Consider the following 72,089-nt stretch of genomic DNA (forward strand, 5'->3'; position numbering starts at 1 on the left):
ATTAGGAGTACAAGCAAAACAGACTTTAAAACTTAACAGGGAATGAAGAAAAACTTTATTAATAACACAAAGAAAAACAATAATAAATTCACAACAGATCTTCCAACTACTCTCTCCTTCTCCTTTTCACACTTTAACAACATACAGAGACATTTCAGTCAATTCCTTACTTAAACAATCTTTTTCAGTTGACTTTAGGGAGAGGAATTTCTTCTTTTCAGCTATAGGGATCTTTTTAAGAGAGGAAATAACCACTTCTCCCCTGACTCCACTTTTTTCACGAAAAGCAGCCCCCAGGTGCCCTGCAGTCATGAAACTCCTCCCACCTTCACAGCCTTCCCAAAGCTGTGCCTGTGGGCCATGGTAAAATATCATGGGGTATTACTCTTCAGGATGAGCTACTCAAAGGCAAAAGTTCTCTTCAGCTCACTTCTCTCTGTTCATACTTCATTCCCAGGAACAGAGATCCCCCTTTTTCCCTCAGGGCAAAGGGTTTTCCAAACACTTTACACCTCACCCCATCCCCCCATGTCTTTCACCATGGTTTAAAGGAATTTTTTTGTGTAGTACAGTCCACCCCTATAACTTACAAAAAGATATTTCAGCCAACCTTCATGGCGTCTCCCCATTCTCCTTCCATCTAGGAACTTAGCTTTTGCTTCATTGACTTTGGTGTATCCTTTCTGTTCTTCTCCCTCTCACCCAAGGAAAGATGCAAGTCTGTAAGTCTTATCTGAGCATTGGAAAAGTTAAAATCTCACCCAGAAGTTGCAGGGGCTGTGCCAGGCCATGCCGGAGCTGTGTCAGGATCTCAGGGTGCCCGGGCCACGCTGGAGGGGCAGGACGAGAACTGCAAAGCGCACGCAGAGGAGAAATGGGTGCCAAGGCCGTGTGTCCATGGCTTTCCCCCGGCGCTGCCCGCCCCCAGCTCCAGCCGCAGCCCGGGGGTTCTCCCTCTGCCCTGCCCAGCACACAAAGCCCTGGGGGCTCTCCCGAACCGGGCCCGGCTGCCTCCCCCCAGCCCGTGAGGGCGGCCGGGCGGGCTCGGCCACCCCAGGGCTGCTCCGAGCCGGGGCAGGGCAGGGCAGGGCCCCCCGAGACACGGACACACCTGGGGGAGGGGAGGGCTACGATCTTGGCAATGGGTTTCTCTTCTTTTGGCTCTTGGGGCCTCTGGTTGGAAACGGGGCCCAGCAGCCTCCAGAGCCCAGCCCTGCCTGGCCCGGGCTGCATTGGAAGGGACTGGGCCAGGTCAATGTTACCTTGTGAGGGGCTGGAAATGCAAGAGGAGCTTTCCCCATCATTTACTTGCTTCAAATGTGATTCACGGAGTGAACCGACTTTTCTAAATGGTTTCTCAGGCTGTCAACAACTAAACCAGCCTCCAGTTGGTCCCATAAATTCACAGAGGAAGTTCTCATGGAGAAAAACTTCCCAGTGTGCCCTCCCCTCAGGTACCTTGAAGGTACAACCAGCACAGACATAAAGAGAAATCCATTGTTGATCATGAAGCTACGCCACCTTTGGAATGGACATTTATTAGTATCTAAAATGGGCTTACAAGTTTTGTGGCAGACACCAAACTTTTCACTGGAGTTTTGCATGGCTTTTAAATGAGGAAAGTTTGAAGACTGCTAACAGTAACCTTGCTCCTGTACACTAGGGAATTGCTGATTATGCTATAAATGTAGCTGCAAAACAGCAATACATCAAATAACCTTATGAGTTTGCCTCAGCACAAAATATTTCATTCCTTTAGAGTGAAGGAGTGAAACAAGTTTGCAGCAGTTTTGGGGACACAGCATCTTGGGAAAAACAAGAGTATGAGAAACCATTGGCAGGACGAAATTGTTGAAACACAGCTGTCTTTGCTAGAGTTCTCAAAAGGCATGCTACACCTGTGAATTGTAAAATTTGCTGCTGATGTTGCTATCAAGACACCTGCTTAGGCATACAAATAATTGTGAATAAATCAACCTTGAGAATTTAGTATTCGCTGTTGTAATCCACTTATTTCTTTCACAATGAATTAATTACAGCACCTGGAATCATTTTCCAGTCACTAGGAATTTACAGCAATATTTTCTTCCCCAGAGTTTTGGTACTGTTGTATTGTATCTTGTTCAACTTTTTTATGTTTATGCTTTTTGATTTTTTTATGATTATGGTTTCACCACTTAATTTACGTGACATTCTCCTCAAAAAGAGGAGAATCTATAATATACTTCTTGTTACAAAAAGACTATTCAACTTCTTGCAGCCTGAAGGAATGTGGTAAGAACCCTAAGAAGGAGAATCACCAGCTTAACAGTTTGAGAGGTTTTTGCTAGTTGATGTCAAACACTAACAGATTCTCTTCCTGTACCTATGTCTCACTCTCAGCTTTTTCTATTGCAGACAATCTGAAATGCTCTACAGAGACGACTGCTTGACTTTATCACAGTAATCCTTTACTTTAGGGCTTACAATCAGGATAGACATTTTTATTGCTTTTTTTTTTAATCTGGAAGACACTGAATGTCATAGTACTACGAGAACAAATTGTTGTAGAAATAGGAGTTCTTCCCTTAGGCTTATATAACTTGGGATATTTGTGAATATTAGGAGGTTTTATTTACCTTCTGATTTAACGCAGATGTTTTTAGAAAACTTCTAGCATTTTCTGTAGACATGATAAAAATTAACTTTGTATCATTTCTTTTCATTTGTGCTTATTCTTTTTCATTTGAAACACAGACCATATTCAAATGACTTTAAGACTGATAACTTCTCATGTCAATTCAGACCTATACCAGCATAAGCAAACAAAGTTAAATTACAGCTCAGTAAGGCAGGATGTTTTGTGCTCTTGCGCAAAAAGCTGTTAAATTTAGGAGATAGTACTTTCAGAGCCTTTTTTCTAACCCGTTGATTGCTGTTTGCTTAAACTGAAGTAACTACATTTCTGTGCTGAGAATTGCCTCTACGTGAGACGTGGAGAGAGAATTCCGAAAGTGGCTTTTTTTTTTTTTTTTTTATCAAAGATGTTGTTAGGTGAATGGTTCTTTCAGATAATGCTGAGTACCTGCTTTCCAGAAATCACGCTCAGATTGGGAATCTAAAATCACTAATATTGAAATTGTAGGCAGGTTAAAATGATGTTTACTTTTATTCAGGTCTGAATGCTATCAGGAACTAGTCACTGATGTTCACTTGCTGCTGTTTTCCACAATGCTGATAAAGGTTGTTCATTGAATAAATTTCTAAAGGCATTTATCTAAAGAGGTGCAATTGGCCTGATTTAAAGGCCTTATGCATAGCACAGGACCTTATTGATGTCCTGCATCATTGCTGCAGGAAGTTATATGTATTAGCCTCTAATAAAACAATTAACTTCTATTTTTAGATTATTCTGGAAAGCTGTCCAGAGTACTTTTGGCTAAAAAATGCTTATCCTAGAGCTACAAAATTATGGTGGGTTAACCTTGGCTGACTGTCAGACCTGCCAACCAGCTGCTCTCTTGCTCACTCTCCTCAGCAAGACAGGATCAGAAAATAAGGTTAAAAAGCTCAGGGGTCAGTATAAAGACAAGGAAATCACCTGCTAATTGCCATCTGGTGCAAAATAAACTCAACTAGGGAAGATCAATTGCCAATTAAAAATAAAATAGGAGAGTGAGAAACAAAGAGAAAAGTAAAACCACTTTGCCCTCATCCCTCCCTCCTTCTCAGGATCAAATTCAGTCATGGTGCTTTTACATCCTTGCCCACCAAGCATCAGTGTGGATATCTGCTCTGTGTTCCTGTCCATGGGTTGCAGTTGGATAAGCACCTCAATGCTGTCTACATGGGCTGTGGGTTGATCTTTGTACTGGTGGCTGGAGAGCCTCCTCCCACTCCTACACTGACATTGGTGTCTGCAGGGTTTTTTGCTCACTTTTTTTTTCACTCTCCATCTCATAACTGGCATGCAGCACTTTATGCCCTTTCCTAGATACATTATCACAAAGGACCAGTAGCTGATAGGCTCAGCTTTGAGCAGCAGTGAAGCTGGCTGGGACTGCCTCTGTCTATGAGGGTGGCTCCTGCTCTCTTGTCACACAAGGCACCCTGGCAGGTCCCCACAATCATAAACTTGTCACCTAATCCATTAATAACTTCTGCTGAGTAGTATAAGACTTTTCTTGATCTGCTTTTTGCTGTAACACTTTCTCTGTGGAGCAGTAAAAGCGAACTGGCAAATATCTGTGTCCTGATGTTTGATATCAACACTTAAGCCAGAAAACTTTTCAAAGGATATTTTTCTTGCATTTCCTCAGTTCATGAAGGAACTGTGTAGTGCTTTCTACAAATTAGTTTTAAGTGTCGCTGAAGAATATGTGATGAAAGAGTACTTTAGGGATTAAACACTACATCTCCTGTAACCTTGCTAAGATATTCCTAGGTTAACTAAATTTACGGGTTTTCCTTTGGTTATTATAAGGCACTTAAAAATGAGACTGTGCTCAACTTAGGTTTGGCTGAAGACCTTATAAAAATTAAAATTCCTAACTTGGTATTGTAATTGTATATATACAAGTGCATGTATATAAAACAGCTTCTTGTATCATGAGTTTTCTTCCAATTTACAGATTTCATTGAAGAAATTAATTTTTCAGCTAAGAAAATTAAAATGGTTAAAATTCTTGTATTTATTAAAAATATTCTATGGCACTGGAAGAAATTACTTGTAGTTTATAAATGTAATTAAAGTAAACCAACTCTGAAATTTTTAAAATTACTACACCACTTCCTGTTTAAAAAAAAATTGAAATACTTTAAATCAAAGAGTGTGTTCTTAACATTGCAAGCACACATAAACACCCATTAGAACAGCCACACATTATTACTAATTATCAGGAATAAAGGAAGTTTTGCAAAGCTTTTAGGTGTATGGTAGTAGAAAGTTTAATCAACTATGACGGTTATGGATTGCTAAAATTACTTGCATATTGAAAACTGAATGTCATACCAACTATTCCAGTAGTAGTTTTAAAGCATTAAATAGACCTGCTTATATAAAATAACATTTTTATAAGGTATGCCTCTCTTCTTGCTCCATTTGAGAGTGATAACCTTTATTTGCTTAGAGTCTGCTAGAGAAGATATGCTATTTCACCAAATACTGGCATGGAATGACCATGCAGCTGCTCTACTGCATGGAGCAGTCCTTCGCAGTGCAGTTTCCTTAGCAGAAAACTCCTACTGTGAACCATGACACTCTGCATGTACTTCCTTTTGCTGATTAGTCCTATTTAATGGTATTTACTTCACCACTCCAATGAATTTACTGAGCAGTTATTTATTTATCTCTCAAGTTGTGCCCTGAGAGTAGGAAATTGAAGAAAGAAGTGAAGACAATATCATAGACTATCCTGAGTTGGAAGGGTTGGACTAGGATCTGGTCCCACCTAGAATAACCCAAGTGCCACACCATCTGTCAGAGCATTGTCCAAATGGTTTTTAAACTCTCTCAGGCTTGGCACTGTGACTACTTCCCTAGGGAACCTGTTTCAGTGCCCAGTCATCCTCTGTGTGAAATGCTTTCCTTATATCTGACCTAAACCTCCCCTGACACAGCTTTGTGCTTTTCCCTTGAATATGGCATCATATCTTGCACTTACTAGAGATTTTCAATATCTATTATGGGAGACATGGTAACATCTTATGCCTTTATTAAACCACTTGTTTATTTTCCTTTATAAATGCAAGAATTTGAATTCTCCTTTGTATATATCACCACAGGACCTCAATGATACAAAGCTTTGTTTTTCTATGTGAGGAACAGTTTTGGGTTGCAGAGAAAAATAAATACTTCATTTTTTTATTTCATTCCTTTTTTTTTGTCTAAATCTTTCAGTGAATGTTTTTGTGCTTTATGCACTGATTCATGCATTATGCAATTTCTGTTTGACCAAGGGATGAACCATAGGAATGGCTTTTACACTGGGGTCTCCTGTTTGTCACCACATGAGGATTATGAGTAACAGTACATAAGTGCTTACAAAGACAGCCAGTCATCATTTTATAATTTTGAATTTTGACTAAGAATGAGTTAATGAAGTGTTTTATTTGGCTTTACAGACAAAACAAGCATTTCAACAAAAGACTCTTTATTGGCCAAAATTTCTGATTTTCTTGAAATGTGCAGAGGGTCCTGAAAGAGATGCTTGTTGGATCATGTTTTAGATGTGACTGACAAACAAAATGTTTTCAGGCTCCTGAATCGTTCCACTCTACAGGCTATATCCTCTTCTGGTGACAGCATTGAGTAAACAACCACATTTAATTGCTGTCATGGGATCTCTGTAAATCTCAGTGATGAATGACAATAAACATATTCTCCACAGAAATTCTAACCATACCATAACTTACCATCTGTGATGACAGCAACAACAAAAGATTCAAGACTAACTGAAAATAAGATTTCCCAGAACTCAACAGCACTTACTTTAGACCAGCTTTCCATGAGAAAGAAAATGTAATACTTTTTTTATCTTTTTAATCAGAGTTCTCCCCTTATTTTAAGTGAAAACTCCCCTTCTTCAGATGGGCTAAAGAGACAACATCCTTGGAGTTTTAACCTGTTCTGGAGATGAGCATGCAGAACAAACTTTACATTTAAAAATGAATCTGGGAGTTTGAGAGATAAATACAGAATAGCTAAGCCAGATATACTGATTAGTCATCTTATGTCACTAATGTCAGGTACTACACCTCATTGATGGCTTACTTATTGATAGTTTTGCTGATGCTGGGCAGGGCAGCATCATGAATGGGCACATACCTCTGCCCTCACGTGGCTTTAGTAATCCATCCATGGAATTTGCCAATTACTGGGTTAAGAAGCTCATGAATATAAAATGGGTTTTTAAATGTACAAAGGCGATACCTTCAGATATTTTTCACACCTCCACAAAGCTCATATACTTGAAATGAAAATGTATTCTTCCTTAATATAGAGAAAATTCAACTTGAGAAGAATGTCAGTCCTTGAAGATGTGAGATTCTTTATGGAACACTGTCTTTAATAACTAACATATACCAAAACATAGTTTTCAAGAAGCAGCTGTATAAAATAATCCTCCCCATCAGATGCTACAATGTAATATAAGCTTTGGAAAACTGCTTTTACTAAAGTGTAACTGATCAAATAAATTTGCAGGTTTGCACATTTTGTAGGTTTGATTGCAGTTGCTCCTATGTAATCCAAATTCTCCTAGGGTGGTTGCAGAGGTTACTGTATTTAGAATGGCAGAATCACACTACATAATACTCTACTCAGTTTTGCTTTTTCTGTGAACTTCCTTTGATGTTCAACAAAACATCTTACAGATTTTCTTCCATTTGAAAAGTCCTTATAGTTGTCAATACTTTGTAAATACTGAGATGCATGTGTGACTTGTGCTCTAACTGCGGGTCATATTCTAGGACTGTTTGACTGGGCTTTTATTCAGCAAATGTGTACTAGAACTTGTTACTTTACCAGAAGAGATAATAAAACTGTAGTATGTACCTCATGGAAAGCCAAAGAGTTTCTAGTTTTGCTCCAAGTTATGCTCCAATCTGCTCAGTATATTTCTCAGTGGATAAGGTGGATACCATGTGCCTAAGCCTCCTTATTAGTGATCATTCCTTTAGCCTGCAGCACTCTAGCTCTACATTTTAAATGACCTCTCTAAAGTGTTTCACTTCAAACATTCAAGGGGTTCTATTACTTTTGAATGCATAGGGTAATTTTGGAGATCAAGAAACCTTCCATTCCTTTTAATTATTTCTGCAACATCAAAGTAGGAAGCACAGTTGGGCACAAAAGAGATGGGTAATGCTGGGTAAATGACTTTTACTAGTAAAGTAGGAAAAAAATATTAACATAGAAATAATTCTATCCTACTTTTAAATAAATTTAAAGGAAAAGACCCATGGATTTTTTTTTAATTAAGCGACAAGTATTTTTGAGACTATTTAGGAATGTGGCAAATTTAATACCAGAAATAAAGTTTTTCTGCACATTACTTAAGAAAAAAGCCCTTACAAGACTGTCACACTCTTTCTATTACTTAAGGGCAAATCCTTCTGTCAATTCAAGGCACAAAGCCAGTACCAGGTACAATACAGAAAATGCATCTTTTAAACTCTTGTGAAGGAATAAAATATTGCCCGTGTAGGTATTTCTGCTGGCCCCTGTGTAAGTAGAGCTCAGGGGGTATGTGTAAACTTCAGTGCTCATAGAAAGATTTTTATTGCACTATGTTGAAAGAGGCTTTCTTCTTTACCAGCTTATTTCTTTTGCTGCTGATGTTAATACTGTGGTTATTGAGAATTCATTCCACACAACTGGCTTCTGTTATGTTCTGGAAACAGCTGACGTTTGGCCATGGATTTTTCTGAGCTCCTAATTTACACTTCTTTAGCTTCTAAGCTCTTTATGAGTTGCATTTGGATCTAAATAGTTTCATTATATGCTTTGTCAAGCACAATAGCTTTCCTAACAATTACCAAGTTTAATTTGACTGCTATTGTACTTTAAACTGTCCTTTTTTGTTGATTGTTTGTTTTTTCTTATAATTATCTATTGTAGCCCCAAATTTTGCCTTCTTTCAATACAGGTAGTCTCCTTACTATCTGTAGATGCTGGAATTATTTTTCTTGTTGCTTTCATCACTTCATGTTAATTTGCCAATTTATAGTCCTGTAAGTTTCATAAAATGTATTTTATACAAAGTAATTTCCACTTAATTCTTTTATTTTTCTCTTTAATGAGTGGTTTATATATTTGTAGTGTTGATTAGCATGTAACCCATCACGTGTGAAACCTGCAGCACAGTATGTCTCCACTATGAAAATTCACCTTATCCAATCTTTCAACAAACTGTAGAGGACCATCCTTTTATCTCATGGCTACTTAGCTTCTTTGAGATGCTTTGGCAATTAGTCTTGAAAGACTTGTAGTATTGGCCGTATAGCCCTTATCTGTTAACAATTTAAATTAGTAGTTCCCAAGTCTAATAGCTCCTTTATTTTTAAGAAGCCATTCTGACTTTATCTGATATCTTTTTAGATGTGTTTCGTGGCTGTGTCCACCCTCTTCTGTTAGTTTCTGCTGCTTTTCCTATTGCAGATGGCAAGCTTACAGGAATTTGTTTTACAAATTAATGCCACTTTTCTCCAGTGACACTTTTTGTTATATCTATCTGGTTACCTCGGTCCTATCAGTGCTGTTTGGGTAGCATACAGCTCAGCAGTTGAGCAGTGGTGGTACTGGGATAAGTCCTGGTACAGTTACTGTGTTACAGGAGTCACCCTTGTGCTTTTGAATTTGACTCACGTATCCAGGAGAGTGAGCTCTGGTTGCAGCTTGACCTCATAAGGTAAAAATACCTGGGAGCTTCCCTGAACAGATTTTAACCTCACCTTCAACTCTGTAGAGAGCTGTTTCAGCTACAGAGGGACTTCAATAGGAACCAGAGCAGCAAAGGAATTGTTCTTTCAGTATTAGGCACCAGTGCAAAATGTTGATTTATTTTTTTTTGTTTGTTTACATGGTACACTTTGTGGGCTAAGCTCTTATATTTCTTTACAAGTGGGAATATGCTTTTAACCTTTGAATAGTATTATGAAAATACACTTCAAATCTCCACTTCCTATATAAAAGGAAGTTACATAGATGCCAAATAAGGATTATTCAGACATTTGTTTGGTCAGTATTTCATCAAACAAAATTAAGAACATGTTCATTTGAGGTGCACTAGATTTTTCCCTACTGTTTGGTGGTCATAACTGGTTTCCAGTAGCCTCAATGGCAATTATTTATCCTGTGAGTCTTCATTTGGTTGACAAAGTAGAGATCTAGGGAAGCTGAGAAGGCTCACAATACGTATACAAAGAGGGATATTGATGTGATGAAAGATCTGGAGCACAAGCCTGATGAGAAGCAGCTGAGGGAGCTGGGGGTGTTTAGCCTGGAGAAAAGGAGGCTCAGGGGGGACCTTACTGCTCTGTACAGCCCCCTGAAAGGAGGCTGTAGCCAGGTGGGGGTAGGTCTCCTCTCCCAGGCATCGAGGGACAGGACAAGAGGACACAGCCTCAAGTTGCACCAGGGGCGGTTTGGATTGGATAGTAGGAAAAAATTCTTCACTGTAAGGGTAAACAGGCCTCAGAATCAGCTGCCCAGAAAAGTGGTGGAGTAACCATCCTTGAAAATTTTCAAGCAATGTGTGTGACACTAGAAGAAATGGTATAGTGGTAAATGTAGCAGTGCTCAGTTAATAGTTGGACTCCACAATCTTAGAGGACTTTTGCAATCTTAGCAATCCCATTTTTCAGTGAACAAAAGATAGTAATGTGAAGTGTCCCACATACTGTTTTGAATGTCAGTGTGGAAGAAATTGACCTTAATATTTCATTCATAAAATAAAATGCCATCAGGAAATCCAGGGAAACAACTGGATTTTCTTCCAGATAAAAGGAAAAACTTGGTGAAGATGCTAAATAAAGTCACAATTTTGTATAAGCTGATCATCAGTAAAATTCTCTTCACTTATTTTCACACTGAGAGATAATGTAATGCTTTACTTTATCATGCTGTCTTGGGCCAGTGAAAATACAAATTTTGTTGACTTGGATCTTTTACCAACCAAAGCTTTGAAAACAGCTATCCAAAATGGTCCACCAATGAAAAGTTTTCTCTTATTTAATAAGTGAACAAAAAATTGGATTTGTGCATATTCTACAGAGCAAAAAAGGTCTTTCTAAAGTGTGACACATGTTGCGTATGGGAATTCATCCATCAAGTCTTTTGGGACTGGAATATTCAAATATGCTTTTACATTAGGACAAAGGTGCGATGCTTTGGCTAAAATTGTACAATCAGGTTTTGGCTGTTAATTTTAAATAGAGTTAGAGAAGTTCAAGTGTCATTATCAAACCTCCTGCTGTTTAATGCACCATGTGAGCATCTGAGCTAGTAGGTTATAGTGTCATGATCTCCCTTGCTCTTCACTTATGACCTGAAATGAAAGTGTTACAGTATGAGGAGTTATCTGTGTAGTTTGAATGTTTTCAAGTAGAGAAGAAAAATGAAACAGCATCTCAGCTTTAATTATCTTTCTGTTCATTAGCTGAAAGACATCTCACTCCTTTATTTTCTGGAAAAACTTTTTGAAAGAAGGGATTTGGACACTGAAGTCCAGAAGAGGATTCAGGGATGTAATCCCAAGAAAACAACCAACATTAAGAAGCCTCGGCACTAGAGTAAAATGAAATTTAAGACTCATCTTTCCTGAAGAGCTCCTTCAGCCTTTTCAATAATGTAAGCCATATCCGGAACTCACTGGCCTAAGGATAATGGGAAGATAAGAAGATAAGAGAAGATTATTTATTTCAGGGACCTTGAGGGAGAACAATTTCTGCAGCAGAAGTGGTTTTGGGGTTGCTAATACATGTGGTTCTGAGATGAGTCAGAGGAAGCTGGAAATGAGCTTCAAAATTACTCTAAGGTGTTTGAGAAAAGTGCAAATCTTTAATGCTCTCTCGAGGGCAGTAGATCCCTCTGTTTTCCTGCACCTCCCCAGTTCTGCCAAATACTTCACTCACCACTCCACAGTTCCTCTCCCACAAACCTACCAAGTTCATGCTTCTATAAGAAGCTCTTCTGCCACAGAAAAGGGAAAAGTGTTTTGGGAGGAGACTGAATTTTGCTATACAGACAAGAAGGGCTGAATCACTAATGTCATTTGCAGAGCCACAAATATAAGGTTGAAATATAAGGAAATATAAGGTTGAAACACAAACTAATTTTAAACATACTACTACCCCTATATTTCCTGAAGAAATTGGTAAATAATTTTTTAAAATTAATATAATTATGATTTTTTTTCCCACTACACTGGGGAAGGAAGTATCTACATTTACCAATGCTCTGTATTCTGTAATTGGGTTGTTTGTTTTAGGTTTTGTTTTGTGGTGGTTTTCCCCAAAGACAAAGAAGATCTGTATTTCACTTAATGCTGGGAGCTAATGGAGCCAATACAAAAAGTATTCAGCTGGTGAGCAGGCTGACTTCTTGAAAATCCCTAAGTGCCAAGTATTTAGTTGGATGACGATTTCATTGATGACACACCACAAACACCGTAAAGCACAGGCAGTCTTCAACAGCAGAATCCTGAGCACAGGATTATGTTGCAGTATTAGGCAACAGCTGAATGATGCACTTGCAGCTCTGTGTTGGAATTTACACAGAGCCAGTCTTTTATGCCATAGTTTAATGTATTGATTTTTATTTTCTTTTTTTCCCCTTTTTTTTTTTTTTTATAATTACCATGAGAAATAACGATGTAGGGATTGACAGAGAAGGACTTGTAAAACAGCAGGAATCCATCAGAAAATCACTATCTAGAACTGATCATAGGACTATCTTCCTTAAAATCACATTCCTGGCTGGCTGGAGTTGTACATATGTGGTGTGTCAGCCCTTCAGAACTGTTGAGGAGAATCCAAAATAAGTGTCTGTTTTGAACAAGTTTGTGCTGCCTTTAATTTATCAGCTCCACGCAGTAGAACTTGTCTGCTCTGAATATACAAGTACTGAGGTGATCTCCAGGTAGATTAATTATGAGGTTAAAGCAGGCAATGACAAGAAAAAAAAACTGTAAAGAGGAGGAAACAAAGAAAACATTACAAGGAAGATCTTCTCAGCAGTACATAACTCAATTTCAGCCCTTTGGTTAAATTTTCATGTGACTGTGTAGTCACTTGAGCTAAGAATCTTACAACTTTTGTGAATCATCTCTGATCTTGCATCCAAGGAGATAAAAAGTAGACTCTGGATAATCTCTGCAGTTTCTTTGTTGGTTAAAACCAATGCAAGACATGAATTAAAGACACAGTGATCTTGATTTAACTGGCTTAAAAAACTATAAATGTGTATTAGCCATTGTGTTACAGAAATAGTGCAAAAGTAAAGAACTTTTCATGCTGAGGGCCTATTCACTTAGAATAAAGATAAGAAAGTACATCAAGGTGGAAAAAAGGTCTAAAAATTGAAGCTCATACAAGAACAAGACTTACCTAACCAACTTTCCTTCTTTTTGATTCAAATGAGAGAATTCAGGAAGAGGTGGTGTTAGGAAGAGGTATAATCACACTGGTTATGGAGTCAGCATAGTTTTGTACTTAGAGCAGGTCACTATCTCCTCTGGGAAGAAAATGTAGTTTAAACATGGTAAAGCAAAAATCTTAGGCTAAATATTTTAATATTAGCAATATGGCTAGGTTTGTTTATTGTTTTTTTTTTCCCTTAAGTTCAAGTTGTTAATACTGTACTTCCTTTTACTGTTTTCTGCAGCTCTGTTCTTGTACCTTTCTTTGTCAGTGATTTTCAACTTGCAATATGCCTTCCTTATATCTTACTATTTATTCACTCTACTACCCATTGATCTCAGGCTGCAATTCTAGTCCAGCAGCAAATGCCAAAGCTAAACTCAGGAAACCTGGGATTCAGATTTTATGTAAGAAATAATTCAATTTAATGAAGCATAGTTATTATTCTATTTGTATATATATTTTGCATGAGGTAAAAATAGACTCATGATCACACTTCTTGTGGATACACTGAAACAATTTAAGCAACTTGAGGAAAAATGTAGGGGGTATGTTTTGCAGCTTTAAGAATCTGCTCTTTGTGCCGAGCCTTGAAAAACTTAGTGCAAATACTTACATTGAAGGGAAATGAGATATAAACAGACTGGAGTTTTTATTATCAACAGGATTATTTCTAGTCCTAGTAGAGCATCCTCTATTATAATATACTTTTTCTTGAGAGAAGTGCCATTAGTGAGTCAAATATCCCTTCCTGCTTTCTGCCAAAAATAGTGTACGTCAGTGGCTGGAGTGCAGTGTTTTGGGGGAAAACATTCAAGATTTTTCTTCTTCATATTTGCATCAGTTGATAATCAAAAAATGTATTTTAAGTTATGTTCATTAACCTTAAAAAGAATATAAACTTGATGGTGTCTGAAGTGCAAATGAATTATTTTAGATTCAATAATTTCATATGATTTTAAGAACTTATTTTTAACATTTGTTTATTCAACAATTATACTAGAAGTTGTCTGTAAGATATAGAAATATTTGACTGCTTGATGATTTTGTAGACAGACCTCATCCAAACCATCTGAACATGTACATGTCCAGAATTTTGGTCACGCATATTTTAATTTCTCTGTCTGACTTAATTTTATTGTATTTTTATATGCATTGGCAAGTCTAGTTGATCAAACCATTGTGGGTTTGACTATTTTTTTGTTTTAAACTATGGTCATGGACAGTGATGCTAACATGCTGAAAAATCTGGAGTGAATGTTTTTGTCTCTCTGCATCAAATAGGACTTGAAATGCCTTCTTGCATCACTAAATGTGATTCTGTACTGACACAAAGCATGTTCTCTTTTATTTATCTCTAAATTATCATTTTGCCCTCTGTGAGGTAAGATTTCTCTTATATGTAGTGATAAAAACCACTCTGGACCTCTATCATCTTTCAGTGTTTGACACACTTCCATTCTCTGAAGAGTTTTTGTGATAGGTGATCACGTGGAGATATTCACAGTAAAAGCAGGGATTCAGCAATGCTGCTTTGTTCAGCCTGCGATGCAAACACTGAGCTATTAAGGATATCTCCAAAGAGTTTTATCACTAAAATGTTGAGGAAGGTTTGGCAGATCAAAACACATTATACACTTTCCAATTAAACAGTCCCGCTTAAGTTATGTGATAGGTAGTTTGTGCACTTTTGAGTATATCTGCTCAATGATGCTTTGAGAATCCTGTTCTTCTCCTATTGAAACACTTCATCATATTACATTAACCACCTGGGGAAATTCAAGACCAAAACTAGAATAGAACTTTGGTTTGGTCATTGCACTTAATTAAAATACTCAGAGGAAGCCCAAGAGTTATTCTATATGAAGTCATTTCCATGCTTCAATGGAATAAGTCTTCCTTAGAAATATGTTCTATGGTGTAGCTACTTATGTGCTCTGGGGGTTGTAATGCTGCTCTACTATTATGCCAAGTGCTTGGAGGTCAAAGAAAATGCCTACATCATAATATTTTCAGGCAACACTAATAATATCTCACTTGAAAAGGTACCTTGCATCCAAAGGACTTCGGCTGCAAAGATTATAGGAGCAATTATATGCAAGTTGTAGGGAAGAAAGTTGGGAGGAGGGAAACCTTTACCTTTCTCTTTAATTTGAAAAGCGCTTTGTTAGCAGAGAACAAAAGCTGAAGAAATTTGAGGGAGGTCACTGAACTGATTAAAAGACTATTTTGTATTTTGATTTATAAAAGCTGCTGAAGTATCAATTTCAAGTATGACAATTTGGATAAGATCGTTTGTTCTTCAATGTCTTAATTTTCTCACATGATAAACTCAGTAAGTGAAGTTTCTTTACATTTTAAAGCATGCTATATTTTAGTGCTGGAAAGTACTTATATTACTTAAACATATTAGTAACAGAAAACAAAAATTACGTTTTAAAATAATATCAAGCCAAAACCTGATACTGTATGAGTTCCAACACTTCTTAAAATAATTTCAAAAAGTTATATGTCAAATAAAAAATTCAAACTAAGAAGAGGACTATTAGTCTATCAAAGATCTGGAGGAACAAAAGGAGAAAGAATGAAGAAACAATGGTAGAATATAAAGAAACAGAAAATCGCATTAGATAGACAAATCTTTCAGAAAGGGCCCAAAAGCTTTAGAATGATCATGTGAAAGCTGGCAGCCTCCTCTGTTTCTCTATTTAACCTTTTGCCTCGGTTGCCCTAAAATTTTGGCTAGTTATAAAGATATTTGAGTCCCCTGTCAGGCTTTAACTTCCAAGAAAACTTTTGGGTTAATGTCTTATTCTACTTAATGTTGAAAGTGATGTGTTTAAAAAAAAAATTCACCCTGAAACAGTGTTCTCATGGGGAAAATAATTTATTCATAACAGAGTCGAGAACTATAGATGATATCTTGTCATTTGATATAACACTAAAAACACATTGTACCCAGTGGGTCTCCTGAAAATCCTGGTTGTCTATTAAAAATATCTCTGTATAACCTGAAAATTGAAACTCATCAAATACTTCCTAATGTCACATGAGACTTCAAGGACTTTTTTTTGTTCTGCTGAAGGCCTTAAATCACCAATAAAGAGGAAGATAAGGTTTTTATGATTGTATTTGGAACTAAAGCTTGTGTGTGTGCATATTTTTATGTTTTTGCATAATTTTTCTTTTATATCACTTGACCTATGACCATATCAACTTGATGTTTTAATAATTTCATGTGAGATTTTTTTAAACTGTAAGAGAGGCAACTTATATTTTTACATATTTCTTTATTTTAATGAAACATGGATTATTATATTCTTTACTATGTGTTGCATTGTTTTCTTTAGATGGGTCCTGTGATTCACATTTGGTGAAAAGCTGGGTCTGAATCTTTCATTTATTTGTTTTTACTTTTTAAACTGAGCATTACTCCATGGGATTATTTTTCCATATGTGTTCAGTTGGTGGTCTATATACAAAAACCTGTGAAGGCTTTAGTTATTTTCAGAATCCTGTGATTAGTTCTTTAGTAAGCAAATCTCATGCATAGATGAATCCTTAAATCCCTACTTCACAATAGCATGTAATGGTTATTTTTCTTGCTTTTTCTTATGTAATCTCATTGTACCAAGAGAACTAATAGGAAAATGACTTTAAAATTAACACTGAATCACGATTATTTAAAAATAGCTTTACACTGAAAATACTTTTCAGTGTTTAATGGAAAATATAGGTCACCATTAACATCAGCTAAAGGGACAGGGACTATATATGGAAACAAAAAGAAGTGCCCTGTAAAGTAAGGCCAAATTAAGTTTTTGTTGAATCTTAATAGAGACAAAAGAAATATGAAATTTGAACAACAGAACAAAACCTATCTCTGAATAGCTGTTTGTTAAAACTAGTATATAAAGTAGTCATAGGAATAGAATAACTTCTAGTAATATGATAACTTAATGTATTTATAGAAGGTATGTCTCAATGTGCATAATGCAAAACTAATAAGATAGATGTGGTACAGCTTGTATGAAATTTAAAATGCACTAAAAAGCTCAATTCTGGTTTTAATTGCTCAGTTAGCCAGACAAAATATTTTTTTTTCCATACGTGTTGACACTAGGTGTGAAGTTTTATTTACTGTTTTTTGAGTTAAATACAAAAGAAACACCCCATTTTTATGCATTGCATTGCAATCCATGCTAAAGCTGATAATTTGCCTGATTTTAATCACATCACATATGAATTCAAAGTCATCTTGCAACAAGTTATACCCTTTTATGTTGCTGAAGAGAACAGGATTGTGAACAAGGTAAAATACAACATGAAATTATGTGCTGTCTTTAAATTAATACACAAGCATGTGTAAAAACCTTTCAGTTACTTTCTGGAAGTCAAAAATATCCAAAAATATCCATAATAAAAATAACCTTTACAATGTTAAATATGGATGATTTATTTCTGAATTGCTGAATGTATTCCTGGAATTTGCCAACTTGCTCTTGAACGTCTGTGCCAGACAAGTGAACTGCAAATCCCTGGCTAAGCTGAATTCTGTGAACTTCACTTCAGTCAGTGCTTCGAGGAACAGACTGCTGAAGAACTACTCGTAATGTCTAAGAGTGCTTCAAAAATTAGAATGAAGCTTGGAGATTTAAGGAGGGGTGCAGTTTCATTTCACCTATATCATAGGAAATTCAAAAGCAGTACCATCGCCCTCAGCAAAAGTTGATAAATATCCTGAGCAGGGACTTATTATTATCATTATTATATTTTTAGTCTAGTCCCTCACCTTTTTGCAGTGTAAAAAATTGGGTTATCTAATGCATTTTGCACATCTTTAATTATTATCGGAACTTAATCTTAAAAGCTTGGTTTGTTACTTGCAGTCAGCTAACATCTGTGGATAAACACAGCTTGTAAGAAAAATAAGATTTTCAGATTACTTCATATCTTTTCCATATAATTAAAACATAATGTTGCTTAGATATTGTACAGTTTTTTACACCTACATCATCTTATCTAATGCCAGTGCACTATTTGAGTTGTTGCTAAAATTCTGATATAAGTGCTGTACCCAATTAGTGTCTGATAAAGAAAATTGTGAGTGTTGGGAGGGGGGAGTAAAACTTCTAAAGGCAGAAAAATGAGTTGAAGTGGAACGATTTTGGGCAAGTGAGAGCAAAATGTAGTAATTCCGTTGAAGAACAGGAATTGTCTCTATTTTACAGAAATAATTTCCACGTTTGATTGTTTGATACTATTGCTTTAAAGAGCTATTTACATTTAAAAAGATAATCATAACAGCATATAGATACATAAAATATGAGCAATATGGAAAAAAAAAAGAGTAACATTATAAGTTTTTACCCAAAGTGTCCTCAACTATTCAGAGCAACCCATCCTCATGCTGTTGCCTGTTCTGTAGCATTCCCTTTCTTGCTCTAACCATAGGTGTTTCATTTATTAATACAGGTCTCATTGGTTGACATACCACATGCAGTTACTGCTACAGAGAAATTACCACTGACACATAAAATAAAAAATAGCTCTTGACAACCAGATCATAGGGAAGTGATGACCTACCTTATTAAATATCACAGCTAGTGCTGTGTGTACAAACAACCTATTAGTGTGCATTCAGCTAAGTGTATATTTCAATGAAAATGAGGTGTTAAAATTCTTCTTTAACCCCCTGTGATGTATAATGCAAGTCCATCCCTACTAGAACCAATTCCCGAGCCAAACAGGCCTGTTAGAATCATCTAGATGTAATTCTTGTCTGTTTTTTAGTGAGACTTAAAAAAAAAAATGATCTTGCTTTGTGCAACATGCTGTGAAAAGCACTGATTAAAAAAAGAATGGAGTTAGCATTGTGTGGGTTTTTCTCTGCAAACTAGGAAGTATTACTTGCAAAACATGATGCTGTTTGTCAGTGACATATTCTTCACTGAAGTTATTTTGGGTGGGCAGACACAAAACTCCTCTGTAGTTGCAAAGATGTAATCCTGTATGGATCCTCATACAAGGATATAATTTTCTATGCTCCAAAGCATTGATTCAGAAATTCCTCCTGATGTTAAACAGCTGTGCATTGGTGGGGAGTTTTTCTTTTGTGGTTTTTTTTTAAAGCACTTAGAAAAGGGAAATGGCATTCTGCCATTAACACTGGTATTAGCATTACATTTCATACAGTTCTGAATTCAGCGAGAATGCATTTCTAGAGGAAGTAAACCTACAATTTTCTTTAAAAAGAGAGCAAATTGTTGTGATATCTTTCAGAAAAAAAATGCGTGCTGAAATAAAATCTCATATCTCTGGTGAGAACATTCAAGCAGTGTTCCTGTAATATGTGTCAGATATGGAAAGAAAATTTACGACTACTCTGGAAACTTCAACAGGATATCACTACTATTAAATAAAAAAAATAGAAAAATGCAGGCTTATATCTACTTGATTCTGTTGCAGTATTGCAGATTTAAAGGAAGAAATACAGGCTAGTAGAACTCCTTTGTGCAGCTGGGTGTTAACACTTGAATACCATAAAACTGCAAACACTGTGAAAATGAACAATTTCTAAAAATTGACCCCATAAAATATACAATACTCAAGAAAATCTGAGATGAGCAGCAAGTTTTATTGTCATCATATATTACCTTTGGTAATCTGGGGTTATTCAGCATATGAGACCAAAAAAGAGTACTTTAACAACACAAATCTGAGATGATGCTTAATAATGAAATCTTGGTGGGTTTTACTCATAAAATATTTATTTGTTCCTGCATTATTTTCTAACATTAACAGCCAAACTGTGTGTGTATACAGCCAGCTGTACAAAAAACGAACATACTGGATCTTTATTTTGTCCAGCTAAAGAGGTTAGTATTTCCATTCACCAGTAATAAAGGTATTCAGTTTGAATTCAAGAGAAAATGATAAATAAAGGTTCAGTAACCCCCTTAATCTTATTAAGGGAAGGTAAAGGAATTGATTACTGTTATTACACACACCTTGAAGTCCCTTTAATTTCTCAAGGTAGTGTGACAAGATGATGGTGCAACTGAGTTATTACCTATATGTTCCAGCATGATCTAATCAACATTTTTTAGATTACAATTAATTTGAACTTAATCTAAAACCATATGTAAGTTTTAATTTTGAGTAAAATATTGTTTCCTTCATTCCTGCATATTTAATTGTCAAAGTCAGTTTGCATACTCAATGCATGGATTATTCTTCTTGTGCAAGCAATAATATAAAGTAATAGAATATTTCCTGGATATTAAAGCATATAGAGGAAGTGCCTAATCTTCCCTTTAAGATCGTGTTTGTGGGTTTTAGTTGTTTGGTTTTATATTTTAAGTATTATGCATTTAGTGATGTAAAAGTTACCAAATACATTCAATGCATTGATAATAAAATACACTGTAGTTTGAAACAAGAACAATTAAATTATATTTTTCTTTGAGGAATTTGATCAAAGGACAATGGAAGAGTTATGTGAAATTTTAAAGGGTAAAAGATTTTGTTTTTCTATGAAAAAAATATAGAAGCCTTCTCTTTCTACATTTAGAATCTTGAAAACTGGAAATAATTTAGAAGTGACATAATGGAACTACATAAAAACTGTCAATAGAAAGGACTTAATTGCAAAGATTTTTTAAAAGATTGGGAAAAAAATCTATAACAAATCTTGTTAAGATTTTTGAGGTTTTAATTGTCTTTCTCTGTGCCCTCAAAATCATTAAAAATGCATAGTAGATAACTTCCTTTTGATCTCCCGTGTCATGGTTTTCAAGTTATGTATGCACATTTCAATATTTGTGGTTGAAATAGCCAAAAAGAAACCATGACAGTTGATGATATACTTTGATATTGAGGATTACAAATATTTAAGGGTTAACTAAACTTTATTGTGGCAATCTGTTTTCTTAGGACTTGTTTGAGAGGAGAAAGTTTTTCAGATGGCAGTTGAAAATGTGGAAACAAATGTGTTGGTTTTGGTACATGGTGGGGGATTACTGGTAGTGGTTGCAATTTTTGTGGTGTTTTGTTTTAGTAAAACTGCTTGTATGGTCCTTGTATGATCCTGTATTTGAATAAAAAAAAAAGCTTATTTATGGTGTAAAATATAAGGCTAGTTTAAAAAGAAGGGAAGGCACAAAAAGGACACAGTGCTCACTGAGAGAAAATAGTATTAACTAATATTTCTGTGAGTTGGTTGAGTAGTTTCCTGTTCCATCGCTGATGATTTATAATATTGGGGTATTTTATGTTATGCTGGGAGACTGTTGGGAATCAAAAAACTTCTGTCTACCTGATGAAAAGTTCATTGATTCTTGAAGCGTAATAATGGTGCAAATCCTCCATGTAGTCAATGACAAAGAGCCCTGCTCATTGTGGGGAGATGCAAAATTGCTTCATGCTGCAAAGTTTCATGCCATATCAATGGCAGTGGCTACAATTTCACTGCTAATTTGCAATGGAGTTACTGGCACTATGTCCTTTACTTTCATTTTACAGTGGAAATTATTTTCTTTGCTCCTTCAAAAGATGGCTCCAATATCATGGTATTGTTTTCTCTAGCAGCCGTGTACAAGATGCTCACTTTTCTATCTTGGCCGATGGAAAGGGTGTGGATAACTGGTGCTTCCATGGGAGCAGGGTAGTTCTGATACTTCCCTGAAAGCTTTACTGGTGCCCCTTCATCCTGTTTAATTCCTGGGATAGTCACGGCAGCACAGGATTCAGCTCATGAAATGTAGTACTCTTGTGCATGGAGATAATCAGCATTCCAGTTATGGGAAGTCTTACAGCACTTAATTATACCAGGAAAAACATTAGATGAAAAAGAAGCAGGTAAAGTCCAGGTCCCTCTAGTTCCAGGCTGCTCCAGGAGTCAAAGCCTAACTACTGAATGAATTAATCCCTCCAAAAAAGGTCGTTATCCATGGAGCGCCAATATTTTGCAGTGATTAGGATTCAGCAGTTCTAAGGTTGTTATATAGTTACAGCTACAAGACTAATCTGTAAAACTTTAAAGTTTGGCTAAGACTTTGGTAAACATTGTTGAGAGAGGGGAAGAAAAGAAGTTTTGTTTTTCTTTCATGAAAAAGAAAGTTTTCATGAAAAAGAAGTTTTGTTTTTCTTTTCATGTTTTTCTTTCTTTTGGGTGTCATGAAAACACCCAAAATCCATTACTAGCATGCAGAAATATTTTAGTTAATACGCATCTCCTTTGAATTTTATAAATCAATATGTTCAATGCTTTGGGGTTTTTACAATAAATATCTAAGCAACATATTTATAGCTCTCTAGGTAGATATTTTGAATGTCAAAAGTTACTTTGTTTTTTTTTTTAATAATTTATTAATTTTAACTATAGTTCTTTTCCAAACATTTTTAATAATGTTTTTAAATTTATCTCCCAAAATGTATTTAATTTCAGAGTTTTTATTTTGATCATGAAATTAGTTAGCTTGTTTCTCTGGAAATGGCCTTTTATGTATATTAACATAACTGGATAAACTATCTAGGTTGTTAAGAAAAAGTAATTTTTAAGCCAAAGCAACAAGTTATTTTTCTTCGCTTTGCTGGAGTTAGTGATTAGCTATCATTGCTTTTGTGAAGAAAAAAATCTATCTCAGATTGCACAGAATGCTGGAGAGGACCCTGGTGTGATGCAAATTGATCAAAAAGCTGTTGAATATTGAATGCTGACAATAGCTTAAACAGCTCCTTTCTTCTGGGAGATTAATATTAAAACTGCAAGTAGAATAAGACTACACAGGACTTGACTACTAAAAATTTTAGGCAATTTGAGATTACTTAGAGTTACCGAATAGCTAGCAATACTTTAAAGGCATATACTCAAAAAATTTAACAGTTTTCAAAATAATGCAAGATTATTGTGATGTTTGTCATTAGTGGACATGTAAAGAATTCAAATACCTCAATAATACGGGTTTTTCCTCATAGTTTCTCAGAAACAGTGAAAGTTGACAATTTTATCATTAATTTAACCTATTATTGTATTTATATTGATGCTTGTATGTGGAGATAAACTAATACTAAACACTTAAAAATATCTAGAACTTACAAAGACAAGTGATATAGCATGTAGTTCCCAATAATTGGTTACTGAAAGGTCTTCCCTACATTATTCAGATGTTCAGGGTGGCAGTAAGGGGGAGGGTTCAGAAAAAGTATTATATTTATAGAGTATTAAATAAAGCATTGAACATTTATGTTTTCAGTGAATGAAAATGACCTCCACGTCATCTTAAGAGTTTAAGTACTGTCCTAATACGTGAATAAGTTATGGAAAGGGTATACATGGTTCACACAATGCAAGCCCTAACTCTGAGATATAATGAAAATTTGCTTCACCCTGGCTGTCAGCTTATGGCAAGGTAAAAGGACACTTCAGATTTAAATTAATATAAAATTTTTCAACTAAAATGTTCTCAGGGTTGAAAAGTATGTAGTAACTCAAAAAGACCCAGGAGTGCCATGATAGATTTTCTGACAGGTTGGTTTTGGAAGCTCCTACAATTTTGTTTGTTTATACATCTAAAATCCCACTGTTTCATTGCAAATATTTCATATTAAAAGAAAGATTCTGAAACATTTGGTTTAAGCAATTAAATTTAGGAAAAAAAATAGTTTTTCATAATGGGGGAAATTTAATTTAAATTTATTTTCTAACACACCACTTGTAAATCTCATTATGCAATGACTGAGCTGAAAATCATCTATCAAATGTTAAGCATCATTAAGAATTGAATGAAGTATACTCTAAAGTGATCATAAACCCTCTTCTTTCAATGAATTCCCTAAACAGTAATGAATAGGGAGTTAATAAGAGTGTCTGCTAGCTCTTGATGTCGATTCTTTGTGAATTGATTTTTTTATAAAATATTTCAAACAAAGTTGAGGGGTGAAGCAAAGGTGTTTACAAGGAACTTTTCCTGGGTTAAAAAGCAAATCATTAATGTATTTGATACAGTCCTCAGTGGCAAGAAAAATGTTGCTTGTCTAGTGGAAAAAACAGTGATGCAGAAATTTATGAAATGTAATATTTGGACATCTAGAACTGATTTTTTTTTTAATCGATCTAATCCTTCTGTGTTTGCATTGGCCCTCCAGCTATTCTTGTTCATAGCTGTTTGAAATTAAATGTAGATTGTTCTAGTTGACATTTTCTTGGTAAAGAAGCATAAACTTATACCTGCCTATTAAGGAAGCTTTCTGTTCCTGTATTGGGTTTACACGGTCAAGGTTGGGTAGGAGGAGGCATACATGGGTGGCTTCTCTGAGAAGCTGCAGGAAGCCTCGCTCATGTCCAACCATGTCAATGCCAGCTGGCCCAAGATAGACCTGCCACTGGCCAAGGCAAAGCCAGCCAGAGGAGATGGTAACAGGGAAAAAACTGCTGCAGAATAGCAGCTGGGCACTGGAGCTGAGATTCCCCTGCAGACTGTGGTGAAGACCATGGTGAGGCAGGATGTACCCCTGCAGCCCAAGGAAGATCATCGTGGAGCAAATATCCATCTCCAGTTCATGGAAGATCTAACTCTGGAGCAGGCAGATGTCCACTGGTGGCTGTGACCCTGTGGGAAGCCCATGCTTGGAGCAAGCTTCCAGTAGTGACCTGTGACCCAATGGAGAGAGGAGCACACCCTGGAGCTGGTTTGCTGAAAAACTTGTGGCCCTGTGGTGGAAACCACACAGGAGCAGTCTGTTCCTGAAGGACAGGAGAAGAGACCTTTTAGAAGAGACCCATGCTGGAGCAGTTTGTGAAGGACTAAAGCTCATAGGAAGGATGCGCATTGGAGGAGCTCATGAACTACTGTCTCACATCAGGGGAAGAGTGTGAGGAGTCCTCGCCCTGAGGAGGAAGGAGCAGCAGAAGCAATGTTTTATGAACTGACCATAACCCCCATTCCCCATCCCCCTTCACTGCTAATGGGAGGGACGTGAGAGAAAATGAGACGTGAAGTTAAGCCTGGAAAGAACAGAGGGGTGGGGGAAAAGTGATATAAGATTTAGTTTTATTTAGTATTATCCTGGTTAAACTAATTTCCTTTAAGTCTGTTTTGCCTATGGTTGCAATTGCTGAGTGATCTCTCCTTATTCCAACCCACAAGTCTTATTTTCTATCCTGTGTCCAGTTCAAGAGGGGAGGGACAGAGAAGCTTTTGTGGGCACTTGGTATCCAGGCAAGATCAACCCTCCAGAGCTCCCAAGGGCAGTGTGGAAATTTTAAATGTCTGTTTTCATTAGAAGAAATTTGTGCTTAAATTACTTGAAATTGATAGGGGATAAAACTTTAAAAGTAATTGCTCTTTGATACTGATAACTTAGTTACACTTGAAGATTTAAATATTCTATTAAGAGCAAATATTTACTCTTTCTAGTTATGTACACCTATATTATTGGTTTAATTATCTGGAAAGAATATAAGAAACCATGTAGATACGGAAAAATTTATTCAGTAGTGGGCAGTGACTTGAGTCTTCAGAGGGTTTCTCAGCATTTCCCCATGTGATCTAATAGGTAAGACGTATTTAATGTGACTTGCAGTTTCCTGAACATAAATCCTGTTGCCACAATATTTTGTCATAGAATAAATAGCCTCTGGTGTTATTTGTTTCTTGCAAGGCGTTTGCTTTCTTCTTGCAAGCTAGGGAAGGAAAGCGATGGACACTTTCCTTTGAGTGACAGTTCTCACAGGGCACGGAATTATTCTATCCAAGTAAACCTGTAGTTTTTTTTAAGGCTTACATTAAATATATATAGTGGATGGATGCCAGGTACCCGCAAAAGCCATTCTATCACCCCCCACCCCCCTCAGCTGAATAGGGAAGAGAAAATATAACAAAGATTCATGAATTGAGAAAATATAACAAACATTCGTGAGTCCAGAAGAGACAAATCAGCAAATACTGTCATAGGCAAAACAGATTCAGATTGCAGATATTGTGTTTATTACTATCAAAATTAGGATAATGAGAAACAAAATAAGACCTTATAAACACTTTCCCCCCACCCTTCCCATCTTTCTAGCTCTACTTCCTCCCCCTGTGGGACAGGGAGGAAGGGAATGAGGGTTATGGTCAGTTTGAAACACGTTGTTTCTCCCACTGCTCAGGGAGAGGGGTCCTTTGTCCTTCCCCCTTCCAGCACAGGGTCCCTCCCGTGGAAAGAACTCTCCATGAACTGCTCCAGTGTGAGTCCATCACACGGACCACAGTCCTACGTAAACTGCTGTAACACAGGTCCCTCTTCCACAGTGCACAGTCCTTCAGGCACAGCCTGACCCAGCATGGGTCCACCATGGGATCACAAGTCCTACCAGGAAACCTGCCTCAGCAAGGGCTTTTCTCTCCATGGGTCTGCTGGTCCTTATCAGGAGCCTGCCCCAGCACGGGCATCCCATGGGGTCACAGACTCTTCTCAGGCACCCACCTGCTCCAGTGTGGGTCTCCCCCACCGACTGTGGGTGCATCTCTGCATCTCTGTGGTACTCAGTGGGCTGCAGGACAGCTGCCTCAGTCATGTTCTGCACCATGGTCTGCAGAAGAATCTTAATTCCTGCATCTGGAGCACCTCTGGCCCCTCCTTCTCCACTGACCTTGGTGTCTGCAGAATTGCTCTTCTCATGTATCCTCACTCTGCTCTTCTCTGGCCTCAATCACACATGTGCAACATCTTATTTTTTTCTTCTTCTTAAATATGTTATCACTGAGGCATTATCACCATTTCTAATTAGCCAGTGGCTTTGGGTCTGGCAGACATGGGGGAATCTTCTGGCAGCTTCTTACAGAAGCTACCCCTGTAGTTCCTGCAGCTACCAAAGCTTGACCATGTAAAACCAATACATCTTTCACAGACCAATTGTATTTTTTGTTTACTAATTATGTCTTTTAGGGTAATATATTTTAAAACAGCACTATCTGCTTTTTTTTTTTTTGCTTTTTTTTTCGAATGGTCTGATTTTCTTTACTTTCAATTCTGCTGATCTCCTGTCCCGTTCTTCTCTTACAATACATCAGACTTGCGCATGCACAAAGCCATGCAGATAAATGACTATAAAACTCAGTCGAACACAGCATTAACAACAATATCAAAAAATTCCAAACAAAGCAAGAGAGTTGTGGATGTTATGAGTTAAAATTAACTGTAAATTTTAATTAATGGACAGTTTATACCTTAAGGTATTGTTTAATTGCATTTTAATTCTTTGTAATTATGGGTGAAGGTTTCCATTTGAAGCTTACATTCTGCATAATTTGCTTTGCTGGTGACATGTAAATAATTGAAATTTATGACTGTGTTTCTGTCTTTTACACAAACACATAGGAGCTGGGTCTAAAGCATAGTGAAACCACTTTGCTGACTTCACAGAAATTCAAATGAATGTCTATAGACATTGAGATCGATTTTAGCATATTGAAACTAAAAATATTTTTTCCATTAATTATCTTTAATTTACTTTGGTAAGACATAAAAAAAGTGCTTGAAATTTCTACTTTGCTTTGCCTGGCTTCACACAGTCTTGCAGATTATACACAAGGACCAACTGGATTACAAAAGTTGGGGGTTTTTTAGTTCTGGCTTGGTCTTTTTCTTTTGATTTAGGTTGTTGTTTTGGGGGGGAGGGGCGATTGTGGCTCTCATAAGCAACTGCTTGTTCTGACAGGAACAATAAGCTTAATTTTGTTCCCTGGTTCATAACAGTTAATAACAGTTTAATAACAGGGAATAACAGTTGAAGCACAGAGCTAGGTTTTTCTTATTCCATACAGACATAGGTTAGGCAGAATGGCAACTGGAACCTCATGCATATATTTCAGTGCTTCATAAAATAAAAGAAGTGCTCAAATGAAGGAATGTAAGAAGAGAACATTTGCAATCATTGCTTGACTGCACATACTTTTTCTCTGCCTGGAGCATTCTAGTGTCCACTAGCAGAGTTCTTTAATCCTCTGGTTTTCTGACTTTCTCTCAAATTCCCAGAGCTGAAAACTATTTCTGTATTAGATAATCTGAGGATTCTTCATTTTCTACATATATTTTGGTTAGTGAAGCACCTGTAATGCCCTTCAGCTATCACAGTTCACACTGTGATGTGCAAAAATACCTACCATCCTTCCTTTTCTTCACCCCTTTTGAAAGCTGATCTTTCAATCACTAGCGAGTCAAAACCACTCTGAACTTCTTGTTTGATATTGCTGTTTCTTCTTCAGCAAATACATTTTTCTGGCAGAACAGCACATTTTTCTTCCACTTGTATATTTAAACACCTACACATTACCCACTGACAGGAGAATGGTTTTATGCAAACTAAAGTAGGAAAAGTGGCCTGAGTGACAGGAAGGGCCACATTTTTTGTTTCTTATCAAACACCACAGGCAGCAAATATAAAGCTATGCTGGGAGAAAATTAGAGTGATCAAAGCCCTGTTATAACTTAGTCTGGCTGCTCCCATAGAAGACAACAAAACATCTTTCTATAAATACCTCAAAAATAAAAGGAGAAGTAAGGAGGCTCTTCATTTTGTATCAGCCGTCCTGGCTAACCTGGGAGGACCCAGTTGACTGAAAGTCATCAAATATGATTCCCATCTACAAGAGAGACTAGAAAGAGGATCTGGTGGACTAGAGACCTGTCAGTCTGATGTCTGTACCAGGGAATGTCATGGAAGAGGTCATCTTGAGGGCCATCACAAACAGGGGATCAAGCTCAGACAGCAGTGGTTTATGAAAGGGAGGTCCTCCTTGACCAATCCAATCTCCTATGACCTTGTTGGGGGTTGTTTTTTTCCCTTTTCCCTCTGTGGAATTTTCCCCATTGTCATGCTAAGATACCTGTTGACTGGGCCCTGGTAGCAAGGGGGAGGGGGAGAGAGGAGGGAAACCCCTCGATATCCAAACATCCAGAAGAGGAAATGGAAGGCTCTGGCTCTCCCCATTTCCCCTGCAGAGTTCAGATGAGAAGGACGATCGCCGCCTGTGTCCCATCCCTGCCATCCCAGCACCGGAAGCCATCCTCACTGCTGTCAGACCCTGCCCTGCTGCCTTCTCGCTGTAACCTGCCACCATCCAGCACTCTGCTGAGCACCAGGACCCACACCGTGAGTGGAGGGCTCTCTCTCCATCTCTCTCTCCCCCTGGGACAGCTCTGCCATCACCCCCAGCCCTCCTGCAGCTCTGCGGGACCCGCCCGCCCCCAGCACCGGGAACTGCAGCTCAGGGAAAAGGTGCCTGCAGCCAAAAAACACTGGGACTGAGTTACTGTTCTGTTTGTGGGTAATTTCATAGCTGTTGTTGTTCTTGTTTGTCTTGTTAGTGATACTAGTAAAGAACTGTTATTCCTACCCCCTTATCTATGCCTGAGAGCTCCCTTAATTTCAAATCATAATAATCTGTAGGAAGGAAGGATCACATTTTTCAATTCAAAGAGAGGCTTCTGCTTTCCCTGGCAAACACCTGTCTTTCAAACCAGGACAGACCTGCTCAGTGGATGAGAGAAGAATAGTGAATATTGTCTACCTGGACTTTATTAAAGCCTTTGATACTCTAATGATCCACTGGAGGGTATGAAGTCTCTACAGAAGGATCTAGATAGGGTAGACCAAGGGTCTGAGCCCAGTTGTATGAGGCTCAATAAGACTGCATTCTGGGTCCTTCACTTTGGTCACAACAGCCCCAGGCAGTGCTCCAGGATGAGGGAAAATTGGCTGTAACGCTGCTTGGTGAAAAGGGTTCTGGGACTGCTGGTTGACAGCCAGCTGAATATCAGCCAGCATGTACCCAGGAGGCCAAGAAGGCCTATGGCGTCTGTCTTTCATCAGCAATAATGTGGCCAGCAGCACAAGAGAAGTGATGGTCCCTCATGTGCTTGGCATTGCTGAGGCTGCACCTTTACCCCTATGTTCAGCTCTGGGCACCTCACTACAAGAAGACATTGAGGTGCTGGAGAGAGTCCAGCGAAAGGCACAAGCCTGGAGTACAAGTCCTGTGAGGAACAGCAGGGAAGCCAGGGATGTTTAGCCTGGAGAAAAGGAGGCTCAGGGTGACCTTGTTGCCCTTTACAGCTGCCTGAAAGGAGGGTGTAGCCAGATGGGGAGACTCTTCTCCCAGATATCAAGTGATGCAGTAAGAGGAAGGTGCTCAAGTTGCACCAGAAGTTTTTACTGGATATTATGGAAAACGTTATTCACTGAAAAAGCTGTCAAGCTTCAGAAAAGGTTCTCCAAGGAAGTGCTGAAATCACCAGCCCTCAAAATGTTCAAACATATGTGGATATGGGATCTGGGGACATGGTTAGTAGTGCACTTGGCAGTACTAGGTTAATGGTTGGACTCAATAATCTTAAAAGTCTCTTCCAGCCTTAGTTTTCTATGATTCTGTGGTACCATGACAGTGTTTATACTGTTTCAACATATCCCGGAGGCAGGAAGTGCAATCAATGTCAAAAGAATAGACAAAAAATTCATATGGAGAGAAGATATGTTTTTGAAATTCAACACAAAATCTAATCAAAAGTCTTTTAGCGATTTCCTGCAAGTTACTTAGTAGTGATAGCCTCTCTCTGATACTGACTTTGTTGAATATAGCAAACTGTGGGGGAGCAGAGGTCATCAGGGATGTGGGTTTTGATTGATTATAATGGTCAGTCTTGGTCTTGACATCCTTCACAATCCATATCATTTGGTATAGTTTTTACCTTGTACAAGGAGAGAATGCAAGCAGTTTCAAAACAACACAGACTTTCAAAGCACTTGCTTTTTGGCAAATGTGTACAGTTGATAAGATTAAGCTAGCTACTGCCTAAGCATTAAGATGTTTGCCATTCTTGTAACACCACAAGTGTCTTTGCTGCCTAAGATTTCATTGGTTGCATGCAGAAGGGTCAGTCTCTAGTAATCCTTAGATTAATTGTATGCCTTTGCATATTTGTATTTTCCTCTTTAATGTCTGAGCTTATCTTTGACAGCAGTTTTGTCTTTCTTACATAGCTTTGCTGTAGTCTGTGTATTTTCTCACAGCTTAGCCTAGGTTTGACAATGTGAAAAACATTGCATAGCTGTATTCCCTCAAAACCAGACCTTGCACTAGAGAGAACTGAGCACTGGAAGGGAGGGTTGCACAGGCATTTCATTTGCAGCTCTTGGGAGGGGATGGGGAGGAAGACAGCAGATTAAGAATTTTTTTTAAATTTCGTGTTTGCAGAAGTAGAAGCATGAGGCTCAGTAGTATTAGTATGGAGTTATAATGAATCTGATTGCAGTCAAATAAACAACACCACACTCTACAATTTCCATCTCAGAGAAGAATAGGAATGACGCTTCCCAGTTTTGCTAAATGATGAGATAATGCAGAGAGCAAAGGCAAAAAATGCTGAAGCGGTACAGAAAAGAGAAGATTTTGTTGAAGATTTTCTTTTGAAAAGAGAGAAGTATTTGTTCCAATGTCTATATGGATATAACTGTTGTTCAACTGAAATAAGATGTATTAGTGTGAACAACTTAACCTTTGGATCAGTAAGCAGAATTCAAAGACACATTTGAGTATGTAGTAAAGAGAAGGGAGACAAAGAAACTAGCATTTTAATTTTTTGGTGTATAAGAAAGCAAAGAGGATTAAACAGATGAAATATAGATAGCAGAAAGATGAACTCAGTATAGAAGTGTTCTGAAGACAAAGGACTGAAACAGAATAAAGACCTGGTAAAAGTGAGGCTCTATAAGGATTAGCAATGTATTATATAGAGAAAATAACTTTGTTTCTCCATATTTCTCTGTTACAAAAATTCTGATACTTCTTGATGTAAGTATATGGGTCTGTTGATGAAAGAAATCAGCTGATCTCCTTTGACTAAAAAATGTAAGTAAATGCCTGGATCAAGCTTTAAAGACTTAAAAAATAAGGTGATTTTCTCTGTTTCCCACTTATTTAAGTAATTACCCTTTGTCAGTCACTGCCACCCAATTGTCTTAATGTTGCAATATATCTCTATAGTACGAATCACAGGACTGTGATATTGTCTGGTTAGCATCATATACGGATAAAAGGGCACAGCAATTCTTACCACTATATAAATTGGAGGACAACACGATTTTTTCAAGTAGATGTTAAAATCTCCTTCTACTTGCTATCAGGAAGCTAAATATGGTGTCAAGGTATCTCAGAAGAAATGTTAGCACACGTCATGGCTGATGTTCCTTTTAGTCATGATACTGCTGTGGGCCATTTGAACGTGTGGTATGTATTTATGGCTGCACGCAGTATGTCACAGAAGTGGTGTCTGAATGTTATCGTGGCAGAACAGATTTGCAACTTCTTGATCCAGAAAATCGCACAAATAGTAAACACATTACACAGCAAACATTCACAAAGGCTCTTCGTGGCCAAATGTTAGGAGTGTGCCTTCAAGTATGTTTCTACACGTTATCATCTGTATCATGGAAATTTCTGTCTTTGTTGATTGAAGTCTCCTGATACTTCTTCTAAGTTCCCCAGTATTAAGACCAGCTGCCCAAAAATTATAGAGGTAATAAATGGAAAATGTCCAAAAGCAGAAAACACACTGCAGGATTTGGCATTGAGCAATGAATGCTCTGTATGGAAAAGGAATTCTGAACATAAGCATTTGAATAAAAGTCCTTTAGAATGATTAATGTTACTGGGGGGGTTTATCTAAAAGGCAGCAGCACCAGTAATCTATTTGCCATTCATTTTCCTACAATTTATAAAATTATTACCTTCTTGGACTATTACCTATTTCTCCATGTAATCATAAAAATTTATGATGTAAACCTTCCAATTCCTTGTGTAGGAAAAAAATACTGAGTAACAATAAAATATAATAAAATATGGTTTGTGAAGAGAGTAGAAGCTATACCCTTATTTTAAAGATCTTTTTATTTTCAATGAAGGTTATGTGGTATTGAGGTAAATTGTCTGCCTTAGTTTAACAATATGAAGTGTGTCATGTATCATCTAAATGCATACTGTATCATAACAAGGCCTTTCAAGCACTATGAATTCCATAGAGGTGAACCTTGTAACTTCAATGAAAAAAATCTACTTGGTTTAGGGAGGTTTTTTGTTGTTGAGGTGGTGTCTTTTATGTATGCTTTCTGGTTTGATTGGTTTTTTTTTGTTTGGTTTATTTTGTTTTATTTTTAGGTGGGGGCCAGGAGGGGTGTTTTAGCTTATCTATTTTAATTTGGTTTTTTTTTGTGGTAGTACTGTGTCTACATGTTTGCTGAAAACCTGTACAAAGCCAGTATTTTATAAGAAGAAAAATGCATAATTTAGTGGTATTTTTCTCATATTAACTTGTCCTTCAAGTGTTCTGGACTGGGAGGGGGGAAGACAAATGAAAGTAATAAAATATGGATGGTATTAATGGACCTTCAGTGAATACAGGTGGCTAATGTAATAGAAGCACTCAAAGTGTTTTTGGTTAACTTGCCCAAAGGTACTCTTGGAAAGAACTCATCAGCAATTTTTGTATGCCATGAAATTATTTTAGTTTCAAAATCAGAGAAAAGAGATGAACATTCAAATGTTAAGTTAATTCTCTCTGGTTCTCAACTTAGTTTTTATTAACCAGTCCTATATAGCCAAATTTTCTGCAACCTTTTAATGGTGCATTAATTAAAACTATCTCTCGCTTCACTGCATGAATTTCCAGAGTGGTAGTATCCAAATATATTTTTTATCAATACAATTGCTGGTACTGCTGTCTGTTGGAAAACATATTGGTATTCTTATGCTGTTTTCTATATTGTTGTATTGTGATACTTCCTTTAAAACCAAGAAAAATACTGATAATAAAGATCAATTCCTAATAAAGATTATAGGATATTATTTTAGCAATAAAACTTATTGATACAATCCTTTAGAGCAATAAGGCAGTGTAGAATGTCCTGCACATAATTCTGCTCTCCAGCCTCTTGTGTAGATGTTTCATATAATCACTAATGCATAATCCTGAATTACTTCCTCAGATATGGCTACAAAAACACGGCCATGTTTGTAGTGAAATACTAGTACCATAATTTCTTGAAAAATCAAGGTATAAAACAAACTTTAAATTTCACAGAGTATGATTAAGAAAGAAAATATCAGTGTGGGGTTAAAATTGAGATTATGACCTTTAGACAGTCTATGCGTGTTTATTCTCTTACACAAATAAATATTTTAAAAATGGACGATACAAATAAAAGTGGGAAAATAAGTGTAAAAAAGTGTAAAAGTGTAAAAATAAGTGGGAATTTGGCTCTTGTATTTGTGGCAGATCTTTCATATGGAAGGCATACTTTGACTAAGGAGTGCTTTAAAAACCTCTATCTGGCAAAGACTGTACAATGATCAAAAAGAAAACCAACCAAAGTAAAATCAGAATGGGGGGTTATGTTGTAGTCACATATGTGGTATCTGAAACAATTAGGATTTATAATTTCTTGCTAAAGTACTAACCCTGTGATCCAGAAATTTTGTGCATCTTCACAAAGATGAAGATGTGGTTTAGCAGTCTCAAACTGGACTGCACTGATGCACAGACTTTAATAAATCTTAGTGTTCAAGCATAACTTTGAAAAATCATTTAATAACAATGGCTTTCCTCCTTCGGGATGCTTCTTGCAGCCTGCTGAGAGCTGGGATGAAATCTCTGGTGGTGGTGTAAAGGACACAGGGTTCCCACAAACTCTGTGAGCTGGTGTGTTGCTGCTATGAAAGGATCCAAAAGGAGAAATTTTCAAAACTAGAATGACCTTCATAAAGCAAAACATTTGACAACTTCAGATTTTCTGTACAGATCATTTGGCAGAATTCACGGATATACCAATAGCTTTCAACCTCAGCAATCATCTCTTCAGCCATGAGTTAAAAAATAAATTAGTACTTTTCATGAGGGACCTGTGTGAATAGATTGACATCTCTGGAAAGTATTGGTTTATCTTTTCAGTAAGCAAGTGAAATAAAATGAAAAATTCAAGGCCATAGGTTCTCTTAGGATCCAGTACAGTGTAGAACTCTTTCTTCACATTTTTTTAATGAGCTCTACCTTTTGTACTATACATAACTGACTATTTCCATTCAGATAAATTAGATAGATATACATGATTCATAACTGAACCTGCCATTTGGGATGTGTGAAATGTTCATTAGTAATTTCAAAATCATGTTATTTAAATTCATCTTTCCAGAAGCAAATACTGTTCCATTAAAAAAAAATTAAAAGTTTTGCCATCAGACATTTTAATTGTCCTAGAAATTATTTTTTTTTAATTTTTCAAATTTTGGTTTCTTAGAGAGTTGAAGGTAATGGGATTTGTTGGCATTACTTATTTCTTTGTCTAACCAGCTGATGATAGGTCTAATTTGTGAGTTTTGTGGGGATTGTGTTGTTAAGAACTGAGAAAACAACTATAAAAATGGTAAGCTTTTAATATTAAAGAGAAAATATTTGAATTCTGGATTTCATGCTGTTAATAGAAATGCTTTTAGTTTTTCTAAGGATTTTGCTTTCATTATCAATAGCTTCTTGTAAATAATGCAGAAGTACTCAGTATCTACGGGAACTTTGACTTTCTCCCTAAGCCTGACTTGTGCACTTTATCCTCCACACCTAGTCCACGAAGAGGGGCTACTACAGCTACAGGCTCTCCTCCCTATTCCCCAAAAATGCTAGCCCCTGTCACTCCAGCCTTTATGAATGAAGAAAAAATGTCATTTCCTACACATTTTCACCTCCCTACCTACTACCTACCGTACCTTGAAAGCTCTCTTCTTCTCAGCTCTAGGTCACTGGTGTTTATAATCTGTTCTAATAATGTCAAAAAGCAAAAAAGAGCTACTGTAGTCAATGGTCCAGTTCAGTTTTCAATATTGGCATCTATCAGCTATTACAGAAAAGTAAATAATTTCTTGTAAAAGATAAGTCTGACTTCCAAACTGCAGAAAGAAATCTAGGAGGGAAGTTATGGAAAAACTAATTTGCTGTAAATCACCAGATACTGAAAAACTACAGGCAACTAATTTGCTCTTCGAAAGTCATAATGAGACAAAGTAATAGACTGCTTAAATGTGTATCACAGTTTCCCATCCTTGCCATTTGAATTATTTTATTTCACCTTCTCACAGCTATTTAAATCACAAATGTCAAAAGGAAACATATCTGGAACAGAGGAACATAGTACAGAACTACCTATACTGCTGCTGCAACACTGTAGTCTGGAAAATAAAAGAAAGTATGTTTTCCTACCTGTGGAAGGGTTCGTCGAATTTTAGTAAATCATTTGGGAATTGGTTCCCTTTCATGCAACAAAGGGAAGGGAAGAATAAAGGAGATACCAGAAACTGCTTTCAGTCAATCATTCAAGTGATTCTTGTATTTTAAAACATTCAGAAATTCACTTTCTTAAACTAAAAAATAATTGTAGCACTTTAACTCCCACAAACTTCCTAATTATCTGTGGTTTAACTTTAGTCCATCAGCTTGTTGTTTATGTTTCTTTTCACTTATTTCTGTTATTGTAGTTTTGAATTGAATTGAATTTGGAACACTCTTCCTTAAACTGAAGTAATTTTTTTGGTTAATGGTTACAGTCAGATCAGTACATCTGTAAGGAATTTGCAAAAGATTATTTTATCCACCTATATGTTGATATTAGCCTTGCTTGAGTTAACAATCATCACTCTTTATTCCCATGCAAGGACTGCAGTCAATAAATTGTTCTCATAGCTAGGTTTTGTTTACATGAGAACTTCAGGTCTTTCTTTGTTCACTTCTTGCCTTGAATGTTTGGTTTTTTTTAATATAAATCTGATTTCTGAAGTTCACTTTGTAACAAATCACGTATTTATTCAAGTGGGGATAGGAGTAATATAATTCACTGAGAAAATTTTTCTGAACAATGAATAACAACTTCAACACACTTTGAATCACCAAAAAAGAATTTCATTGTATTATTGAAAATGTAAGTTAACAGTGTACCTTGGCCACTTCCACTGTTTACTTTCCAAATATCTTAACCAGAGAAAATGTAATCATTTTCTTTTAATAATTTCTACAAAAAGGACATATATTTCAAGCAAATATAGTTTCTAGTTGAGATGTGCTTAGTTAATGATATAAATGAAAATTTTGGAATGACCATCAGTTTTTCTTCACTGAGGATGCAGACCCAGTTACTCTTGTCTCTAGACAAGTCTGCTTTTATAGGTCAGTATTGAAGTGCTGTGGTGCAGCACAAGACAGAGTTACAAACAGAATAATAAAAGGGGTTTTGTCTCTGGAATTTCATTAGAAAGAAAAGGATTACTGTGGAATTCTTGAAGTCTCAGCATCAAATATAAAGGTAAATGGAGAAATAAGGAATTAAAACATTTTCTAGCAAATATTTAGGATGTAAGGAACTAATTTTTCTAGGCTTTTCCTATTTATGTCTCAAAACTGCAGACAATGATTCAGCTACAAGGTTCAGTGTCTCATAGGATTATCACATTTCAGCTGAAGGTCTGAACGTTTTTGGTGTTTACTTTTTTTCTTCTTTTATGTTATTTGCCTTTTATTAGTGGAAGAAATAATTTTTTTCTTTTTTCTTTTTTTTTTTTTTTGTTTATGTATTCTGTTCCATTTTCTGGAGCTATTAAATCATTAAACTCATTTTTAGATAATGTTAAAGCTAAGATATGGGCATAATGGTAGTACAATGATAAAATGCCCAGGCTATTGATTCTGGTGATATTTGTACTTATGTTCACTGCACTGTTTGAAAATGTTTCTTTATTGCTTCAGGCTACAGTTAGTAAAGTAAAAGCTCTCAGTTAAGTGAGAATTGATGGTTGAAGGTGGAAGTTTTGGCCGACAGGAAGTTTCAGTTTTACTCCAGCAAAGCTTGTCTTCTATAGAACGAAATGTTTCTTCAACTGCGTGTGAAAGGAGAGAGACACATAACAATAAGTGAAATACTGGAAATACTTGGTGGAAACCAGACCTAGGACTTGGTTGAATCCAAGCTGAAATCTGGATGTTCTATGTCCTCATTTTGCTGAGGTAGTAAACAAAAATGCTGCAATTCCCAGAGCAAAAATTTTATCTCTGTAACTAGAGAATAATCAAAAGCAGAAAACATTACTCTTTGTACACCTGCTATTTTTACTGGAAACTGTTATTTGCAGAGCGCAAGGCAAAGGGAATATAAAAAGTGAAATAAATGAAAACATCATGACTAATACCTTCAAATACTGAAATGGATTATATTCAGAAAATAGGAGAAGTTTCTGAGGCCTCATGCTTCAAAAAGGTTGTCACTCCCAGGCAGATACTGCAACTGCTCCTTCAGGATGTCTTCTTATGGTCAAAATTTCTCAGTACTTCTGGGGTCTGGGACTTTGCTTGCTGATGTGATTCAGGAAAGAAACATTACAGCTATGGTATGGCTGTTAACTATAAAAATTTAGTGAATATATAACACAAAATACAGAAAAAGATCTTTGACTTCAGATAGTAACGGTAACATTTTAAAAAGGCTTAAGGGGCTTGTAGTTGCAGAGTTGAAAACACAGGCAATTATTTAGTATAATTGAAAAGTGGCAAGTTCCAATTAGGTTATTCCAGAAGTTTTCCATTTCTGAAGGCCCCATGAGTAAATAGTTTCAGATTACTTAAGGCTTTGATTCCACCTTATTGAGCGACAAGAGGTTTATAGAGGATCTGGACGATTTGCCTAGAGACTCTAGAGGCAATTAATCAAAAATGAGACATCTAGCTGAAGTGGTGGGTTTTTTTGTTTGTGTGGGGTTTTTTGTTGGTCTTTTTGTTGTTTTTTGTTTTTTTTTCCATTTCCTATATGTGTTATAATTAAAATGAATAAATTAAATCTAGTGATATGTTTCCTTTTGTCTAAGCTTGTGCATGTGAAATTCAGGTACCTAGATTGGGCTTGTCATGTAAATCTCTCTAAGCAGTTGTGAAAATGAGGTCCAAGCCAGAAGCAATCCATCTCATCTGAGCAAGATCAGTGACAGTAGTTTTCCTCTGAAAGCAGGGTTTAAGCTTCTCCAGTCTGGTACAGTTATCTTTTAATCAGCTGAATCCCTCCTAAGTGTCTATTTTGCAGGAGTAAGCTGCTGACTATTTAAGAGGATTGTAATGTATTTGTGGATAGTTCTCATTTAAGTGTTCCTATAATTCATTTTTCTGAAGTGATTTAGAATAAATTACTTCTGATGAATTGTAAAATATGTCGAAAGGTTTACAAAGACTTGCATATTAAGAATTGAAATGTAGTGAAGAACATTACTACAACTGATTAAAGTTTTGTCACTTTGAAAAATTGATAATGGAGTACTTTATTTTTGAAAATAGTAAAGTCATGAGAAGGGTGAAAGTAGATTTAAGTAAATCAATTCTCCATTTTTTCTCTGATTACTGTACTAAAGAACATCTAAATACACCAGTGATCAGTGAATTTAGGTTGTGAACTCTTTATACATATAAATTAGAAAGAGTTTTTAATGCTCAGTGCTGAGTCTTACAGCAAGGTGTTATAACTAAAATACCTTGTTGTGTTTCTCACATTCTTAGCTGCAATGTAAGCTGACTGAATCAGTCTTCAGTATGCTGTGTAGTCAGTAAAATTCTGGTTTTGACATTTATCTGTTTTCTGGTACCTAGGTTTGAGATTGAAGGCAGTTTCAGTCAACAAAATCAAATTAGTGTTACTTTCAAATTTGAATGAATTTTTTTTTTAATTTATAAACTAATTTGTAGAAGTGTCACAGCTATGATCCCAGAATAATAATTTGCCATAGACAAAGGTACTTTAAATGCTACCTTTGTTGAAAACATACAATACTACTATCTTATTTTTTTCTTTAATTTAGAAGGGGAAAAGCATATATTTCTCGTATTTCTCTAGTTTGTTTTTTTTTTAAATAGATGTATTCATGCATTGTTTTCACTCAGTTTCACTCTAGATGCATTTAATCAGCTGAGTCAAAGTCCATTAAATAAAGGAAGATGAGTGCCATCACATTTTTATTTTGTTCTTTAATACGGTACTTGAAACTAATACCTTTTCATTTTGTCTATGAATATTATGATCTAACTTGAGTTTGTTGCACAGCATTTTGCACTAAAACAGAGCACAGAAACTCACTGTGCTCTGCCTGATCTTTTCTTTTAAGGGGTATGGGAGCAGGGTGCACAGAAGAAACCCAAGAAACTAAAGAAACCAGTGAAATTATGATCCCCTATAGTGACAGCCACTGAAACCCTTCCCTTCTGTCATAAGAATGAAAGAAAAAATAGCTTAAGCTAATGTCCTTCTTTGCTGTGGCATTTTAAAGTTCTCACATGTTGAGACCCTTGAAAAGAAAGCAATGCAGACATATTTTAAATGTTGAAAATGTAGAAATTGTTTCCAGTTTTCAAACTTTGTTTTCATGAACTGGCATTCTTCCACGCCGTCTTTGGGGCAGAAATCACAGCTAATATCTCGATAGGCATTACAGTCATTCCCAAGACCATAGTTTTGCTATACATTATCATTTTATGGATGTCACAGGAACTTTACCAGTAACAAAGAATGAACACATTGAAATGGTAGGTAAAGGTGATTTAGGTCTGGGTTTTTTCTTCCCAGTTTACTTTTAGATTGAAATGGACGACTTGTATTTCTTTTTGTGACAGACTAGATGATATACTCTAATAGCTTTTTCTGAGAGCTGTGCTAGGCATGAATAGAATTAAATAAATCCAGGAACTATAACGAAGCCTGATGGGAACAATATATTATTACATTACTAGAATACCATTTCTAGGCTTAGCCTTTGGCTTATATTTGTCTGCTTTAAGTGACACTTGATTAGTTGCTTTTTCATGTTACAGGAGTCAGTTTGTTTATTATAAAGTAACACCAATGTCCATAGGTATCTTATTAATTTTGTTATTTATTGTCAGTTTTGACAAAAGTAAATGAAAAATAGGTGGGTAAAGAATGCAAACTGTGAAGTAAGCTTTTTTCCTTCTACAAAAGTTCTTTATATTCAGATGCTGTAATATTTTTTATCCATTTCATATCTTTAGGGAAGACCAAAACAAATAAAGTATTTTTTTAAACCAACCATAAATTCAGAAGACACAGAAATTAGGAAACACTAAAGTTGCCTATAGCAGGAAGATGGGAGAATGTTTTGAAATGGGATCAGATAAAAAATAAGCATCAATACTAGCTCAAAACAATTAAAAATTAATTTTAATAATATAATGTAATATACATTATATTTTATATACATATGCAAAATATAAAATAATGTTTGCATATATGTAGCATAGGTTTTGGCCAATCTATATGTAAATAGACTATTTATTTTTTAATTAAAATACTTAAAACTGAGAATGGAAATCTGATGATACAGACCTAATTTGTGAGGTTATGTTGATGTAAACATGTCTTTGAAAAATTAGAGGTAGGAGATAATCAGACTACTTGGGGTTTAGCTGATATATAGGGGTTGTTTGCTTTTGTGTGTTAGGTGAGGGTTTTTTCTTGTGAAGAGCCTAAGAAATGCTAATGCCTAATCATCAAAAATGCAGTCCAGTTTAACAAGAAATACACTTCATTGAAAAAGTGTCAAAATGTGTAGTTTTAAGACATTCTACTGATTAAAGAGTACATTAATCTAATATTTGCTTTTTTTATGCATTTATTTGAGTAACATTGTAATTGGGGTAACAGAACTCAGAACTTGGATTCTGCATTACTGAGTACATACTTTCACTCAGGTTCCAGATGGAGAAAGGAAGGGCATCACTTAAATGAGTGAAAACTCAAACCACGTACCTCTGTGGAGGTTGTAGGTTTTATTCAGTTTGGTGTTTGTTATAGTGCAAGAGTGGATTTTATCCTCCCAGTTGCCCCATGCATTTTACTCCCTGACTACTTTTTCCTACATTACAACCATGTTTTAATCCCTGTTACCATTGTCCACAAATTTCTGCCCCTGCCATCATTCCAGGTATTCCTGCCATCATTCCAGGTATTTCTGTGTTGCATGTCTGTTGTTGCATTTGCCTTTACTGTAGATTGATGCTGTGATATCTGTTGCCTTGTGTTAGACATGTGACACATGCAAAGGTTGCTCCTTGAAATTCTGTGATTTCAGAAATCATATATAAAATATAGGAAGAAGGAAATCCAAAAGTAGCATTCTTCTTTTACTGAAGAGGAGGTGAATGTTGAAGTATTGGTGCTGGTCAGGTGTTGCATCCTTAACTTCAGAGAATAATGTTGAAAGAAATTTTCTCTTGGTTCTCATTGTCATAAAGACTGTGATCTTCTTGTGTGTTTCCCTGTTATCACTTTTATATTGTCTTTGTACCTAAAAATTTCAAATTTATTGCATATGTTCTTGTTGTAATTTATAGCCTATAAATCAACTTCCATACAGCTGTGAAGACTATGTTCCTTTAATCACCAGTAACTAACCTCCTAGGGTTATGCTTTTATTCTCAGAGAGCTCTGTTAGCATCCTGGGCTTCTATTGTTAAGGATTTCTGCTGAACTAGAATTACTGTTTTCATTCTAAAGACCCAGTAAACAGAATCCCATATTTACTTTCAGTAGTATTAACACCGTATCCTTTCTATTCTTTTGTCACCTTCCTGCTTCCCTTCCCCTCCGCTTCCCTTTCTGGCCCCCATTATCAAATGTTCTTAAATTTGGAAGTAATTCTGGCAATAAGAAGTCATATTAAGGATCTTTCCAGAAAGGGTTTAGAATGAGTATGTTAGCAGAGTGTCACAGGAATGATGTTCCCCACAATAAGCTACTTGCCTGAACCCCAGAGCATTGCTGTCATTGAACACAACCTGTGACATATGGACACTCTGCTTCACTTTAATGCCAGGGGAATAAGACATCTTTAGACAAAATAGGAATATGTTCTGTTCATGACTTAGAGCCTTTACTCTATTTTTTAGGTTTAATATATTTTGCAGTCATTTCCACAAATAAGCAATACAGAAACTTGATTATTAAAAGCAACGATCTCCTTTATTATTTTGTTATAATTAATTGAACAATTTTAAGTAGCAGTTAATGATAAAAGGCAATCAATAACTCTCAGAAAGCCTGAAATTTAGTTACACTAGGCTCTTTTAATAGTAATTTATTTTTAATCTATGATAAAGTCCATGACAAGCAGCAAAATGCATTTACAGAATTGAATCTCCATATTAGCATAACTGTAACAATGACTGCAGAAGCATAGCCACAAAGTGTTAGCAGTATCCAGGATTATTTTTGCCCCCTCTCCACTGAATATGTGTTAAAGGTAGTTGCATTTTCATAGAGGAAAGTAATTGCTTAAACTTTGCTCTCTATGATTTTCTGTACGAACACTAATCGGTCTCTGGGAAACTCACTGTGCGCTGCCTGATCTGAGGCAGAGAGAATGAAATTCTCATTAGATTTGCATTATCTACATTGTTTGATACAATAACTGTAGGGAAGCAGGCAAAGAGGTAGCAACAGTGTTTTCCTACAGCAGTTTATGCAGCTAAAAAGTAGCTTCAAAAGGCAATAGAAAAGATACTGTTTCTAAGAAAGCCTGGGATTTTGTCTTTGCTGCAGTGCCGCGCTGCTTCAGCTCCCGATTCTAACGGCGCTGCCTTAATGTGGTTTTGAGAGTAGGTCCTTGCCATGATAAACATTTTAATGTAGCATTAAGAAGCTATGCAACCATTCTATTGTTCTTTAGAACTGGTCTTATGTAATTATTTCATTTATTAGGCTAGCTGCTGCATGGATTATTACCTATGTGATTGAGCAAATCAAAGACTAATACCTGGAACAGACTTTCAGAGCCTCCTGTTTTCTTCTGGTCATCAACATAAATGCTTGTGTAATTTGACATATTGACAGTCCGTAGGTGGATGTCACTACCATGTTTAATGACCCACAGTTAGCTTTTTCTTCAGTGTATGAAGCAGAGCTTGGGAAAGCTGTGTGACTTTCCTTGGGCTGTGATGTGTACTCTCAAGGCAGACCTCTGGGACCTGACAGCTGCTTGGAGGTGTCTCTTGTTTCATCAGGACTGCTCTGGATAAATTACAGGGACTGTATTTTTTTTTTCCTTCTCTGGGAACCTTAGTCTAACGTCTTCCAACTATTTTCAGAAAATGGTCTCTGACATGCAGGGGAGGAGACATTATCAGTTAACACTCCATGGCCATGCCTAAACAGGGCATTTTGCTGTCAGCTATGTTAAACTAGGGTAAAGTTTCCTTCAGATTTTACCCAGGACTGTAATTTTTCCTGCCCGGGTAGTAATGATGCAATAGATACTTAATATGATGTATGTGAGCTTTATAGGTCCTGTTGACTCCAGGTAGTGGAATGTAATGTGAGCACTGGTAACTTATTTTCTTGAATATTAAGGCTTTTCATGTATAGTAAGAATAAAGAAATAACGCATCCATGTGAAAGTTTGACATCTTCATGAGTAATAAAAGGAAAGAAAAAATAAAACCTTTCACACAAAAGATGTTCTTGGGGAGGATAAGACTATTGACAAATGACTACATTTATTTATGACACGAAAAAGAAGAGTTAGTAAGAATATCTTTGGCATAAATAATAGCTCTGACATTGGAAAAGAAAAATAATTATGTCATAGTGGACATGTTGATTTAGATTGCTTCTTTATAAGAAATCTATAGAAGTTATACCGTAAAAAATGTGGCAGGTTTGATAAATAGTTCTCTTTTGTACCTTTCATCTTTAATAATTTAAAATGTGAAATTCTCAGTAAATTAAGTCAGTGATTACTAGAATATGTTCTAGTTGAGTGAATTTAATTAACTGTTGTTATTGCAGTAAAATAATGTCAGAAGTCTGTGAAACATCATGATAAGGAATTTGCATCAGTTGTCTGTTTCGATCACTCAGCAACAATATAAAAGTGGCTATGTTTTAAAAATATCAGAAATGCTTAATCCTGGTTTTCAAAATGTTTTATCTGCAAGGGTCTTTGCTGCTGCTCTGAGCACCTGTACTGAAATCCCTTCAGTTGCATGCTTCTGCAGGCAAGGCTGAAACAGTTGGCAAAATTCGCCCTTCCCATCATGTTGACAGAAAACCTCTATATGCCTGTTATTTATACCATTGCATTGGCAAGTTTCTTACTGAAAGCAGCAATGTGATCATTTATTTATGCAGCATGTAGCTTCCTGAAACATTCCTGGGTGAAGAACAACCTATTTAATGGTAATTTGGGGGGTTAGTTTAGAATACTTTTTTGTTTGGGCTATATTAAGAAAACAGCTTTTTTTTTTTTTGCCTGATAAAGGTTTGGTTTCCTCTAGAGAAAAAAAAAAAAAATAGAGAGAAAATTCCAGAATTATATATTTTGAATATTCTGTTGCATTACATGTATATATGCTGATTCACTTCCCATCTCTGGGTAAAACGGGAAAAAATTTAAGAAGATAAGGTGAGGTCTTCCGTGACACTAATTTTTCTTGGTCAGCTTTGCTCTCTATAATTCAAGTAGAAAAATAGAAAAACATGTAACCCTTCTGCTTATAGAAACAGAGATAAAAACAATTTTGACCTTTTATTTTCATAGATTTCAGTGATACCAATATCTAATTTAAACACAGTAACATTAAATAAATGCTCCCATCACTCTGGAGCAGATGATACAGCCCTCAGGATTGTGGTGTCTGAATGGGCTGTTTTAAGTTTTCAGCAAGTGAGATTTCTGTAAAATACTGTTCAGTTCTCTTAGTTAAGACATAATGCAAAATTTGGCCAAAAATCTTCAGACAAGGGAAAAAAATTCACTATTCGTATGAGTGAAAAAATAAAAGTAGTAACATAGAGATATCTTTTACCTATGTCAAGTGTTATTTTCTCTTGCATATGCCATAGCAGAAAGCTGAATACTTCCAGCTTTCAAATTGTGGAGATGACCTCCTTTCTGAGTGCCAGGACTCTGCTCAAATGTTTCAAGCAGTCTTGGCTTCTCAGCACCCTGGAGAGGTTACACAGCCTCAGGCTTTCCCTGAAATCTCTCTCAGATCAGCCTTCATACTGAGCATGCAGCATTCAGCTGCCAGGTTAAGTAATTTACTGTGACTTCTCCCAAGCTCCAGTAGCCTCATGTGAATGGTCATCTCAAAGTTCGGATGATTGCAAAAGAAAAAAAAAAAAATAAAACAAACCCTAAAAACCCCAACAAAACAACACCAAAAAACCCCCCACATTTAAATAACAAAAAAAAAAAAAAAAAAAAACAAAAAAAAAAAAAAAAAAAAAACAAAAAGAAAACCTCAAAGAAAATAACCCAAAGTTTTCTGGGTAGACGATGAAATGTTACAGTCACATACCTATTATTTTGAAGTCATTCTCAGCAAGAGGAAGAAAGGGAACTGAAAGGAGTTCCAGAAAGCTGTAGAAAAAAACTGTTTATTTTCACAGATGCATCTTCATATGCCTTATTCCATGCACTTATGTGGATGTATTTTGTTGTCGTGCTTAGCTATCTTCCTTCCAAAAAGGGTCCTTATCTGTTAGTGTGGTTGGAGAATGGCCTGGGATGGGTGATTCTGCCTCAAGGTGCCCAAGGCAGACCCCAGGGAGCTGCCAGGAAGGCAGTGCAGCCAGAGGAGCTGCCCTGTGTGGGTTGGAGGGCACTGCATGGACCTGCAGTACGTCAGGGTGGGACTGGCCTTTGTGGGATACACAGCAGGGGAGGGAGGGAGAGTGAAGGAAACTTCCCCCCACTCGTTTTGTGAAAGCCTTTGTACTAGTGAGGGTGGTGCTGCTTTACTCTTATTGTCTCATTACACTGTGATGGGATATTGCTGTGTTTCTGTTCCAGGGTTACCCGGGTTTAATACACACAATATATGCCAAAAGGAAAAAGGGTACAGTTAGATATATGAGTGCATCTAGATGGCTAGATGACTCATTATTATTTTTTTTTTTTACTTTACATCCAGAAGAGCTTTCTGTGTAAATGCATAAACTTGTTGTAATTGCAGCTCAGTTCATGACAGACTATGCCTATGGCAACTTTCCATAATATAACTTAATATTTCAAAACTGTGAAGGTTATACCTTTAAAAGTTTAAGGCCACTGATCACATCTTTTGAGGAAGAGAGTTGTTTGCAGAAAACTCAGGTTGGAGGGCTATAAATCCTTCAGAAGACAGGAAATTCTTGGTGCTAGGAATAAAACTGAGGGTCTCATTTAGAGTAAGTAGCAATTGGGGTGTGCTTTCACCTGCAGGACGAGTAGATCCTTTAAATCAACTTTCATTCTAAGGCGTTTTTTTCATGTTAGCTAAGAAGCAAAATTCATTCTTGACCATATGAAAACCCTTCCTGTTGTTTTGATGTAAAGCCTTTGGGAGCCTATAAATCAGAAATAACTTTGCTGTTTCACTCCATAGCTCCCACTTTCACAGTTCCATGTATTCAGTATGTCATTCAAGGAGGATAGAGTTTCATCAATCTTCAAAATGTGCAATGGGATAAATTCCCAATGTTTAATTTTTCACTGTGCTCAAAACTTCAGTTAAAAAAAGAAGAAAAGGAAGCCTGTAAACCAGATGACTATTGGAAACTATAAAGATCTTTACTCATATCCAAAAAACTCAAAATTTTAACTAGTAACAGAATGTGAATCACTCTTGTAGTTCCTCTCAGCTCAGGGTTTTAAGGTCTTTGGTTTATAAACAAAAAAGGCAAAGAGCAAACTAGTGCCAAAGAACAAAGTATTTGTTGTGTAGCTTCTTGTATCTGCTTTAGGAAGGTGTTTGAATATTTTTGTTAACTATGCCAATTTTTTTTTATCATTGAAATACCCTTCACATTTTAGAGGTAAAGGTTCTGATCAATAGTAGAACAAAACTTTGAGTTAAATAATTAATTTAAAGCTGTTAAGAATTTTACTAAACAGGACACTGATCTGCGTCACAGGAAATCCTTTCAAGTTTCCAGAGAATAAGTATTTCATTGTGTCTGCAACTATAAATAAATTACATCTTTCAGAGCCCGTTTCTTAGTGAAGTAGCTCACTATAGTGATAATATAGTAGCTCAGTATTTGATAATAAAAGAACTATGTCTAATTATATTTAGATATGTTATCAAAATGTCCCATGGCTGTCACCAGCTACCATACTATTCAGTCCTCTGTGTAACTTAGAGCTCATTTTATTCTTTATTATGTGACAGAGAAGTATTCATTTTGCCATTATCCTCACACTTTATATACATACTGTGTATACTGTAGTATAATTTACTGCTAGCAAATAACTCTTGTCTTGTAGAGCTTTAATCTTACACATAAAACTGGTATTGGCAATTTAGTCTTTCTACAAGTATGTTCTTACTTCATTCTTAATATCCCTTTAACTATGATGTCAGGAAAAGTGTCATGGGTATTTTTAGGAAAAAACCAACCAGCAATCATAAAAATAAATTAAGTAACCTCCCTAAAGTTCATTTCAATAGGCTATTTTGCAACTAACTTCATAATAAGACTGTGCTATGGGGAAGAAGCAAAACAAAAAATGTTCCTATGGGCTTTTCAAAAGGCATATTGTTTTAAAATTCAATGTGTCGGCCCGGCAAATGATAAGAGAAAAAATATAATTAAGAAAAATATAGGACAAAAGAGACTACACTTGCAAGAGACAGAAATTTATTCTCATCTGCTTTAGGACAAGTGGCTGATGTGACTACTTGCACACCTTCTGTAGGTCATAATTTCATCCCTTGGCTATGGTTTATACTGCTCTTGAGTAATTGCTATGTGCTGGTAGCAATTCTGCTTTCATTCAGCTGAAAAAATTAAAAGTGTAAAATTTGCCCTATTTCAGGAATATCTAAGAAAATAGTGTCTAGATATTATATTTTTTAACTTATAGGCTCTTCCAGGCTCTGTCTTGACCTCCAGAGATGAAAAAAAAAAAAAAAAAACCTTTAAAAGCTTCTACATAATTTTTTCATAACATACTATTATATATTATGGTTGTTGTCCTAAAGGTCCATTCTGTACTCCTGTTTGAAGCCTCCTTGTTTGTTTAATAGAAGCAAAATAACCAGTTAAAGACCATTGTTTATCTTTGCACAAATAAATATAATAACTGTGCAAAAGGGTGACTACCAAATCTTTCACTGGCACAAGTGGAAAAAGTATGATCTGTCCTCCATTCTCTTTGCACATAGTGTTTCTGATACCAATTATTAAAGTTAGAATAATTATTTTATCTTGTGAAGGAAGCCACAGAAGAAAGTGATTGTACTGTCTCTATAAAGTTCTGCAACTATTTATAGCATTAATTCAGCTTTTCTATTTCCTTCTACCAAAAGTACAATATCACAAATGAATATACTACTCAGTTCTTTTGATATTTTAAAATAAAAATAGATAATGTATTATGTAATTAGAATTTGTATTATTTAGGAACTGTCCAAAAATGTATTTACATCCTATGTTGTATACTCCATCATCAGTAATTATTATTTTATTCACACAGTCAAGATTTCAGATCCAATGCAGCAACAGTTGGTGGTATAATCCATTTCCCTATTAATCTCCATGACAGCAAACATTCTCATTAGAGCATGATATCATGCATTTGCTTTCTTACTCACCCGCAAATATTAAAAATGATTGTAACAAGTGAGATCTCATTACAAGGAACAGAGCAAGTTTTGAACACAGATTAATACCAACTAAACAAAAATGCACAAAGCCAAAAACCTTCCCTGAAACGAACTCCTCAAACATGAACAGACTCAGCTTTTGAAGTTTCCAGGAATGGGAAAGAAGCAATAGTAAGCAATGTTCTGCTTCTACAATTTCTTGATGCTAGAGGACTAGAACAGGTATAAAATGTGTTCTTCAAGTACTCAGCTCTGCTTTAGAGTCGTAGGAACAAGCACACAGATAGGAATCCCAACTGCTAGTCCCACTCTAGGACAGCTTCATTTCTGCAGCAGTTTTGGATTACTTGCTTCTGGATTTTATTTTTTACTTTGATATTACTATAACAAAGAAATTCATCCTGGGCACTCTATGGGATGGTTTGTGGTTTTATTAACTTACTTTTTATTAAATACTTGTTTAATGTATTTTTGGTAATGTATTTCATATGGATGGTTTATCTGTATAAAATCTATGAAAAAGTTAAAATTTTCCTGTAGGGAAAAGACACCTCACATTTCATGTTTTCTAAAACTTGTGTGATAAGAAATTAATATTATACCATTGCTGCCATTCATAGCATGTTTTGGTTTGAATTCAATTTTAGTTTTGAAAAATCAATTGATTTTTTTTTTCCAGCTAGAGATAAATGCTTTGTGACAGGTGACAAAAAATTTAGTATCCTGTGGAACAGACAAATAAATTTCATTGTTTTTCTATTTTCAATATACTACTTTTGTTGCAATAGCATCAGTTTGGCTTGTTTGAAAGGGGAAAAAAAGGTTGGTAAAGCAAGAACCAACTTAAAATAACTGGTAGCAAATAAATATTTTCTTGGATTTCTATCTTTGTTTTGGAAAAAAACAAAAACAAAAGGCCCAACCCCTACAAGAACAAACCGTAAACAAACTCCACACAAAATATATCAGCACACTTTTCTAAAATTTCAGGTCAGAAGATCCTACTGTACTATTAAGTCTTTGTGTATCAGAAACCAGTGTCTGTTTTCCTGTAGTGTCAAATATCTTATGAATATTTAAAGAGAAACACAGGATCATACAGCTTTCTTTAAATTATTCTTTGCATCACAATTACCATAAGGCTGCCCAAGACTTCAAAGGATGACTAATCCAATACTTTTCTAATAAATTACTCTAATCATGAGCCAACTTTAATTTCTGTGTTCTCACTGAGCTACAATTTTGAACTTAATTCAATTTCTTGATTTTTTTATATAAGAGGAAAAAATACACTTGACTCTAAACATTAGCCTTCCCCTCAGAGATAATCAGGGTGAGATAATCTGTTTGAGATTTAGAAGTCCTACGTTTCAATATTTATGATGGTTGCACCTTTTTCCAGAATTTTTCCTGATCAGTTTGAAATAAGATATTGCCAGCGAAGCTCAGCTAGGGATAACAGTGATAAAGAACATATTAGTGATGCAATGACACAGGTAAATATTTATTCTCCTACTTGAAAATCTATTTAAAGTTACCTGCTCGCGAGCAGGCAGCTGGTTAATCTCAGAATTAATCAGGTAACTGTCATAAATGAGTGCAATGTGAAGGGGAGCATAGTGTGCTTTGTGCTTGGAAGCGAGCATTCTTAGATGATTATGAAACACTTAGTCTTGTTACTAATACTTTGAAGCTAAACCTCTGTACAATTTGAACTGTACTTCTCCCAAGGGAAAGTTCTTGCTGCCACCACAGCCCTGAAACCTGTGCCTTGCCTACAACATGTTGCACACTAGCAGAGCTTGTTGTGCACGCGGGCGTTGGGTGTCTCAAAGAGCCAAAGGTGTCGTCTTTTCTGCTCGTATTGATCAACACAGCCCGTATTCATCACATCCTATGCACAGTGGTGCATAATGACTTTACCAGTGACAGTGCTGAGTGGTAGTTCCTACTGCTGTACGCTGCACAGAAATTTAGGTAATATTTGTCCCGCAAATCATCTGGCCTGCCTTCAGTGTTGGCCAACCTCGTCAACCAGCAGTGAGCCCCTTAACCTATTATTCCTTTACTGATATTTTTCAACTTAAAAAAAAAATAAAAAAAAGGCGCCCCTTAATATTTATTAAGACAGGATCATGATTCTATCTGGTTTTGGAAAAACACTGACATTTTGGGCCCAGTAGCCACACAGCATATATGTGTAATTTTTCAGGCAAAAGAAATTTTTTATGAGAATTAAAATTCTAGAGGTCTCCCTTTAAACAAACTGAATTTTCTAGTATGAGCCAAAGCAGAAAGGTGCTGCAAAGGTGAGCTGAAGAAAATGTGCCCTCTGTCAGAAAAGGATAAACAGATCATATGCTCAGAGAAATTAGAAGTCAAGGAACTGAGAGACCCTTCCACTCACCCCAATTTTAGAGAGCAGCTGAGTGCCATGAAGGAATATCAATCATAGTTCTGTGAGCATAGTTACTCCTTGGTTAGGTGGCATTGCAAATATCAGAAGTCAGGCATATAATTAAAAAAAAAATAAATTGAAAGCAGAATTCCATAATATCTGCTTTGCCAGGATACATAAATATACATGATTTTGCTATATGTAATATTTAATATAGGTAAAAATATTGTCTTCAAAATATCTTAAAAGTAAGTAAATTTAATTTTTTTTTAAGTTAAAGATAGTCAGTGGAAAACTACATTTGATTTCAGTAAGAACATTATTTTACTAACAATTATAGCTTTCAGTATGCTGGATCTCAATGTGATATGTGAGAGAATCAGCCATCTACAAAAATCCTCTTGTGTGTCGAAAACTAAAAATTTATATAAAATTGTTCCAAAAATATTTTAATATCTCATTACTTAAAATTAAACTGTTTTTTGTTACATAATCTTGCTCTAAGGTGTAAAAAAACCCCAAACCAATACCAACCTCACCCTCGCCTAACAAGCACCTAATATCACCTAAGAGCTTCATGGATCCTTTATTATGGAGTCATTTGGTTTCATTATGGAAACCATGTCTTTTATTATTGATAGTAAAAGGCTAAACAAAATTATTCAATAGGAGTACATGTAATTATAGTTGCTCAGTTGTGGCTCAAAATCAAGGAATGGGTTTATATGAATTAATTCATAAAAGTCACATAAGATGCCTACTGCAAAAGATTATTGTATAATGTAGAAATGCCATCCTAAGATTCCATACATCTATTTAAAATAATATCCCTTAAAGAGGCAGGAAAACAGTTGTATAAACTATCAGTGAATTTCAAAGGCAAGTGGGTGGCTATCTCCCTTATAAACCTTCTTTAACAATGTATGCTTATAACTCCACTTGAGATAGAAAGAAACCTGGGAAGACATACATTTAAAAAAATTAGAAAGAGAACTGTATCCAAATATTTTTTTTCTACTAAATGAACCTTTAAATGAACATTTGTTTCAGGAAATTATGTTGAATTTTTTTTCAATAATGATCCTATGGATTGTGACAACGAAGCTAGTAAGTCATGTTAAGTTCAGCCTGTGTTCCAATGCCTCGTGTGGATGGAACAAATATTTTCAAAGATTTCTCATTTTCCAGATCATTTAGTTACTCTTCGCAAGGTGCAGACTAATTTGGTTTCTTCATAAAGGTCTCTGTTTCTTAATATACAAAAGCCTTTTTTCTGTGCTGTACCTCAAGTTGCCTTCTTGTGCCTACCTTAGGTACTCTATGAGCTCTTAACCCATTTGTCTACTGAACTAAATCATGAGCTCTGAAAAACATACTTGGAGTTATTACCAACATAGCATGTACTAATGTCTGAAAAATTTTAATATTTTGTATTTTTCATACTGTCAGTGATGCACTTCAAAGAAAACACAAATACTTTAAATACTTAAATATATTGTGTCAATACCCCTAAGTCATCTTGGCATCTGTGAATACTTTTGTTTGTACCTGATAGATAGCTCCTGTAAGTTTCTTACACCATTTTTTAATCTGTATATAAAAAATATATTATATGATTTTTAAAAATACAAATTGATTGTGTACGGATCATTAACATATACACCAACAATTCATGTATAAGTGCACACATTCCCCTTTGTCCCCTCTCCACCCCACCCTCCAGTATGTTTCTGTACTTGTGCAACTTTACAGTTTTCTCAGGTAGATTCCTTGTGTGCAAATGCAGTGTGCATTTTCAGTTATCGTACAGACAAATTATTTTAGATGGAGAGAAAAAATAGCCACAGCAACATGACACATCGTGTTAGTGTGATTACAGTTTCCAGTCCCCTTCCAGCTTGCTTAGAAACAGTTCACTTATTATACAACACTTTGTCTTACATGCTGTAAACTCAGTATCTGTTCTCTCATCTCAATTTTTTTTCAGACCTGGAGAAGAGCAGGTGTCCTTATATTTGTATTTCCCTCACAACATTGTTACTGTGAAAAAATCTGGATGTTTATGCATAGAAATAATATGTATATTTATATAGATTACGCTTCAATGGACAAGTTCCCATTCTGGAGGTTAGTTTTTTTCCTGTATGCTTGACAATACTAGGTGGAAGGTGCACACTTTATTAAGCAAACATATTCTCTCTATAGGTGAGACAAAAATCACAATTCGTAGAGGTTTAGTTAAAATATTTAGTGTTGATTTCTTTCTTATTTATCTATTTGTACACTGGTTTTCACTGGATGGAAATCCAAGTAAAAAGGCAAAATTGTCCTGGAACACACAAAGATGAGAATATACCCCAGGTTGTGGTTTAGTCCTCAGTCTAGATGTCTGAGGCCCTGGTAGGCTGGCACAGAAAGTAGCACACACCCACTTCATGGAGGGAAGGTTCATCCAGCCTGTGTGTGTCTCTAGGAGCAGTTAAAACTGGCTATCCCACAAAGACTATAAACCCAGGGCATGCATGCAATTTCAGAGATACTCTCAGCTTTCTGGAACATTAAGATTTTTCTGTATTTGGTAATCCTGGACTGCTTTGCTTTATGTCTGATCAAGTAAATACTCAAGATGGACTCTGAAAATAGAGACCCTGAGCATCTTATTTTGATGTTGATTTGCCATTAACTTGTTTGAGTTGAATCTTTTGGCTGACAATGATGCAGTCCACTAGCAGATAGCCTTGACTCAGTGCTTCCCAAGCATGTATTGTGCATTTCTCTGCAGGAATGCTGTCAACCTCAGGATGCCCTGAGGATGCCTCTCCTCAGCTCTTGCTGGGATAGGAGATGGTGTCTTTACTGCTCCTTACCCTTAATTTTCAGTAAGGAGAAAAGTTCAAGAAGAAAATGAAGAGGATGCTTCAGGCAGGGTGATGGTAAGTTCATGTAGTGGAGCACGTTCCAGTTTTTTACCCGGAGAGAGCTAAATGAGATAATGAAAGACATAATGAGAAATTAAAAAAAAAATTATAAAATTTATTAGATATACTGTGCATATTTTCTGATAAGCAAGTTGAAAATATATTAAAACAATCCCTCAGAAGAGGTTCTTCTTCAGAATTAGACATTAAGGTTGTCAATAAATAACTCCTTCAGTGTTTTTTTTCCTCATGATGGGTAGAATCTTTGTTGTTTTGATCAGTGATACAAATAATGAGGTATGGCTTCTGTTCCTTGGATAGCCTGAATATATCTCAGGAACCAAATAGTATCTCAGGTGTTAATCACTATAAAGGTGAGATTCATTTATCTTAAGTGTTCTGCAAATTTATTTTACATATGCTTTTCTCATTAAATTTCCTCTCCTTTAGTATTAGAGTCACTCCTTCAAATGTCCTCTATATTAAAAAAAACAAACTCCTTTAAACCAAACCGACACAGTGCTAATAAAATTACAAACAAACCTTTATTAAAGAACTGAACTTCTAATGTTAAAGACCCAATTGATCTGTTTTGCCTGGCAATAATTACAAATATGGCACTTTGATACTTTTCTGTACGGAGAACTTGGCTTATTTTGCTATCAGTTTTGGGCAGGAAAAAATTTGAAGTGTGGTAAATAACATTAGAACATATTTGCTAAATATTTTTTTTTTACATAATACCAAAAGTTGACCTGACTGCACATTATTATTTAAATAGAAGTATTCTTAAATATGAAGTTAACAGATCAAACTAGGCAATGGTAACAGACATCTTAAGCACTTCAGTATTCTTTCCTTTGCTGTTAAAAACTAACGTGACCATTGTTAAAATGTAGTAATTTAAATGTACATGTATATGTATATGTTAATTTTTTTTAATGAAAGCTTTATTATAAGGTGGTGATAAACAAGAAGCAATGGAGGCAGTGTTCAATTTTGTCATGAATTTTCAAGAAAAGGTTAGTTATGTGTTTCTTTAATTTTATCAACAGGATTTATGTGAAATACAAATAATGTAAAAAAGATACAGTTGAAGTAAATAAGACCATAAAAGACCAAAATTAAATATTTACAGTACAACTAGTATTGTCTAGTAGAACTGAAAGCCTAATGACTTTAAATAAATACTTTATGTCTGTGGATAATATTATAGAACTAAGATATCATCTGTAGAAGAAATCATAGGAAGGGAAAAGAGCCACTCACTGAATTGGATCTAATATCCATTTGAGAGTTGATTAGACAAGTTATAGAGTGGTGGTTGCAAATCAGGTTGCTGTAGTTAACATACAGCCTTAAAATGAAGTGTTATTTTTATAAGGGCAATTTTATGTTTTACTTGTGCGCTGGAAAAAGCAGCTGTGCATGTCATGCCCAATATTCACAGTTTGGGGTAAGGCACTAAACAGAGTAAGAGCTGAGAAGGAACATTTGTATTTAATTCTTTTACTTAACACAGGCCAAAGCAACTGAACAAATAAAACTGCAGGAAAAAAAAACCAACAGCTAAAAAAAATCTCCAAAACACCTCCCAAACACATTTCTGTAGTTTCCTCAGATAGTACTGGTTATTTAAGCCAGGCAAAAAAAAGAGAGCATTTTCTATGACCTGGGAGTTATCTGAATACATTTTCTACTTGGACTGCCCTTACCTGGCATAAGATGTACCACTTAGGTGTTACTAACTTTTACAGTTTGTTTCTTAGTTCTCAGTTTTACTTTATTTGACAGTAAATGAAATTCACTTTTGTGAACCAGATACAAAATTTACAAAGACAAATCTTGGCAATGTCAAAACAGGTTGCAATTTTAAATGTAAAAAAATTCTCATTTTTAATACACACATAAACAAGAACAAAAAGAAAATTTGCAACTAAGATAAGGTAGAAGTTGAACCCCTATATTTTTTGGGTTTGTCTTTTATGTGGAAACAAAGAGGTATGTAGAGTTCTTCCATCTTTGGAGAGTGTCTTGCAATGTGTTGGTTCTGGGACCTCCCGCATGGTGACTTTGACTTCAGAAACTGCAGCGTAGAGAATTCGGCTGTCCCATGTAAGCTGGAAAGAACCTGAGCATTTAAGGAAATGCCATGTCTAGAAGCAAACAGCCTAGACACCTTGAGATCTTTTGTCAGTATGGACATTTCCCCTTTTCTCTATTCCATAAAAATGAGGACACTGAAACATGCAAGTCTTGAAACTTTGGCGTGAACGATGGTTGCCTGTCTGCTCAGGCTCCCTAATGCAGAGCTAGAACACACAGGGCACCTCTGTTCTGGTGCAGGATACTGCTCTTGCCCTTATCTGAATTTGTTTAATAGCAGGGGACTGATACCTGCTGATCCAGAGCTCTCATCTCAGTTAATCTGCATATAGCTGAGGTTCAGCATAATGAAATAATGCACTTAATTTCATTTGAAGCTGATGCCAGTGTTGCAGCCAGATTTAAAACCTTTTTTTGCAGTTCATAAATACATACAAATGAATTGTTCAAAACCCTGCTCCTTTGAAGATTCATGTTTGTGCATAGCCTCAGACAATTAATAGTCTTGCTGAAATCAATAGGACTTTTAACTTTCATCCTCTGAAAGACAATTTCAAATTTCCCACTGACTTCAGTAAGGCCAGGCTGTTCTCAAAATATTTATGTGCTGCATGCTGGGTAATGACACAAAGGGATGCAAGACTTGTGAAAATAGATGGGCATTTTATCACAGAAGTGTGTTTTCGTTTCATTTTGTTTTCTTGAGATAGTGATATTATGTAGCATTCGAATAAACATTCAGAGAGGAAGGCTTTAATCCACCTTCCATATTTTTGATTTTTTAATCTATACTGCTCCTTGCTTGTTGTTTCTTTTTAACAGTTAAGCTCTTCATATTTTGTATAGGCATCTGATTTATTGTGTCACTCTAGTAAAAGACGTGTTCCCCACAAAGGAAATGGCTCTGATATCACATTATGGACAAAATGATAACTCAGATTGCTCCATACACAGTCCCCCTTTAGGTTTACAACATTACTTATACTGTTTATTCTCCTTTTATGCCTTCCTCTTCAGCCAGAATTGGAGATCAGACTTCTAGATTTGAGTAATGCCTCATTTGCTGAGGTGCCCTTTTTGCCTCATTTCTGAAATGTTACATCTGTGTTACATATAACCTCTAAAATGTGCCTTTTACAGTGGACTGGACTGTGGACCTGATGTCATGTTTAAAACTCCTGAGATAAAATAATACTTTCAACCTATCTTACAAGTACTCTTTCCAGGAATAAAAGGTTTTTTTTAAAGCCTGTGGCAAGTCATCTTATTCAATGATTTATTTGGTATCTTCAAGACCTCTGGCAGACATAAATATTTAATGCAATTTGCTGATTGTTTATTCTTTGTACATAAATATGCTTTGAAGTATGTTCTGTTTGAACCATCTTCTAGTACTCCTGACCACCTTATCCACCTCTGCTTATCATGTGGAGATTATTGCAAAGTTCTGATCAACTAAGAAATTTTGTGATGAAATGGCTTGCAGTATAACTTCTAATATAATTTTGCTTCAAAGGTGAAAACTAGATTTTTCACTTTGAAGAATCTGTGCATCTTGTACATTTATACTTGATCATAATCACTACCTCTGTCCTGTCTCCAGTATTACTACATGTTGGCTATGCACTAGCATTTATTCTCAGGTTGCTTTACAAAATGACTGCATGAGCACTACATAACTTTAGCATTCAGGGATGGGATTTATTTATGGTTTTCTTCATCAAACATTTCAGCATATTAACCCAAAATCTCCTATATTTTTCTATTTAAAAAAAATAGTTGATAATTTCTTTCATGCTTTATAAGAATAATTTGATTCTCCTCCCATCTTCCCCCCTGTAAAACCCAAGTAACAACTTGTTAGTGATTTTGAGAGTACAAATTTAGAGTTGCTACACTAGACTGCAGATGCACCAAAGCAGTCTCAGGTGCAATAATATCGCAGACTCTCTGTTGTGAGACAGAGTTCTTCATTTGATTCCCTAAAGAATTCCACATGGTAAAGTATTTCTAGTGCAAACTAACTTCCTACATGTTTAGTTTCTTAAAGCATATCTTGACAAATATTAAACTACGTCCATGGAAATTTATCTCCCTTCTCTTTCACTTGGTGATAATTGTACTCAAAAGTCACAGCACTCATTCTATGCTGCTTAGAAGTGCAGGATTCTGTGTTAACTAAATTTCAACTACTCCTTGTTTTATGAAATTGTTGCTTATAGGAGGCATTTATAAGTAGACATTAAAATTAAGCACCTGCCTTATGTTTCTACAAGCTGGCATTTTGTGAGTGGTTCCACTATATTTGACTTCACAATCTAGCTAGAACACTGTCTACTGGCATAGATGAAATAAAGTAGTCAGAGACATAGCAGCTACTGTCATTCATCTGCAGTGCAAATCTTTGTCTATTTATGAACCACACTACAAACTTCAGAGATTTTATTTAAGTTTAGTTGTCTTCTTTTAGTGGAGAAGGTATGGAGTCAAAACATATATTTCTCCTGTTCTTTTATTGATGGCTGTGGGACATTCTTTTTGCCTTTATATTTTCCATTGTGTATGTAGAAATATCACAATTCTGATAATGGATTTGTCTTTTCTTCTGTCTTGAGGCCTGCTGAGTTTTAGCTTAAATCTTCTTTGAAGAATTCTTTGAATTCTTCTGTGCCAGCAGATGTCAGTATATCAAATTTGTACCTGAACAGTTACACTGGCTTTGCTATCAGAATCATTTTTTGATGTTAACTCTGTAAACCTGATGTAGTAAAACCCTGAGTGCCCATCATCCATTTAACTGGTTTTTAATGTTTCAGACACTGGGTGTTAGAGTCAATGTTGTTGTTAGTGTCTTGTTTTCATTTAGAAAAATAAATAAATAAATCACCTTTGTTACCTCTTTAGATCACTTTATTCAAAATTGCAGTTAAGCTTTTTAAACAATATTATAATATTTCAAGCAGCTTTGACATAATAAATTTCTTGTTGATTTCTAATTAAATATTAAATCATATAATAGCTCTCTTTTTGTTTCCTCCCACCTTTTTCTTACCTTTTTTCCCCCTTCAATCTCACTGCCAGCTCTTAATGTGGGATGAAGCTTGATTCTACAGCTATCACAAAATATTTTGTTCTAAAAATTACACAGCCCTCCACAGTACTGCGCTCAAGTTTTCCAGATATTTTTCTTTCCTGCTAAACATTTGGCAGGAGTAGTAATCACCGCCCTGATGAAAGATTTTAGGCTTCATGAATCCTTCAGTGAGGGAAAACACAAAAAGACTACTTGTTTACAGTGTTGCATGATTACTTAACAAAGTGCATATTCCCAGGAAGGGGTGCTAGAAGTGCAGCCAACATCCTGACCGTGTGCAAGCAGGTTCCTTTCCAGGTGCCTCTTCTCCATTTGTATATCCATTGCATTGAAAACGCTCTCAGGCACATGGTGTGATTATTGGGTCGATCCTGTGCAGGGTCAAAAGCTGTACTTTGATGACCTTTTTGGGTCCCTTCCAAGCCAGGATAATATATGATTCTATGATTGTCTGTAGTGAGTAAGAAGCTATGAGTCTTCCATAGAATTAGATCTTAATCAGAGTTCTTGTTAAGGTACAAATAGCAGTATTTAAGAAAAATAAGATTTAAAAAAAGAGCCAGTGGAAAGAAAATTCTAAACCAAGTACATTAGTTCTAATACTCTCATTTAATGTCCATATTGATAGTGATGTATAAATATAATGGTAATGGGTACATTAGCATGCTCTTAATAGACACAAACAAGTGTCTTTTAATTATAAATTAACAACTTAACTTTTTAATTTCCCAAATTTTCATGAAGATTTAGGAGTGCTATTATTTCCTGTTCCTAACAGAACAAGTACTATTATAAGTTCTAACAAAAATTCTTCCCCAGAAAATAAGAGATGTTTCCAGTCCCTATACTGAATTTCAATTTGATTTAGCAGGATCTTGCAATTCTTCAGGCAGCACTAAGATCTTTAAATCTTTTAAAGTTGTAGATGTATGTGATAGGTATGCACCATTTGATTTCTATCTATTGACTCTGGGGAAATGTGCTGCAGGTTTATTGCCTTCACCTAGTTGCTTTTCCGTCATAAAGTGTTCTGTGGTTAAAATAAAACCAGCATTATTTTGGCAAATCAAAAGATTATAGTCTTAATTATGAGGTGGCAAACTGGGTGATGAAGAGTAAAAATAAGTAGCAAAATTATCAATATTTACAAGAAGAATTTGTCTTGGCTGCCCTATTATGTCTCATCCAATGCTACTGAGGTCTGGCTTAGACAGACTTTGAAACCTGGGGATGTCTATTGCCCTTCAATAGTGAGCCCTGAGGTTTTGTTGTGCAATTGTTTAGAAGCTCCCTTTTAGACTGAGTCTGTCTGCCTGGGTTTCTGTCTCATGGATTCTGGGTTATATCTCCCCACATCTTCAAAGAGGGATTTTTGGGTCTCTTAGTTTCAAGCTTTTATATTCAGTTCCTAGGAATGCAGTTATGGTGGTTCTATTTTTCTTGTTAGGTTTGTTTCCTCTGAGCAGCAATGGTATGTCGACAGGGGTGGTAGCTGAGCCTTTCTTCATCAACAGAAACAGGGAATTCAATACTTATTTCAGTAATTTTACTTTGTTAGAATGATTTTAACACATGAATAATACCATATGTACATGATTAACACATCATATATAATAAAATGGATAAAACCCACAACCTTTCCAAGCCATTAATTTTCAGCATGGCCTTAACTCAAAATGCACTAGTTCAAAATTTATTCCAAGGAGCTGATTGTTGCAGATGGTTGTAGTGGGCAGAAATAATATATCTAGGATTTTGAGAGTGTCTTTCCATGATGACAGACATTAACAAGCAGATTAATTTGTGTCTTAATTGTAAAAGGTTACCCAAATAGTATGGCCTTCAGAGCTGTCTTTCCATGTACAGCCTGCTACAGAACAATTATTTTGGCCAGCAGACAGAAAGAACTGGAAGCATCCTCTCATTTGTTATGCTGGGACCAGCCTGTGGTGCTCCTACAACCCTTAGTTTAATTAATCCAATTTTGGCTTTAGATTTCTATCTCTGTTTGGCACAACAAATACAGCTGTGCTGTGAATTTTATTGGAAGCAAACATAACAGTGCTATGCTCTCAGAAGGTTTTCATACTGAATGTTTATTCTTTTGACTCATTTCATAGTTAATATGTGCAGGCACTTGCGACAGGTTGCTACTTGCTGTCTGATTGGCACAATTAATTTCTGTGTTCCAGCTGAGCTACAATCCTGAAACACAGTTCGCTCATTCATTATGGGCTATTGCACAGAAATGGGGAAAAAAATAAATCTCTCAATTGAAAACTGACCTTTCCATCAGAGACTATCAGTCCTCTGGCTGAGATTTTTAAATATTCAGGGGCCCTTCTACATGTTAATTGGGTAGCAATTTTGAGAAGCATATCTGTTTCTTCAGGAGGAACTAAGCACAGAACACAATTCAGATTAGTGAATTTGGAGATCCAGTTTTGTTAATATACAGAGAATTTCAGACTGTTCTGCTTTTGTGGTATTTTGCCATCTTCTGTATAGCATTCCACACCTGCTAAAGAAAAAAGAAGAGTAGTTGTCATCAGTGACTCCGTTCTGAGAGAAACAGAGGCTCCAGTATAGCAATTTGAACAAACCCATGCAGAGGACTGCTGCCTCTCTGTGATCTGGGAAAGAAATATCACCAACGAATTCTCCAGCCTGCTGTGATTTATTACCCACTATTGTTTATTCAGGTGGGCAGCAATGAAGTCACAATAAAAAGTTTGAGGACAATTAATAGAGACCGCAGGGTGTTGGGATGATTAGTTGGGGCATCAGGAACACAAGCTGGGTTCTCCTCTATCTTGTCAGTTGCAGGCAATGATGTGGGAATAAATAGGAACATCATACAAATGAATACACAGCTCAGAGCCTGCTGTTACCAACAGCATCTTTGGGGTTTTTGATCAGGGGTCAGTTTACATGCTACCAGGCCTGCTACTGACAGGCTGGATACAGCTCTCTCAAAGGGAGAAAAACATACTTAGGAGTTAGCAGGTCCCACTGAGCATTTTAAGCTAGATTTAAAGGGAGAAGGGGATAAAACTAGGAGAGCTAGAGGAAAGCCTAGAGGTTGCTCCTAATGTGGGAATTAGGGCATGATCCCCCAAAAAGGTGGAAGGAACAATACCCAGATGAAGTACATCTACACCAATGCACACAGCATAAGCAACCAACAGGAGCCAGAAGTCACTGTGCAGAGGAAAACTGGTATAGTTGCCATCACAGAAATGTGGTGAGATGATTTGCACAACTGAAGTGATGCAATGGGTGGCTATAAATTCTTCTGAAATGACAGGAAAAGAAAGAGAGGTGTAGGTGTAGACCTGTATGTTAGAGTATGTTTTGATTGTTTGGACCTTAATGATGGTCACAAAAGGGCTGAGTACTTATGGTTAAGGATCAGGGGGAAGACCAACCAGCAGATAACCTGTTCTGGATGAAGAGAGAGATTAAATATTTTATAGGTGGCTGGGAGAAGTCCCACAGTCGCTAGCCCTTGTTCTCATGAGGTACTTCAACTTGCAAGCTCTCTGCTGGAAATGCAACACAGCAGAGAGAAAGTGTTTCTGAGTCTAAGAAGGCTCTTGGAGTGTGAGGAATATACGTATCTTCCTGACATAGCTGATGCAAGAGCCAACTAGGGAAGGTTTCCCCGTAGCATCTGCTGTTTGTGAAAAGAGAAAGACTGGTGCGAGTGGTGTGGTGGCTGGAGGAAGCCTTGGGCAGAGTGATCACCAAATGACCATTTTTTAATTCTTGAAGTAAGGGAAGGGGTCAGTAAAATACTACCTTGAGTTTTCAGAAAGCAGTTTGTCCTGTTAAGAAGACTGGTTGAGGGAGTCTGTTGGGGAGGCATTCCTGAAGGGCAAAGAAGTCCAGGAAGGCTGGACATTTTATGAAGGAAATAATAGAGGTGTGGAAGAAGAGTATACCCATGTGTTGAAAGGTGAGCCAGCAGGGAAGACCAGCCTGGCTAAACAGAGATCTTTGGTTGGAAATCAGGGAGGGGATAAAAAAAGAGTGTATCTCCCTTGGAACAAGTGGATGGCAACTCAGGTGTACTAAAAGGATATTGTGAGATTATGCAGGGAAAAAATTAGAAGTGCCAAAGTGCAGATCAAACTTAATTTGGCTACTTCTTTAAAATATAAGAAAATAGTTTTGTACAAATATTTCAGCAACAAAAGGAAGCTGAGGAGAATCTTCATCCTTCATTGCATGTACAAGGAAACAAAGTGACCAAGGCTCAGGAAAAGTCTGAGATACTTAATGCTTTCTTTGCCTCAGTCTTCAAAGACAATTTTTTCTCAGGGTACCCAGGACATGAGCTTTAAGACAGGTATGGGAAATGGAATGAAGCACCCATAATCTAAGGAGAAATTATTAGGGACCCACTACACCAGCTAGAGCCACTGTCTATGGGGCTGAATAGGATCCAATCAAGTGTTTTGAAGGATTTGGTAAAAGTGCCTGTTGAGTCACTTTCTATCACTTGCTAGCAGTCCAGGTTAACTGGGGGAGTCCCAGTTGACTGCAGGTTAGCCCATTTACGAGAAAGGTTGGAAGGAGAATCCAGAGAGCTACAGGCCTGTCAGCTGATCTCAGAGCAAAGTCATGGAGCAGATAATTGTCTGTGCATTATGTGGCATTTGCAGGACAACCAGAGAATCATACCCCACAAGCTTGGGTTTATGACAGGCAAGTCCTGCTTGACTGACCTGATCTCCTATGTCAAGGTTATCTTAAAGAGCTGTGGATGTTGGGATGTAGTAAAGCTTTTTACACTGTCTCCTGTAGCATTCTGGAGAAATTGGCTGCTTATGGCTTGGACAGGTGTACTCATACTTAGACAAAATACTGGCTGGATCGCTGGGCTGAGAGAGGGGTGGTGATTGGAGTTACATCCTGTTGGCAGCCAGTCACTGGTGGTGTTTCCCAGGGCGCAGTACTGGGGCCAGTTCTGTTTAATGTCTTTATTTATGACTTGGATGAGGGGATCAAGTGCATCCTTAGTTCATAAATTATGCCAAGTTGGGTGGGAGTGTTGATCTGTTGAAGGGCAGGAAGGCTCCACGGAGCAGTCTGGAAAGCCTGGATCAATGAGCAGAGGACAATTGTATGAAGTTTAACAAGGCCAAATACTGATCCTGGCCTTTGGTCACAACAACTCCGTGCAGTTCTACAGCCAGAGCGGCTGCAAAACTGCCCACAGGAGGAGAACTCGGGGTGCCTCTCAACAGCTGTCTGAACAAGAGCCAGTGTGTGCCCAGGTGACCAACCAAGAAGGCCACTGGCATCCTGGCTTAGATCATCAATAATGTTGCCAGTAGGACCAGGGCAGTGATTGTCCCTCTGTACTGAGCACTAGTGAGATCACACCTTGAACCCTGTGTCTGGTTCTGGGCCCCTCACTACAAAGACACTGAGGTGCTGGAGCATGTCCAGAGAAGAGCAGTGGAGCAGTGAAAGTTCTGAGGTACAGATTTTATGAGGAGTGGCTGGGGGAGCTGAGGGTGTTTAGCCTGGAGAAAAGAAGGCTTAGGGGTGACCTTATTGTGCTCTACCACTGCCTTAGAGAAAGCTGTAATCAGATGGGTGTCAGTCTCTTGCCCCAGATATCAAGTGCCAGCTCAAGAGAAAATGGCCTCCCGCTGTATTATTGGAGGTATATATTGTTTACTAAGAGAGTGGTCAGGCTTTGGAACAGGCTGCTCATGGGAGTGGTGGTCATCATCCTTGGAAGCGTTCAAAATTATGTAGATGTGGCACCTTGGGATATGGTTTAGTGGTGAACATGGTAGCACTACATTAAGAGTTGGATAGTCTTAGATAATCTAAAATAATCTTTTCCATTAATAACAATTCTATTATTCTATGAGTCTTAAATACATTTGTTAGGTGCTATATCCAGGCTCTAAGCAGGGCTTAGAGCACAGTGTTGAGCTAATGAATCTATCTGATTTCTAGGCACAGTGATAATTTTTTCAACCTAGAACATATAATGTTTCTCTTGGTACAATCTATGTTGTTTACAGATTTTACAAATAAATACAAATGCCAGTTTACAACTACACCAGTCATGTTTTGCTGGTGCTTTTTCCATAGAGAAAAGAAGCATGAAGTACTCGAAAACTGTAGGGAAAATAAGCAATCACATGTTATTTTTTCACTGCTGTGAAATCAAGTATCTCTTCACTTTTGGGAGAGGACGAAGCAGATGGCAGTTGTTTCAAACACAAGAAATTATCAAATATAATACATAAATTACTTGATCTGAGTTCTGAAACCTTGATATCATGAACTGTTTCTCTTTTGTAACATTTACTAATAAGGCCTCTCTGTTGGAGTTTGAACTGCTCAGTGTTCTTTAGGGCTACACAATCCAGTACGAGAATAAAAATCCTGTTTAATGGAGTCTGAAGAGTGCAGGGTTTACCCATAGTTTTATTTACTCTATAAAAGTATGCCTACTGCAGCTTATTATGTGACAGAAACAGCCTCAAAACTGTAACAGCTACAGAAAAAAAGGTCTAAATGCTGCCTTAGTCACTGAAACTGATTTTTTATGCACTATTTTGCTTAACATAGTGTATATATACTAAGAAGCTTTCATTCTAGATCAATTAGAAGAGTTACTCCTTATTACTTAATTAATAAAAAACCTTAAAAGTTTTAATTTACATTTCTCCTAATTAATATAATTACAGAGAAAATGTAATTCTGTGACACAGAACATGTAAAGGTGATGTAAGCAGGAAATTATACCCATCACCTGAAACCTATTCAAGATCAAGAAAAGCATTAGGCAGTGTCATTGTTTAAACAAAAATATATCCATAATGTAGCACAAATGAAATCTCTGCATTGCGACACAGCACACTGGGGTGTTGGTTAGTGTTGTAGTCCTTACCACTGGCCATTAGAGATGATAGAGGTATCTCTTTGCTGGTAAGACAAGCACCTAAAAGAAGGAAGTCACTTTGACTGAGCATGTCTTGGTGCTAGTACTGAGAGGGTGCTTTTTCAATCAGTTGTTTTTCATAGAACTCACAACAGAAGCATGTCTTGATTATTGCAAAAGTTATGCATTAGATGCAAAAATGATCAAGGAGAAGTAAGGCTAGCAATGAGTTAGAAAAGGATGGAAAACTAAACTTGAGGGGAACTGAGAAGCATGAAGTATTGATCTCCATCCCTTTCCAGTTTTCTCCAGAGAAAACTGGAAACAAGAAAACATGCAGTGATAGAAACTATTGTTAAAGTCAGTGGAAGAGGAAAGTGTGTAATCTGGGGATTCAACATCCGTCATCTGTTGTGGATGTGGAGTGAATCTATAAAAGGAACAAGTAGCACTGAGGTACTATTTTTTCCTGAAAGATCTTCCACTTAGGAAAGATCCACTGCACATTTTTTTATAATGAGCAACTGTGTTTTTTCCAGTGTCTGGGAGCACCAAATAGCAGAGCTGATAATTATAAGGTAATCCACAGGTCTAAAACAAACACAGGGCATGTGGAAGGCTAATTGATCACATCTTAATGATGTCACATAATTAGCAGAATTAATTTAAAACTGTACATGATCATAATAATTATGAAAATTGATGAGTGTGTTATGGCAAGGAACAGGTGGGAATTGTTGCTTTTTAAGTCTCTGACATGAATGGGTTGGAATTTATTTTTTGCTGTCTTGCATTGTGTGTTTCCAATCAACGAAAAAGTGGATAGTGGATTAAGAAATCCCTTTCCATGTTGCCAGGGGTTATATATGGTTTCTGCCCATCTTCTCATTAAAACACTCATTTAGAGTTACAACTGACATTAAAATTGTATTCTGTATTATTGCAGAGCTCCTAAAATTTAGTTTTGGAGGGTATAGAAGTATTAATTTACTAAACTTCCTTTCACCTTAAAAAATAAATCTCAGGTCATCTCAGATCCTAACAGAAGTGCACATCTAGTACTTTTTAGTAGTTTCTTATGGAGTAGTGGTGGTATGTCCCTGTTCCTTGCAAGCATGTTTCATCCTGTTAGGCAGATTGCGCAGCAACACCAAAAATGCTTTAACCTAGGGAGTAGCAGCTGAGCAGAAAAATATTTTCTCCATCATTTTAGATAAATAAAGAACTCCTATGCTGACTTCAGAAATAAATCTTCATGGTACAAAAGAATATTTTGAGAACTATATAAAGTATTATTCATACTCTTCACTCACTACAACTACATCCCTTTTCCTTGTGACTGCAGGTGATACAGCACATTGTTTAAAAACACTAAGTCTTCAATTGCCAAAATTTTCTGTTGGTTTCCTTGAAGTATACTATTCCCTGAATTTTCTCTCATTTTCAAGAAAGATAGTAAAACTTTTTTCAGTCTTGTGCTCATTAGTGCAGATAATATTTGGACTTGCCAAAAATATGTCATCTCATTTCCTGGGTTCTTTTATCTCTAAAATTTTCATTTATTGTGTTCCCATTTTTTTTTCAAATTACGTGTATTAATTTTCTGCCTACTCCCTTGATTTTTAAAAATATATTTCTGCTTTACTCTGTCCATTTCCTCCTTATATTCTTTTTCCAATTCTATTTAGTAATATTGTTTTCCTGCATAACGTAACTTAAAGACCAAAAATATCCTCAAAATACTTATGGCACCATTTTGCAATACGTTTACAAACAGCAATTCTTGTATTGTTTTAGATTCTGCACGTATACTGACTAAGTGTGTAACTTGTACAGATTAATGTGATGAGCCACATTTCTGAAGGTTAGTAGGAGATTTTTTAAATTTGGACTAACCAAAACCATGAATGAAATGGCAAAATTTGCAACTAGTTTGATAGCAACTGCCCCTAAAACAGAAATAATTCTTCAAAAATTCTTGACTAGCTTTCTTTGTAGAAAAAGAAGAAATGGGAAATTTGTCAGCCTCTGGTGATCTAAGCAATGTAGCCACTAACACAAAGTCGTCACCAGTGGGAGCATTGTTTGAAAATATTTACTGTATCCTAAAAAAAGGCATCTCATTCCTTGCCTTTTGATTTGTTCCTTTTGATGTAACTTTGAATTTTGTGTGATCCCACTTATGGCTGCACTCTAATGGAAAACTTTTCTCAGGAATAAAAGCCACAGTGCAAAAGTTGAGAAAAAAATAACCAACCAACCAAAACAACCTAAAAACTCCCACCAAAATAGTTTTAAATATTTATTGGAATTCTTTCACACTGACATTAAGAATAAATGCATTCAGTTCAGGACTTTTAGAACAATAAATCTGTGGTTATTTACAGTAAGGGTGGAGGTGTTCACATATGGTATATTACATGAACTTGAAAATTTTTATTGGACATTTACAATTCTTTGGCACTATAATGCCTCTACAAATGACACTTTGGACTACATAACTTATTTATGTATGTTGAAGATTCAACATTATCTTTTTTTTTAATTGATTATAGACAAGTGGTTCTTCACTTGTTCTTTATTTGCTGTGCCATATTGGGCTGCAGCAAATAATTTTTTGGACAGTGTTTGTTTTTCAGACTAATGACATTTTTAAAAAAAGTTGTTGTATTTACTTTTACTTTCAAAGGCTGTGCTGTGCAATCCAGTGTTAATGGCAGGCATAGCTCAAATACATAAAACTGATGTTGCAGAGGCCAAAATAATATTTTTTCAAACAGTATTATGTGCTTGGTTAGGATATTTGTAATTACAGTAAATAGATTACCTGGCAATATTTAAGGCTTTAAATATTAGCCCATATGATCTTTTCTATACTGAAGCATATGGTAGATTTTTGCTGGCTTGAAGGCTTTATTTGTTTTTTACTGTAAGACCAGGGGGAGACAGGCATAATGTTTTCCCCTTTCTCTGGTTTATATGATAATCTTTAATGGTAACTAGGAAATAAGATAATTAAACACAGATAAAGTATGCAATAACTAAAGCACAACAGTGAGCAGTAGAACAAATTGACCTAAGGCTGGATAGCATTTTCTTGGTATTTATTAAACATTGTGCTCTCTGTCATTACTTTTTCATTTTTCTAGTTACAAAACAAACAAAAAAAAACAACCAAACAAGAAAAAAAATAAATAAACAAAGAGAGAGGAATAAATAGAATTTTAAAAGGGCATATTTTGGTAATATTTATAAAATTAAGTGGGTAGTTATGTGCTATATCTGATATGGCTGAATGCTGTAGATACCACTCAAGGGGTAAATTTTTGTCCTTCAGAAACAAAGCTCTAAATGAAACTCTGGAGACATTTCCTTGCAAGGTTTAATTGGATTAGCTTTCATTAAGCAAATTTAATTTAAATACTCTAACTGAATAACAGAGGACTTAAACAGGGCTAACAGGTGCCTGTTTCTTTTGTTATAAAGAGAAAGAATTTAATCCTTTGTGTGGCTAAGACACAGAGTTCACAGTTGAGATGAACTTGAACTGCAATCATAGCTATGTTGTCTAGCTCAACTATATTCTTATTTGACTTATACACCTGCAATTCTGCAAGAAGTCATTTAAAAAAAGTAAACAACCACCATCTATGGCTTGGTACAAATATGTCTCCCAATACCTCTCAAAAAAGAGTATTTGAAAAGCTATTAGAAGGAGGGCATAAAAATACAGTAATTGGAAGCTGTTCCTTCTTTGGATTCCTTAAAAAATAGATTTTTATCTTACTTTTTCAAAATTGTACTTCAGAATAATACAAGGAGTGTTCTGCCCACCTTTCACAAAAAATTGACTGCCTTCAGTGCATTTTTCTGTATGGTACAGTACATTTGCCTCTGAGAATTGACAGCGTTTCTTGTTAACTTGGTATTAATTATATTCTGAAGAGAAAAAACACTAGGCTGAAAATTGAGTTGTGTATTATCCCAGGAGATTCACTTATCATTAAATTAAGTGGGAACAGTATCAGAATTTCATTGTGAAAGGACCTTAGGAAATTCTGCAAATTGTCTGATCAATAACCTAGATAGCTTTCTATGAATGTGCATCAAAGCTTTTTCTGATTTTCATTTTTTTAGTAACTTAAAACTATAGCAGCTGAAAAAAAGAATAAAGAGTAGGGTATGAAATTACATTGACACTGTTAACCTAAAAAGAATGCATTTAATAAAAACAGAAGTGCTAAAAGGAATTAAAAAAGGAGGAACAACATGGGTCAAATATTGGAGAATGGAAACTTGTCAAAAGCTTTTTGAAGATCCTGATTAGTTATATCAATTAATCTATATTTTTTAACACTTTCAAAGTAATCTGATAAGCAGTAGTTCTCAAAAAAATCTATAAAATCCATGTGGAGCTTTAGCATATGTTTCATATTTATCTATCAGTTATTAATTTTAGAATAGTAACTCTTACTAATTTTCCTGATGGCTATCCAATTTGCTATTCTGTAGTTCCCTAAGTCTTTGCATGAGTCCTTTCTCGAGTTTTATCTCTTCAATTCTGTTTTTTATTCCTCTTGACACAGAGTTTGCATGCTACACTTAGTAACTCAGGAACTTCATACTAGACTTCCTTCACTCTTGAAAAAATTGCATGGTCCTGACAACTGTTACTGTTCCATTTATTAATTTGTACTAAAACCTCTTCTATTGATGCTTTTCTTAAAAATAATAGTTTCTCTATCTCATGCCTTGTGAAAAAAGGAAACTTTCCTGACCTTCTCCATAGTGAACAGTGATGAAAGGATTCCCTTGTGATTTCTGCAG

Source organism: Cinclus cinclus, chromosome 5, assembly GCF_963662255.1.
Source record: "Cinclus cinclus chromosome 5, bCinCin1.1, whole genome shotgun sequence".
Classification (NCBI taxonomy): Eukaryota; Metazoa; Chordata; class Aves; order Passeriformes; family Cinclidae; genus Cinclus; species Cinclus cinclus.